Raw genomic sequence first — 72,089 nt, 5'->3', positions numbered from 1 at the left:
CCCTCTTATCTTTGTAGCTAGCGCTAACTTTCTCTTGTGCATGCACACGCCCGCATCCCTCTCACCCTCCCTCATCATTCTCTAGCTCCATCGCGCAAATTCATCTTTTCACTTTAGGTCGTTCACCCACGGTGTGTGTAGGCCCCCCAGCTCCTTCTTTACGGCACACATCGATCGATATGCCTCTCTAGCCAGGTGTGCCTAGCACAAACACAAGCTTCCCCTCTTCTCTTGTCACCGTCCATGCCTCACTCCCACCACTCTTTTCATCGTTCTCGTACTCGCACACTCCTTCCCCCTCGATATAGTATGCCTCTCGTACCACCTCCTACATGCATCCCTCTCTCTCTATCCTTCTCCTCGTGCCTCATTTGCTTCTAACACACACATGCATGTATACCGATCGATCTCCCAACATATACCTAGATCGACTTTAACTACCCCCCCCCCCCCATCGATCGATGTACCTCACAAGTTATGTCTCTCCTTTCTCTAACAAAGGGTGATTGATCTTCCTATGTAGTTACGTCTGCTTACCACAGCCACATCGTCCCCCCTCATCATTCGTGCATGCCTCCTGACCCGTATCTCACAGGCACGTGCACAGACAACAAGCAGCCATCTCCTCTCTTATTGATATTGCGGGCGTGCCCTCCGTTTGTCTAGCAAGCCTATCCCACCATTTGTTAGAAGCAACTCCACTACCACCCCCTCCAACACTCTAGCTCTGTCTCTCTCCCAACCTTATTCCTCTCCTGCACATATGCATGGATGCCGATCGATCTCCCTTAATACATGAGGCAGATCGATCTCCTTAATAAATGAGGTAGGCCTCTCTCCTCCTCCACACATATACCAGCCATTGTACCTCTATAGTTAATTGGGCCTCCCTCTTCCCCCACCACACACCGATAGTCGAGCGCTGCAGGTAGGTATCCATGCCACAGAGACAAACTGCACATGTCCCATCTCACGTTCCAGTAGGCCGGCCACTCTATATCTTTGACGTGGGCACACACAAATTCGATGGCACTCTTTATCGATCGCGCGCGCACACACACACATCATCCCTCTCTTCGATTCTATGGACACCTCAAGCCGATGATACCTCCACTCTCTTCTCGTGGATCGCCCCCTCTATATATATGTTATATCCAGGACTCTATTTCACACACATTGCATATGTTACATTTTTTTATTGACCCCCCCCCCCAAAAAAACTCTCAAGAACCCACACACTATATCTCTCTAGGTTTGTATCTCTCTCACACAACCCCACGTAGGTGGTGTACGTATACAAGAAGAGAATAGGTGCACCATGCACGTACTCACGCTTCGTGCCCAGCCACACCCGCGCGGGTACACGGTGGAGCTCATTTCTTTACGAAATGGCAGCCCACGTGCTAATTTGAACGCCTGTAGCGGTTGTTTACCTAGGGAGGTCGTGTACCACGCGTGCACGAAACAAAGTTCGACTTGACACGTTGCCGCGTTATTTTTAAATAAAGTTATAGCGCTCAATGGCACGTACACAGAATATAAAACGATTTTTATGGAGAAAAAGGTAGTCCGCTCACTATATACAATGGAGCTTGCCTGCCTGGTTTGTCGCTCTTCAGAGTATCTCACACAAGGCTTCGGTGGCCTCTCTCTCTCACACCGTTGGTCACTGATCCGGCCGCATCCCGTCCGCCGGGGGAAAGGGAGTGCGGTGGCCTCTCTCTCTCTCTCTCACCGTTGGTCACTGATCCGGCCGCATCCCGTCCGTCGAGGGAAAGGGAGTGCAGTGGCCTCTCTCTCTCACCGTTGGTCACTGATCCGGCCGCATCCCGTCCGCCGGGGGAAAGGGAGGAAGTGCATCGTTTCTCCGTTTGACGGCGCCGAGGCAGCACGTCCCGATCTGCGGTACACACCGTTCTCTCTGACCAAGCTCCGGCGCGGCAGGGCCTACGCCACCTGCTCGCAGATTCCGCCTGCCGCCGCTCACCTAGTTACATCCCGACGATCTCCAGGTATCCCCTCCGGCCTTGCTCCACTGCCCGTCTTCCCACGTCGCTGCATGTGGATCTTCCGTAGTTCTTGGCCCAAAACGTAGCTCGTCCGGCGTACTTTCCATATTGCATTCTCGTCCTCACACCGTTTTAGACAAACACAACCATGTTGTTATCTTCCCTTTTTTGTCGTCGCATGTGTCATCAACTGTTATTGGCCAGTAATTGTTTCCTTTCTACTCGTTGCTATTGCGACCTTTTGGTGAACTGCACAAATCACTTTTTTCTTAAGAGTGTTTTGTGCAGTTGTACTAAAATGTCACATGGGCAACGTCTCTACATTTCAGTGCGACTGCACAAAGGGAGATTGGTTTTGCTCTATCCTCCTCATCCAACTCCGAGCCTAATCTTCTCCAACTAGTTAGTCTTAAGAGAGGCTGCAAAGGTGACCGGCTTCTATTTGTGTGTTTATTGTTTCATCAGCAGTCCTCTATTATCATAATCACACTTAATATCTTTGGAATAGGGACGCTCAGCTCTATTTTAGTGGAACTGCACAAAATGATCGGAATGTTGCATGCTCCAGACAGCTACTTTTTTCCCCAACATGCCTTGTTGATTTAGACAGAGCTGGGGGGACGTTGCTGCCAATGAAAGCATGGATCAATTTTAATTTAACACCTTCTCACAACTCTGTCTTCAGTTGTGATGTAATTATTAGCTCTGATCTGCTAATAATTGACATGCATTAGCAAGGAAGTTAGTTTTTTATTGTTTCCGAAAGAGCATCGATGGCAAGACACGCGAAACAAAAGCTGAAAGCTCACACCATTGTACAATTTCATGTCGCTGGAAAATTATTTGTATAGTACGTCAATTATGTAAACAAATGGTGAAAGCTTGATAGCATTGCCAGAAGCCTCTTCATCATCCGGGTCCATGTGCCATGCACAAAATTATACTCCTTTGTTCCTAAATATTTGTCTTTTTACAAATTTCAAATGGACATATTTTAGAGTGTAGATTCACTCATTTTGCTTCGTATGTGTACTCCCTCCGTTCCTAAATATTCTATTCGTCTTTCTAGAGATTTCAACAAGTGACTACATACGGAGCAAAATGAGTGAATCTACACTCTAAAATATGTCTATATACATCAGTATGTGCCAGTCCATTTGAAATCTCTAAAAAGACAAATATTTGAGTAGTCACTCGTTGAAATCTCTAGAAAGACAAATACTCCGGAGTATATTTAAGAACCGAGGGGGTAGTGCACAACCGCATGGGAGACTCAGCCCGGTCGTTGCGCCGCATTAATAGTGAGTAATGAGCAGTCAAATCATAAGCCCCACCTTTCCCACTGTAAGTTGCTCTGAAGAAGCAACCATCAATATGCTCTTCTTTGAATCCGCTCATACTACTCCATCCGTCACTGTTTATACAGCGCGCTTCAGAAAAAAGAAAAAAATCTGTGGGACCAAGGCGACTAGCGATCGGCCTGAAAAATAGCATTTGTAGTTATAGCACGGCGTCTATTACTAGAGGGAATAATGCATACACACATGCATGCAGTGCTTCCACCCCGGGTACACACATGCATGCACTTACTCCACTCCGTAGTAGTACAGTACATGGAGAGAAAAATGTGGACTTGATTGCGGTTACCACGCCCTAATTAATTGAGCATTAAACCAAATGCGTCTAAAGTCTCTCTGGTGGTGGAAATGCATTGAGAGAAATGCATCATAATGAAGCGTGCCCTGTAAACTGTGACGGAGGGAGGAGTAGTATGAAGGTGCAAAACCAAGTACGCGTATGGCCAGTCGGTCAACGCACCTCCTCTTGGCATATCACTGACATGTGGGACAGGAGTGTGAGCAAACCGATCTCAATTGACGGCAGAGAGCCAACCCGCCGTTCCTTGAGAGAGACGAGGAGCAAGAACACACAGACGGGCTCGCACAGAGGCCAAGATATATTCGAGCATGGTTGGTTGATCGATAGCATTCATTACATGTTGGGCTGCCGTTTTCCGCCCTTCTTCGGAATAAACGTGTACTTTATCAGAGATAAAAAAAATAAGAGTACAGTCGCTCCACCATGCGGTTCTAGTAGTAGTACTACTCGTACTACTGCGCTTGGCTCTTCGCCTCTTCGTGAAGTCGAACAATGATGGTACTCCGCATGTTGGGTACTACAGTGTATGCCTCTGACAATCTGACACCGAATGGAGTGATGCATGTCCACTGAGGGTAGGTTGCATTAGTCAAAAGGCGTAAGCGAGCTTCACCTTGTCCTGCAAGCTTCTCCTCGTTCTGTGAGTTGACGGGACACACCAAAAAGTAGTGCTAGTCCATACTCCCTCCTTTCCGGTTAATATGGCTTAATCTTTTTTGCGGGTAAATGAGAGAGCTTTATTCATATATAAGCATTCTTAGGACGATCAACCAAGACACTGGTCACTAGGAAGCGAGGTACCCCGCAAAAAAAGAAGTAGGAAGCGAGGTGTTTCATCAAGCCAGCTCTCGGCCACATTCAAAGTGCAGCAAGCACGGTTCACACGAAGATGCGCCGCACGGTTCGCACAAAGATGCGCCGCAAGGTTTGCTGACCTGTTTACTTTGCGCTTGGCTGTTCGCCTATTCGGGAAGTCGAATAATAATAGCACTAGTAGTATAGTGTATGCTTCTGGCAATCTGACACCGAATTAACTGTTGCACGTCCACCGCCTGAGCGAGGGAGAGCTTGCATTAGTCAAAAGTTTCTCCTTGTCCTGCGAGCCACCGCGCGCAAGCTTCTCCCGTCCTGCAACCTTCTCCTCGTTCGGCAAGTTGACAGGACACAACAAAGTAATGCTAGTCCATACTGCCTCCTCTCCGGTTAATATGGCTTAATTTCAAACGAGATAAATACACTGTTTGTCACTGTATATTTGTAAAAATACGGTCAGTGGACTTCATAATACGGTCATTGCGCTCAATATATATATTTTCCGGTGTTTATACGGTCACTAGCTCACCCTGACTGAGTATGTGTGTGCATGCACGTGTAGGTTGAGCACTTGAGCGTGACCGTGTGTGTTCCGTCGTGTGCTCGAATATGCATGCGTTAGGGCGTCGCGCATGTTTTTGCATCCATGTGTACGTGTGTCTGTTGCATACACGTAGGGGGAGTACGTGTAGGGACCACTAAGGAGTAGTCAAATCACACAGTAAGTTAGTCGGAAAAAGCAACCATCATTTCACTCTTGAATGACACATACGCAATATAAAATGGTTGATATGGAGAGAAAAAGAAAAACACTATATATACACTAGCAGGAGCCTAAGCTACAAGCCTGCTTGCTTAGGTTGCTCTCTTCACAAGCATAGAACGACGGGCCTGATCCCGCAGCTGGGGGAAGGGAACAATGTTCCGCGTAGACGCGGTCGACATCGGCGAGGGAGAAAACCCACAGTCGGTGCGTCCCAATCGGGGGTCACCGCGGTATGGGCCGATGCCACGTCCCAACTGCCCTTCTAGCTACAGCCCGATGTCCCAGGTAGTCCATCTTCCTTTTGGAGTCGGCTTGCTCCACTACCGTAGCTCCATCTCCATGTCAATCTTTCTCTACTTCTACCGGCTTCTACTTGTGATGAGTTTATGTCTCATGAACTAGTGCCAGTACTATTATTCTAATAACACTTCTTCAATATCTTTGCCATCAGGGATGCTCAGGTCGATTTTAGTGGAACTGCACAAAAGCATCGTATGATCCGAGGGTGCCAGCCGTCTTTCCTTCGACAGGTTCTACCTGGCCAGGAAATTAAATCATGTTTAGGGTTTAAGGTTTAAGTCGTAGTGACCCCATCAGTAGTTTTTCTTTCGTACACGCTCTCACAACTTTTTTCTTTAGTTGTGAAGTAAATATTGGCTATGATCTGTGAATCATTGAGATGCATCAGCATGCGTGTTAGTTTTCCTTTGTATTTGATGGAATGTTGTAACAGGGCAACCTTGGAATAGGAATGAAAATGGAGTGGAAAGTTTCCGTTTTTCCGGAGAAAAATGGAAACGGAGAGAAACCAACGTTTCATTTTGTTGGATCGCACCATCGAGCAAAACCAACGTTTAAATCACGTCTGTCGTGTTCGTGTCTCACCCTCCTCCACGGCTCGACCCCACACGGTCGCTCGGCATGCCACTCACCGCAAACCGAGTATGCGATAACTTTCCCGCCTGCTTGTCGATGGATCGCGCCATGGAGTACTAGCACTACTGGAAGAGATTGACGAGTTGGGGGAGGACAGCTAGCTGTAGCACGGACTCCCAAGAACTTTTTACATGCATGTTGTAGCCGGCTATTGCGACCTTTGAACGCGGAGCAGCCGCGTGCACCCGGAAGCGGCGCGGGCGACGCTCTCTCGGCCGGCGTGCCGCTTCAATGCCGGCGCCAGTGAGAGGTCGCGTCCGCTCTGGCTGGGCATGAATGCGGCACTGACCGTTTCGGGCGGGAAGCATGCGCGGGTGATGAAGAGGGTTCGGGTTGGTCAGGACCGGCCGTGGCAGCGGTCCGGACGTGCGCAAACAAGAGACGTTGTACGTTAATATTGCTGCGTATATAATTAACAACGTAAATAATGTGCCAGTTGGAAAAATATGATTGGAGATGGTGATGGAAATGGAATTTTACGTAAACATGGATATGCATGTCTATGTATATGTGTGTGTGCGCGACGACTCTCGCGACCTGGAAGCGGGGGCGTGTTTTTGATCGAGTTTTCTTTCTTGGTACGTTAGAAAAATTGTCTGCCAGTTTTCGTTTCTTTTGCGGGAACGCGCGTATTCTATTTAAAACCACTGCTATGGAGAGATATTTTTACTCCATTATAGCCTCTTGTTTGATAGAGTTTCTCGCGTCTCGCTCTCTCACCCTCTCCATATCAAAACAAGATGACAGTGTCCACTCTATCTCTCTCCTCACCGGTGGTCACAGATCCGGCCGAATCCCGTCCGCTGCGGGAGGTGAGGAGGTGCAGCATTGACGTTGTCGCCATCGGCGACGGAGGAAGCCGATGCGCACCGTCCTCTCGGAGCCAGCGCTGGCGCGGACGAAGATCCTCCGCGCCCTTGTTCGCTGCCGTCGTGTGGGCAGATCCCGCCCACCCGCCTAAACAATATCTCGCCCACCTGAGGTATAACTTCTTGTACTGGTCCAGCTCCCCAGGTCGCTGCGTGCGGGTTTTCTTCTATGCGACTACTCCCCAGCTCCCCATGCATAGTAGCTAGGGTTCGTCGGCTGGTCCAACATCACCTACTAGTACTATTATAGAGGAAATGCCACTCGAAAAGTTGTCCTGATTTATGCCTCCGTGGAGGTAAACATGTTGTTTCGACAAAAAGTACATGGTGGTTGTGCGGTCATTGTCCATATGGTGGTAGTACTATCACTGGTTAAATGAAGAAATGCTTTTTTCTCGGGTATCCTGGTTTAGTTCCCATCAAGATATTTATGATGCTTCTGTTTGTTGGTGTACTTTTCATTAATTCTTATTCACAATTGAGATGTCGTTGCTAACCCTTTTTTATATTTTTGGAAACATCGATGCGTGTCTCCATACCCGGGCATGTCTTCCTCAATTTTAGTGGAACTGCACAAAATTGGATGGCCATTGTTGTTCCGCCTCACTGTACTCTGCCACGTTGTTCTTCCTTCCTCGAGCTTGATTACTGAGAAGAAATAGACCACAGTGAGGATTTGTCGAACTTCATAGGTGCCTCACCCAAACTTGATGCCAAATGGATGATGCATCACCACGATGACCTATCGATGCCCATGGTTGCGCCTCATGGTTGCGTCGGCTGGTGAAGCTGATCGATTTTCAATGAAAAACAACCTGTCTTCCATCAGTGCTCTTTGCTTGTTACGCACAAAGATGATATCCTTCGTCAGTTCACCTTGGTTGCGTTGGAGACGCAGTCGTCTTTCATGTTGGTGCAATTTTATCACACAATTGGCTATGAACCAAATGTTTCCTCGAAGAAGGATCGACGTTGGTACTAAGAGCATAAGTTTTGTATTGATTTCTAAGCCTTCTCACAACTTTGTCTCCAGCTCCCCTGTAATTTTATTTGTCCAGCTATTAACTTTGATTTAAAAAATGGTGTGGACTAAAAACCCGGATGGACGTAGTAGCCCTCCATTTTTATTTACTCCGCATATTAGATTTGACTGAAGTCAAACTTTGTAATACTCTCAAACCTTTCCGATAATTGAAATTAAAATTCTTTATTTGTACACACTCTCACACGTTTCCGATAATTTGGCACATGTGTGGTTGTTCACTTAAGGGAGGGTAGTGTACCACACGTGAAGGACAGGAAGTGCGACCAGGACGCGTGGGCGTGGATCGTTAGTTCATCGGAAGTAGTACTAGTTTTCTTCACTGTACATTAAATAAAGAGTTTCGTTTCGTACTTACACAATTTAAAACGATTGTTATGGAGAGAATAAGAAACCACTCCACTATATATTAGTCGTATACACGAGAGTACTATATGGACGTAGCTTCATTGACTTAGTGCACCTGCCTTTGGATTTATGACAGGTGGGCCCAAAATGTGGCTGGCTCACCTGTCATACGGCCAAAAGCAGGTGCAGTGAAGGCACCGGAGCTCAGTCCGTACTACAGTAGTATATATATAAGCGGGAGCCTCAACGCTTGTTCGCTAGGGTTTGCACTCTCCACACGCTCGCCGCACTACATATATGTTACACGCTGGAGGCTCAGCGTTCATTTGCTAGGGTTTGCTATATTCACAGTCTCTCAGCCTCTCTTCACCAGATGTAAACAAGACTGCGTTGGCCTCTTGTCTCTCTCCCCCCTCACAGCTGGTGAAGGAGGCGTCCGTATCCCGTCGCACCGGGAAGGGGAGGAGGTGCAGCGTTCACTCTATCGCCTTCGGCGAGGGAGGCAATCCACTGCCGGTTGCGCTATTCTCTTTCACCCAGCGCCTGTGTGGGAGGGCCACCGACCCCTTCTTCCTCGCTGCCGTACGTAGTGTGGGCAGATCCGGCCTCCCGCCGCACGCCTTGCCACATCCCGACGACCCTAAGGTATAAGTTTCTTTGAAACCGTCGTTGCTCTAGCTGCATGTGGATCTTTTTCGATCTGTAGTCGAATCTAGGTCTTGGTTCAAAGAGGAAAGAAGGGTGCGGTGGGCTGGAGCAAGAATCTAGGACGTGGTTCAATGAGGAAAGGAGGGGCGGAAAGTAGTATAGACTGGCTATCCAGCCGCTTTGTAGGTCGAAAAGGGAAAAGGGGGGTAACCCAGTACACACATCTGTAAGGAACCGATCTCTTTGTTGAAAAGGGAAAGAAACTGGGGGGTCGGGTAGTTTGTGCAGGACTAGATTTGCTGCCCTCACATAGGAAGAAGGTTCAAAGAGAACAAATATGGGACCAGCGCATATAGGCTGCTTGGCTACATACTCTGCATCACCCATTTATACGTGTGGACGCACATGGTGCTGGCATGTCCCATACAGCTATTTTGCTGTTGTTAATCTAAGAATGCCGCCGGAAAATTGAAGCAATGCCACTGTTAAAAGTAAATTACATTTTTTAACGAATGTTGTTTCAAGAGAATGTCTCTGTTAATATGAATCAATGCAGCCGTTTTAGAAATGCTACTGTCCTACTTTGTTTTCCATCCAAGATAAGTTAGATGCTTCTTTCTGCCACCGTTTGTTTCATCCTCCTTTATCGGCAAGTAATTGTTTCCTTTTTTGCCTCTGTTAAAACAGGGCTATCGATTCAACTTGTTGCTATTGCGACATTTTGCTTCGCTACTCGAAACACTTATGTTTTAAGAGTGTTTTGTGCAGTTCAACTTGAATGTCACACCGGTGACTTTGCTTAATTTTGGTGGAACTGCACAAAAGGAGATCGAGATTCGTATTTTACCTTTGTCGGTCTCATGATAGGTCAGTACAGGCCTTCATCCACATGATTGTGCAGTGTGCTTTGAGATGTTGTGCTACTTGTATTGGTACTGTTTTAAATAAATGTTGAATTGAAGCTATTGTATTGCTGTCTTTTCCCATTAAGTAGTGAACAAAAATGGGACCAACCCAGACATGATGCTTGTTGCTTTGTTACAACAAACTCTGCATCACCCCCTTTATAAGTAGATGGAAGCACATACTGTTGTTGCGCCCACTCTCCCCTGGAACTGTTTATGCTTTTCGTTAATCTAATGTCGCTGGTAAAATTAAGCAATGCCACTCTCAGAATTAATTAACTACTGAATCTTAGTTCAAAACTGCAACACTTGTTAGGAATGGTACTATCCTGCTTTGTAGTTCTTTCTACATGTTTAACCAAGGTATTGTTAAGATAATATCTCTGTTAAAATGAATCAGTTGCATTGTTTTAGGAATGGTACTTTTCTGCTTTGTCGTTCTTTATACATGTTGAAACAAGGCATTGTTAAGATAATGTCTCAGTCAATATGAATGAATCACACTGATGGAGAATTGCTACTCTCCTGCTTTGTTTCCCATTAAGATAAAGTAGATCAGTAGATGCTTTTCTTCTGGGAGTACAAGTCATCAACCATTATTTCTCAGTAATTGTTTCCCTTATACCTATTGTTGCTTACAGGGATATCAAAATTAAAGCTCGGTTTTATTCCGACTTCGATTTTAGTTGAACTGCACAAAAGGAGCCAATGTGTCCAAGGCAAACTGCTCCATTACTGGGTCCAGTTGGTCGTTCCACTTTGCAGAAAGAAGCAGTCACTGTTTGCGCTACATTACAGAAGGAATGACCGAGAAGCTTTACAGAGTATTATTAGACACCGGTGACATGACTAGTCTGCAGAGACCATTGGCAATTTAACAACACGTGGAGTGCCCTGGGCAAAAAGTGCCCAAACAAGTACAAGAAGCTACAACAGGACTCCACGATCATAGGCATTACATATTTTGAATGGGAAAAGCTTGTCAAAGTTTAATCATTGATGTTAGCAAGAAGACGTTAGTTTAATATATTGGAATTGGAAAACCTTGTCAAAATTTGCTCATTGATGTTAGCCAGAAGACATGCATTTGATATTTTTGAGTGGGATGCCCTTGCTGTGAGCAGCGTCGAGTGTTTTTTCCTATTCCTGTGTTCAGTTTAGAAGTAAATAGTTACTCTGCTGAGATATTCTTGTGTTAAGAGTTTGTTCTGAATATTGTCTATGTAATGCCAGGCCTTGTGTTTGGTTGCAAAGTTGAGCTTGGAATGTTGTGGCATGCGGCATCACAAGCTGTTCACCGTGCCTCCTGAGAATAATGCTTCATATTGTTTTGCATGTCGATCTAATGCCAGTGATTTGCTTGTTAAGAAGATCATCCTCTTCTATTGTTTCCGTGCTTAAGAAGTTCATCGTCTGATGTTTCATTCATAGCCTATACGACAAGTCGGGTAGGTTAGACGTGAAACCATATGCTCTTCCGACCAACTCATGATATTAGGCCGTGATTGGATCGTCGTTTTCCAACCAAAACCGCTTGTAAAACTGACGCTTGTAAATTAAAGCAGATGGTCTCGGGCGAAGGCGCTTGGTTGGTCGATTTCGACTAGTAAAATATCGGAAGAACTTCACACACGATAAAAACGCTGAACGACACTCGGACGATTGCTAATCCAGCCGTTAGCTGCTGTTTCAGCCTTGCCCATGGATGGCATGATACACACGTCGTGCATGTATCGTCTGGTAATGTCGTCCATATAGCAGTGCTCGTAAAATATACACTGGTCTCTCAAATTACACGCGTAACCCGCCGGTTTTACTTACAGACCTCGCGCCCTCGGTTTCATTACGCCTGTATTTTACGCGTTGTTTCCGATGACGAGTAAATTACACTTGTATGTTAATACAGGTTTGAAATAAGCCAGAGCTCCCAAGCGCGGCCTTACCGTTTCATGCCGTCTCAGTTTCTCGAAGGATCTCATAGGTGTCCAATGATCCTGGCTTCCTGAATGAGCAGCGGGCGCTGTATCAGACATCCGTAGAGCCCGCGAGGCCCTCTCCGTTGTCCGTCGAGTTGTTGCGCTCGCCGTGGCGCCGAGCATTGTTAACATCGTCAACGAACATGAGGATTCAGGAGATGACTTTATTTTGACTGGATGACACTAGGGACCCACTAGGGCCATAGCCGTACGTACGCAAGTGCCTCCTTATTATGTACAACTATATTTTTTTTGCTTTCTCCTGGTTTCCTGACATCACGGCCCCACACCATTGTCAACCTATGTAGTCAATATAAATGAGAGAATTGCACAAGGTGCGGCCGACAGCTGGGACCAAGCAGCTCGAGCAGTATTTGTGTTTTTGAGCCGTGAGCACTGCAGAGTTTTTCTTGGCGATGATTTCGTTGTTGTTCAGAGGAGAGCAGGGTATTAACTGGGCGGGCTGTGGCCCGTCTAGCCCAGGCCAGATATCCAGCCTAGATACTAATTTTTTCAAGATGAAAATGGCTAGCCCAGCTATACGTCTTTTTGAGGAATACCCAGGCAAGGTCAACTTGTTATTCTCCGCCCCGCTGGGCTGCAAATCTTTCCTAGGAGGGATGCATTAGGCTTAACAGGAAAATGGGCTTTAAAAATAATAAATGGGATGTAATTATAAAAACTGGGCAGTAACTATAAAAAATGCACCAAACACGAAATTAGTTTATAAAATATTATTTATGGATTTTGAAAATCTTAAATTTTCATTATTGCGCGCGCAATGTTTCGTTGGATTTTTACGTACTACAAATTTATATTTAATCTGACTAGAAATTTCGGGATAAAAATATTTCGGATCCCATCAAAATGTGGGAAATTTTATTGAATTCTGTCTTCAACGGTTGGTTGAAATTATTAATCGTTGTCCTAGCTAGAAAATGGGATGTACTTTTAACAAACTGTAAATGGGCTGTTGTAAATTCCATTAGAATTCAAAAATGGGTTGTACATTCTTACAAAACGCAAATGGGCTATAAGTTCTCTGCCACACACTTGTGGGCCTACTAAGTGACGCGTCCCCTAAAAAAATAAGTTGATGCGTATGCAAGGCTTTGTCAACTTATTATAGTCAACACACGGTTCTAGCAGCAGTGGCCGTTGGATGTCTATCCAACGGATGTCGTGCTTCTTCTTCAATCTCGGATATTCTTAGCTTCGGCCGCCCAAAAAATGATTCCTCCCCCTGACATCTGGGGCGCACCGTTTCGGAGGCTGACCTGTGGGCCTACTAAGTTGGAGCGTACCAAGGGCTTTGTCAACTTAGTCAATATAAACGATTCTAGCTTCAGTGACCGTATGATGTCCATCCAACGGTCGTAGTGCTTCTTCAACCTTTGGTCTTCTTGGTCCAGCCGCCCAAAGCAGCGCCGGTCATGCCGCCTGCTCCTGCCTCCCGTGGCCGGCTGTGCTGCCGCGGAGGCCTCACCGCCCCCATACTACTCCCACCGCTGGCCAGGCCATCCCTCCACTCACCCACACCCCCTGTTATTCTGCGGCGACGGCAGCCTCACACCGCAGCCGAACCAGTGAACCCTCGTACTCCTCTTCGCGCGGGCTTCCACTGCTGCGTCTTCCCCGGCTCCGCGTCGTCCCCTTCCTAGGCCTCGCCGTCGTCCACCACCCTGGTGCTCTCGGCGCGCATGGTCAACGTGGTCAACGACCGACTTCCATCGGAATAGTACTATACATGGAGAGGCTGACAGCTGGGTCCACGGCAGCAGCAAGGAAGTGCCTCCTTATTACGCGCAAAATAATTATTCCTCCACCTGACAGCGGGGACCCACCGGACGGGCCACCAGTATTTTGCGAAAAAAATCATTTCCCCCTGACTGCTGGGACCCACCGGACGGGCCACCGTATTTCGCGAAAAAAAAACGTTCCCCCCGCTATCAGCTCGGACCCACCTAAAGTGCCTCCTTATTACGCACAAAAAAATGAATACTCCCCCGGCTAGCTGGGACCCACCTTGGTGGGAGGCTGACTTGTGGGCCTACTAAGTTGACGGAGACGAAGGGCTTTGTCAACTTAGTCAATATGAATGATTCTAGCTCCAATGACCGTACGATGTCCATCCAACGGCCGTAGTGCTTCTTCAACGTCTGGTCTTCTTGCTCCAGCCGCCCAAAGCAGCGCCGATCGTGCCGCATGCTCCTACCTCCCGTGGCCGGCTGTGCTGCCGCAGAGGCCTCACCGCCCCTACTATTCCCACCGCTGGCTAGGCCCTGCGGCGACGGCAGCCTCACACCGCAGCCGAACCAGTGAACCCTCGTACTCCTCTCCACGCGGGCTTCCACTGCCGCGTCTTCCCTGGCTCCGCGCCGTCCCCTTCCTAGGCCTCGTAGTCGTCCACCACCATGGTGCTCTCCGCGCGGCGTGGTCAACGTGGTCAAGGAACGACTTCCATTGGAAGAGTACTGTACGTGGAGAGGCTGACAGCTGGGTCCACGGCCACATCCCAGTTTTTTTGTGATTTTCCAAGTAAGTCGCTTTGTCAGGCCTGTTGGGCTGCAAATCTTTCAAGACGAGGAGAGCTTTCATTCGGCTGGCCGAGAAAATGGCCCATCAGTAATGAGAAATGGGTTGTACATTTTTAAAACACATCAAACCGGCAATTAGTTTCAAATATCTTTTTTTTCATTTCAAGATTTTAAATTACATTAATTTTTATGCATGGAGAATTGTTGGATTTTATATTGATATACATTTATTTTTAAAATCAGTTTGAATGTGAGTCGAAATTTCGGGATTAAAAATAGTTCGGACCGCACCGAAATATGCAAAATTTCGTATAATTTTTTAACCGTGGCCACAATATGGGCTGTAATGCTAACAAAAAGAATATGGGCTCCAAAAAAACCTTAAGAATTAGCAAATGGGCTGTAAATTATTAGAAATAATGGCAGATGGGTTGTATGCTGTTTTCCACAGATTTGAGGCTTTCCTAAAAAAAGGTTGCGCACAAGCACTGACTGTTGGATGTCCATCCAACGGCCGTCGTGCTTCTTCAATCTCTGCTCTTCCTGCTCCAGCCGCTCAGACAAGCGCCGGCGGGACTGTCTGCTCCCTCCTCCCCGCGGCCGGCTGTGCTGTCGCGCAGGCCTCACCGCCCCACCGTACTCCCATCGCTGGCCTAGCCATCCCTCTAGTCACCCACACCTGCTGTTATTCTCCGGCAACGGCAGACGAACCAGTAAACCCTCGTACAGTCGTACTCCCCTCCGCGTGGGAAACAACTGCCGAGTCTTCCCTGCCTCCGTGTCGTCTCCTTCCTAGGCCTCGCCGTCGTCCACCGCCGTGGTGCTCTCGGCGCGGCATGGTCAATGTGGTCAACGACCGACTTCCATCGGAAGAGTACTGTGCGTGGAGACGCTAACAGCTGGGTCCACGGCCGCAGCAAGGAAGTGCCTCCTTATTACGCGCAAAATAATTATTCCTTCACCTGACAGCGGGGACCCACCAGACGGGCCACCGTATTTCGTGAAAAAAACGTTTCCCCCTGACTGCTGGGACCCACCAGCTACACCTTCGCACGCAAGGAAGTGCGTCTGGGCAAAAAAAAACAAAACGATTCGCCCCCCTGACAGCTGGGACCCACCAGCTACATCTTCGCACGCAAAGAAATGCCTGACAGTCAGGACCCACCTGGTCGAAGCGTACGTAGCATTGTCATTCTGGTTGCGAACGTGTACGTACATATATACTGGTGGATGTAGAGGCGCGCACGTGTCGTAGTAGAGGCGTGCACGTAGCATGTACACGTACGTACAGCGGCCAGGGTGCAAGAAAGAAAATACGGCCACGTATGTGTACATACGGGCGGGGTCTCGAACGCCTACTCGCGCATACGTACGGCGAGGGCTCGTTGACATGGCTGGGTCAGAACGGAGAAACAGCGTCGTCGTCGTGTTCATGGGGAGGCAACGGAATGCGTCGTGTTCATGGGGAGGCAACGGAATGCGTCGTGTTCGTCGGGAGGCAATGGAACGCGTGGGAGCCAACCGGCTGGGTCGGAACGGAATGCGTGGTCGTGTTCATCGGGAGGGCTTGGACGGAACAGGCGATGGAAACGAGGCCTGGCATACCGCACAAGGAGGAAACGGACCTCCTACGTTCGGAACGGGGTCCTGTCGATCGGGAGGGGTGTGGCGTACCGCAAAAGGAGGAAACGGACCTCCTACGGTCGAAACGGGGGTCCTGTTGATCGGGAGGGGTGTGGCGTACCGCAAAACGGACGAAACGGACCTCCTACGATCGAAACGGGGGTCCTGTTGATCGGGAGGGGTGTGGCGTACCGCAAAACGGACGAAACGGACCTCCTACGGTCGAAACGGGGGTCCTGTTCATCGGGAGGGGTGTGGCGTACCGCAAAACGGGACTCCACGGGATACTGTTCATCTCCACCGTCGACCTCCTCCAGCCTCCACGAGCTACCGTCGACCTCCTCCAGCCTCCACGGGCTCCTGTTCATCCAGCCTCCACCGCGCGCTACTCCACCGGCTACTGTTCAACCACCCCTCCACGGGCACCCCTCCACCGTCTACTGTTCATCCAGCCCTCCACACCACGGGGTCCTGTTCAACCACCCCTCCACGGGCACCCCTCCACCGTCTACTGTTCATCCAGCCGTCCACACCACGGGGTCCTGTTCAACCACCCCTCCACGGGCACCCCTCCACCGTCTACTGTTCATCCAGCCCTCCACCACACCACGGGGTCCTGTTCATCCAGAGGCAACGCGACCGCTCACTGTTCATCCAACCCCCCCCCCCCCCCCGCAACGCTCACTGTTCATCCCAGAGGCAGCATCGATCGGCTTCAGTTAGCAGCAGTAGCGAAAGAATCGCTCGATCGGGTTCAGTTAATAGCCATCGATCGATCGCTCGGGTTCAGTAACGCGTAGCCTGCAGTGCAATCGCTCGGGTTCAATTAGAGCCCAACGCCTCGCTCGGGTTCAGTTAGAGCCAACGCCTCGCACACACGCGCGTACGTGTACGAGAGAAACGTGCATCGCTCGGCCCCCGACCTCCCACCGTAACCGGGAACTCCCCGAAATTTTCCTCGCCCTCGCTTCTACCACGGTTTTTTCCGTCATGGACGGCCCAAAGAATGTCATGCAGCTACGTCTCTGGCCCGCCCAGGACGAAAAGCTCATTTTCTGTCATGATTTTTTGTCATAGAAGTAGGAGCCCACCACATCTATGATGATACTGGGTTTTGTCACAATTATTGTCATAGAAGTGTCATATGTATGACAGAAAAAAATTCGTTCGGCCCAAAATGTCACGGATGTGTCTTTTTTTTGTAGTGATGGTATACAATAAGAGAATGCAGCCACAGCAATTGAACATCGCATTACAGAATTGAACCAAGCAGTTAACTAAACACCACGACAAATGAATGAAACGTTAACTGAGCACCACATTGCACATTATAACATACTCCTAATAGAAGATCAGACAGTTAACCAAACCAAGCATGCTTAACAACTTGGAAATATAGCAATTGTATTTGTTTCTCATGTATTTAGTACAACCAAATTCGATTTATTCCTCACATGGTATACAATAATAGAATGCAGCCACAACAATTGAACATCGCATTGCAGAATTGAACCAAGCAGTTAACTAAATACCACAACAAGTGAACCAAGCCACAACAAATGAACCAAGCAGTTAAGTAAACACCAATTGAACAATATAACATACTCCTAATAGAAGATCAGACAGTTAACCAAACCAAGCATGCTTAACAACTTGGAAATATTGCACCCTGAAGAATTGAGCATCACATTTGCAGAATTGAACCAAGCAGTTAATTGAACGCCACATTGCACGACATATAGAACATATATACTATAGCAGAAGATTGCATGGTGAAAGTAGATAGCACAGTTCACTAGAATTTGTGAAGGAAAGGCAGTAGCTAGCAAACTGAACATGGGTCCTTATAGTGAGCTAATAAGACAAGCTACTCCTCACTGTCGGAGATATCGATGATGATTGGCTCCTTGGACATGGAAGAGGGCGAGGCCTCCGCATCGTGGGTGCCCTTGTTGTAGTGGTGAGTTGCCTGAGCCACTCCGGGCACCAACCTTCTGGCTCTCGAGATGAGGTAAGCACGTGCACGCTGAGAAAACACCTCGTAGTCTTCGTCGAAGGCACCGACGGTGGCCTCGAGAAAACGCCATGAACTATCATTTAAAGCAGCCAACCGCGTCGCGGCGTCGGCGCGCAAGGCGTCAATGGTGGCCTCGACGGCGAGGTGCTCCTCCAAGATCTGGGGGTCGGCACGAATGGCAGCCATCGCGACCTCATCCGCGCGTGCGACTGCGATTTGCTTCTCCGCTGCCAAATGCTCCTTGAGGTCCTGGCTATACTGCGTGCACCATGGCTTAGGTCGGCGCTTATTTGGTGGAGGGGTCGGTGATTTGGGTGGAAGGTGTCGCGCTCGCGCCGGCGGTTGGGGCATGTGGGATGTGGAAGGAGGAGGAGGATGGGGGTCGGGTGTGTGGATTACCTGCCTGGATGGGCGAGGCCGAGCAGCGTGAAGGAGGGTCGCCGGCGAGGAGGCGGCGGCGCTGCAAGCAAGGAGTGAAGGTTTCAACTTGGAAAGGAAGGCGGAAAGAGGGGAAATGTGGATTTTGGTTAGGGGGAGGGGCGGGGAGGTAGATATTTCTGCGGAAGCCGAAAATTTGGAATCGCTTCAGACAAAAAACTGGCGCGCAAAGTGTCATCAGACACGGTCCCTTATTCAGACACGGTTCGAAGATATTTTGTGCTACATCTCACACGGTTGGTTATAATATACTGAGTGGGATCTACTTGATTTTTGGTCTTGATTTGAATTACATAATAGGGTCACAGCGGCCATGGACGGTGTTTGAATTGCTAGACCTTTTATCTGCAGTGATCATAAAAGAATTGGAATTATTCAGGGTTCGTTTGGACATTTTTATGCATTAACTGAGTTATCAATGCATTTATGTGCATAATTCAAATTTGAACTACATGCACATGCTCCAGTGCATATAAATTCAGTAATTAAGCATAGTTTTCATTCATACTAGAGATTAAGTAGTCGTTCTCACCGGGAAGCGAGACAGCCTTGGACCGCCGCCCACCTCGCTCCCACTGGTCTATATTAATGGCGTCGCCGAGCGGACGCACCCCCCCATCCTCGCCACACACACACCTCTCTCTCCGCCCGCATCCTCGACGCCGCTCTGAGTCCTGAAAGCCGTCAGTGTACGAGGATGCCGCCGAAGCGCCCCATCGGAGGGAGTGGCGACGCCAGGGCCGCTGAAGCACCGGAGCACGGCGTGAATATGGAGACAGAGGCTCCCGTCCCCACTGATGAGGTGGAGAACGAGGCCGCCAACAAGCGGAGGTGGGTCGAGAAAGAAACGCAAGCGACTCCAGCAGGCCTAGACTTCATCAACAACCTCCCCGATGATATGTTGATAGTCATCTTATCCCTCCTCCCAATCAGGAATCGGGCGAGGACAGCCGCCGTTTCCCGGCGGTGGCGCACCCTATGGCTCCGCACCCCTATCGACCTCCTCCACGCCCACAAGCTCTGCCATGGCTATCGCCAAAGCTTGGATGCGTTCTCCCAGATCCTCGGCAGTCACCATGGCCCAATCAAAGGCCTTATCACGGGCAAGTTTCGTTCCAATGCCAGGGAGCGAGCCAAGCTTGACGAGTGGTTCCGATCCCGCGCCATAGATCAACTCGAGAAGCTAAGTTATAATGATGGGCATATGAGCTTGCTGCCAACGTCCGTGCTCCGCTTCGCGCCCACGCTGCGCCTCGCCAAGTTCATGAACTGCCATCCCCCCCTTAATGACGCGCCCGCTCTTTTTCTACCACGACTGAAGCACCTCGAGCTCGTCGCCGTCCGCATCCCAAAGGATGACATGGAGCGCCTGCTACGCGGCTGTACTGCACTCGAGTTCCTTCGTCTTCAGGCGATGAATTGGTCGAGTACCTTGCACATCACCTCAGGACTCTTTGCACTATTTATGTGTGTTGCTGGTGCTGCAACGAGAGATCACAAAAGGTGGACCACAATATGGTCATCCAGGACACACCTCCACTTGAGAGATTACTTGTAGTTGATCAACAAGGTCCAACAAGAATCAATGTCATATACTACAACTTTCAGGTACAACAGTCGCCTTATATACCTCTCCTTCTTGATATCAACGTTATTTCTAGTTTTGAAGATGTATGTTCGTCTGTCATCCAGCGAAGCTTCACCCAGACTCTGGGCACAGTGAAGGTCTTGGCACTAGAATCCGTCGTCCCCAACCTGGACCAAGTTTTCAGTTGCCTGAGATGCTTTCCGTGCCTGAAGAAGCTGTATATCGAGGTGATGTTCCTTTCCTGTTAAATGTTAGCCATAAGGGAGTTCAATTTTTTGCACCTTTTCCCAAGTTTACAATGACTATGTACTACGATTTCTGAAGGAATTTTGGAGGATTTTAGGACATACACCCCCACCCCATATTGGTTGCTTCATTCATATGGTTACAATCGTCCATAAGCATTTCTCCTTTGGATTCATCTGTACTATTTTTCTTAGGGAATTTTTCATCCAATCCAACCTCTTGTGAAGAAGGCTACATGTTTCTGGATTGTAATCAAATTAATGCCCATGTTAATCATGACAGATCAAAGATGGCACGTTGGTGCATTTTACAAATCCTGCAAACCAAATGGGCGTGTAGCAGTGTTCAAAACTGCATGTAGGCACTAACACGTTCTCTTCTTTTGCAGTGCATATTAGGCCCGGGTGGAAGATGTTGATAACGACAATCACATCGAATGCCTGGATCTGCATCTCTCAAATATTACTTTGAACTCCTACCGAGGGACCCCACCGGAGATTACACTTGCCATGTTCTTTCTTGCCAGAGCAAAGTGCTGAGGGTACTGAGGTTGAACACGCATTTAATTAGGAAAGATCAATGGTATGATTATCACATGCGGCTGGTACTTCGGAATGGAAGTGAAGGAAATATGCCCTAGAGGCAATAATAAAGTATTTTTTATTTCTTTATATCATGATAAATGTTTATTATTCATGCTAGAATTGTATTAACCGGAAACATAATACTTGTGTGAATACATAGACAAACAGAGTGTCACTAGTATGCCTCTACTTGACTAGCTCGTTGATCAAAGATGGTTATGTTTCCTAGCCATTGACATGAGTTGTCATTTGATTAACGAGATCACATCATTAGGAGAATGATGTGATTGACTTGACCCATTCTGTTAGCTTAGCACTTGATCGTTTAGTATTCTCCTATTGCTTTCTTCATGACTTATACATGTTCCTATGACTATGAGATTATGCAACTCCCGTTTACCGGAGGAACACTTTGTGTGCTACCAAACGTCACAACGTAACTGGGCGATTATAAAGGTGCTCTACAGGTGTCTCCAAAGGTACTTGTTGGGTTGGCGTATTTCGAGATTAGGATTTGTCACTCCGATTGTCGGAGAGGTATCTCTGGGCCCACTCGGTAATGCACATCACTATAAGCCTTGCAAGCATTGTAACTAATGAGTTAGTTGCGGGATGATGTATTACGGAACGAGTAAAGAGACTTGCTGGTAACGAGATTGAACTAGGTATTGAGATACCGACGATCGAATCTCGGGCAAGTAACATACCGATGACAAAGGGAACAACGTATGTTGTTCTGCGGTTTGACCGATAAAGATCTTTGTAGAATATGTGGGAGACAATATGAGCATCCAGGTTCCGCTATTGGTTATTGACCGGAGACGTGTCTCGGTCATATCAACATAGTTCTCGAACCCGTAGGGTCCGCACGCTTAAAGTTCGATGACGGTTATATTATGAGTTTATGTGTTTTGATGTACGAGGGTTGTTCGGAGTCCCAGATGTGATCACGAACAAGACGAGGAGTCTCGAAATGGTCGAGACGTAAAGATCGATATATTGGACGACTATCTTCGGACACCGGAATGGTTTCGGGGAGTTTCGGGCATATACCAGAGTACCGGGGGGTTACCGGAACCCCCCGGGGAGACTAATGGGCCTATTGGGCCCTAGTGGAGAAGAGGAGGGGCGGCCAAGGGCAGCCGCGCGCCCCCTTCCCCCCAGTCCGAATTGGACAAGGAGGGGGCGGCGCCCCCTTTCCTTTCCCCCTCTCTCTCCTTCCCTCTCCTCTCCTACTCCCACTTGGAAGGGGGAAGTCCTCCTCCCGGTGGGAGTAGGACTCCTCATGGGCGCACCTAGGGTGGCCGGCCCCCTCCCCCTCCTCCACTCCTTTATATACGGGGAGGGAGGCACCTCTTGGAGACACAACAATTGATCCCTTGGATTTCTTAGCCATGTGCGGTGCCCCCCTCCACCATAGTCCACCTCGATAATATCATAGCGGTGCTTAGGCGAAGCCCTGCGTCGGTAGTAACATCATCGTCGCCACGCCGTCATGCTGAAGGAACTCTCCCTCAAAGCTTGGCTGGATCGGAGTTCGAGGGACGTCATCGAGTTGAACGTGTGCAGAACTCGGAGGTGCCGTGCGTTCGGTACTTGATCGGTCGGATCGTGAAGACGTACGACTGCATCAACCGCGTTGTGCTAACGCTTCTGCTTTCGGTCTACGAGGGTACGTGGACACACTCTCCCCTCTCGTTGCTATGCATCACCATGATCTTGCGTGTGCGTAGGAATTTTTTTGAAATTACTACGTTCCCCAACAGTGGCATCCGAGCCTGGTTTTATGCGTAGATGTTATATGCACGAGTAGAACACAAGTGAGTTGTGGGCGATACAAGTCATACTGCTTACCAGCATGTCATACTTTGGTTCGGCGGTATTGTTGGATGAAGCGGCCCGGACCGACATTACGCGTACGCTTACGCGAGACTGGTTCTACCGACGTGCTTTGCACACAGGTGGTTGGCGGGTGTCAGTTTCTCCAACTTTAGTTGAACCGAGTGTGGCTACGCCCGGTCCTTGAGAAGGTTAAAACAGCACTAACTTGACAAACTATCGTTGTGGTTTTGATGCGTAGGTAAGAACGGTTCTTGCTCAGCCCGTAGCAGCCACGTAAAACTTGCAACAACAAAGTAGAGGACCTCTAACTTGTTTTTGCAGGGCATGTTGTGATGTGATATGGTAAGGCATGATGCTAAATTTTATTGTATGAGATGATCATGTTTTGTAATCGAGTTATCGGCAACTGGCAGGAGCCATATGGTTGTCGCTTTATTGTATGCAATGCAATCACCCTGTAATGCTTTACTTTATCACTAAGTGGTAGCGATAGTCGTAGAAGCATAAGTTGGCGAGACGACAACGATGCTACGATCGAGATCAAGGTGTCGCGCCGGTGACGATGGTGATCATGACAGTGCTTCGGAGATGGAGATCACAAGCACAAGATGATGATGGCCATATCATATCACTTATATTGATTGCATGTGATGTTTATCTTTTATGCATCTTATCTTGCTTTGATTGACGGTAGCATTATAAGATGATCTCTCACTAAATTTCAAGGTATAAGTGTTCTCCCTGAGTATGCACCGTTGCGAAAGTTCTTCGTGCTGATTCACCACGTGATGATCGGGTGTGATAGGCTCTACGTTCAAATACAACGGGTGCAAAACAGTTGCACACGCGGAATACTCAGGTTAAACTTGATGAGCCTAGCATATGCAGATATGGCCTTGGAACACTGAGACTGAAAGGTCGAGCATGAATCATATAGTAGATATGATCAACATAGTGATGTTCACCATTGAAACTACTCCATCTCACGTGATGATCGGACATGGTTTAGTTGATTTGGATCACGTGATCACTTAGAGGATTAGAGGGATGTCTATCTAAGTGGGAGTTCTTAAGTAATATGATTAATTGAACTTAAATTTGTCATGAACTTAGTACCTGATAGTATTTTGCTTGTCTATGTTGATTGTAGATAGATGGCCCGTGCTGTTGTTCCGTTGAATTTTAATGCGTTCCTTGAGAAAGCAAAGTTGAAAGATGATGGTAGCAATTACACGGACTAGGTCCGTAACTTGAGGATTATCCTCATTGCTGCATAGAAGAATTATGTCCTGGAAGCACCGCTAGGTGCCAGACCTGCTGCAGGAGCAACACCAGATGTTATGAACGTCTGGCAGAGCAAAGCTGATGACTACTCGATAGTTCAGTGTGCCATGCTTTACGGCTTAGAACCGGGACTTCAACGACGTTTTGAACGTCATGGAGCATATGAGATGCTCCAGGAGTTGAGTTAATATTTCAAGCAAATGCCCGGAGAGAGATATGAAGTCTCTAATAAGTTCTACAGATGCAAGATGGAGGAGAATAGTTCTGTCAGTGAGCATATACTCAGAATGTCTGGGTATAACAATCACTTGATTCAACTCGGAGTTAATCTTCCGGATGATAGCGTCATTGACAGAATTCTTCAATCACTGCCACCAAGCTACAAGAGCTTCAACATGCAAGGGATGGATAAGACGATTCCCGGGCTCTTCGCAATGCTAAAGGCTGCGGAGGTAGAAATCAAGAAGGAGCATCAAGTGTTGATGGTAAACAAGACCACCAGTTTTAAGAAAAAGGGCAAAGGGAAGAAGAAGGGGAACTTCAAGAAGAACAGCAAACAAGTTGCTGCTCAGGAGGAAAAACCCAAGTCTAGACCTAAGCCTGAGACTGAGTGCTTCTACTACAAACAGACTGGTCACTGGAAGCGGAACTGCCCCAAGTATTTGGCGGATAAGAAGGATGGCAAGGTGAACAAAGGTATATGTGATATACATGTTATTGATGTGTACCTTACTAATGCTCGCAGTAGCACCTGGGTATTTGATACTTGTTCTGTTGCTAATATTTGCAACTCGAAACAGGGACTACGGATTAAGCGAAGATTGGCTAAGGACGAGGCGACGATGCGCGTGGGAAATGGTTCCAAAGTCGATGTGATCGCGGTCGGCACGCTACCTCTACATCTACCTTCGGGATTAGTTTTAGACCTGAATAATAATTATTTGGTGCCAGCGTTGAGCATGAACATTATATCTGGATCTTGTTTGATGCGAGACGGTTATTCATTTAAATTAGAGAATAATGGTTGTTCTATTTATATGAGTAATATCTTTTATGGTCATGCACCCTTGAAGAGTGGTCTATTTTTGTTGAATCTCGATAGTAGTGATACACATATTCATAATATTGAAGCCAAAAGATGCAGAGTTGATAATGATAGTGCAACTTATTTGTGGCACTGCCGTTTAGGTCATATTGGTGTAAAGCGCATGAAGAAACTCCATACTGATGGACTTTTGGAACCACTCGATTATGAATCACTTGGTACTTGCGAACCGTGCCTCATGGGCAAGATGACTAAAACGCCGTTCTCCGGAACTATGGAGCGAGCAACAGATTTGTTGGAAATCATACATACAGATGTATGTGGTACGATGAATGTTGAGGCTCGCGGCGGGTATCGTTATTTTCTCACCTTCACAGATGATTTAAGCAGATATGGATATATCTACTTAATGAAACATAAGTTTGAAACATTTGAAAAGTTCAAAGAATTTCAGAGTGAAGTGGAAAATCATCGTAACAAGAAAATAAAGTTTCTACGATCTGATCGTGGAGGAGAATATTTGAGTTACGAGTTTGGTCTACATTTGAAAGAATGTGGAATAGTTTCGCAACTCACGCCACCCGGAACACCACAGCGTAATGGTGTGTCCGAACATCGTAATCATACTTTACTAGATATGGTGCGATCTATGATGTCTCTTACTGATTTACCGCTATCATTTTGGGGTTATGCTTTAGAGATGGCTGCATTCACGTTAAATAGGGCACCATCGAAATCCGTTGAGACGACGCCTTATGAATTGTGGTTTGGCAAGAGACCAACGTTGTCGTCTCTTAAAGTTTGGGGCTGCGATGCTTATGTGAAAAAGCTTCAACCTGATAAGCTCGAACCCAAATCGGAGAAATGTGTGTTCATAGGATACCCAAAGGAAACTGTTGGGTACACCTTCTATCACAGATCTGAAGGCAAGACTTTTGTTGCTAAATTTGGATCCTTTCTAGAGAAGGAGTTTCTCTCGAAAGAAGTGAGTGGGAGGAAAGTAGAACTTGATGAGGTAACTGTATCTGCTCCCTTATTGGAAAGTAGTTCATCACAGAAACCGGTTCCTATGACACCTACACCAATTAGTGAGGAAGCTGATGATATTGATCATGAAACTTCAGATCAAGTTACTACTGAACCTCGTAGGTCAACCATGTTGGGGATCGTAGCAGAATTTTAAAATTTTCCTACGCTCACCAAGATCCATCTATGGAGTATACTAGCAACGAGGGGAAAGGAGTGCATCTACATACCCTTGTAGATCGCGAGCGGAAGCGTTCCAATGAACGTTGTTGACGGAGTCGTACTCGCCGTGATTCAAATCACCGATGACCGAGTGCCGAACGGACGGCACCTCCGCGTTCAACACACGTACGGTGCAGCGACGTCTCCTCCTTGATCCAGCAAGGGGGAAGGAGAGGTTGATGGAGATCCAGCAGCACGACGGCGTGGTGATGGACGTAGCGGGTCTCGGCAGGGCTTCGCCGAGCTTCTGCGAGAGGGAGAGGTGTAGCAGGGGAGGAGGGAGGCGCCAAAGGCTGTTGTCCTGCTGCCCTCCCTCCTCCCCTTTATATAGGCCCCCTGGGAGGGGGGGCGCCGGCCAGGAGCCCATCTGGATGGGGGGCGCCGGCCAGGGGGGTAACTTACCCCCCAAGTCAAGTGGGGCGCCCCCCCACCCTAGGGTTTCCAACCCTAGGCGCAGGGGGGAGGCCCATGGGGGGCGCCCCAGCCCACTATGGGCTGGTTCCCTTCCCACTTCAGCCCATGGGGCCTCCGGGACAGGTGGCCCCACCCGGTGGACCCCCGGGACCCTTCCGGTGGTCCCGGTACAATACCGATAACCCCCGAAACTTTCCCGGTGGCCGAAACTGGACTTCCTATATATAATTCTTCACCTCCGGACCATTCCGGAACTCCTCGTGACGTCCGGGATCTCATCCGGGACTCCGAACAACTTTCGGGTTTCCGCATACTCATATCTCTTCAACCCTAGCGTCACCGAACCTTAAGTGTGTAGACCCTACGAGTTCGGGAGACATGCAGACATGACCGAGACGCCTCTCCGGTCAATAACCAACAGCGGGATCTGGATACCCATGTTGGCTCCCACATGTTCCACGATGATCTCATCGGATGAACCACGATGTCGAGGATTCAATCAATCCCGTATACAATTCCCTTTGTCAATCGGTATGTTACTTGCCCGAGATTCGATCGTCGGTATCCCAATACCTTGTTCAATCTCGTTACCGGCAAGTCTCTTTACTTGTACCGCAATGCATGATCCCGTGACCAACGCCTTAGTCACATTGAGCTCATTATGATGATGCATTACCGAGTGGGCCCAGAGATACCTCTCCGTCATACGGAGTGACAAATCCCAGTCTCGATCCATGCCAACCCAACAGACACTTTCGGAGATACCCGTAGTGCACCTTTATAGTCACCCAGTTACGTTGTGACGTTTGGCACACCCAAAGCACTCTTACGGTATCCGGGAGTTGCACGATCTCATGGTCTAAGGAAAAGATACTTGACATTGGAAAAGCTCTAGCAAACGAAACTACACGATCTTTTATGCTATGCTTAGGATTGGGTCTTCTCCATCACATCATTCTCCTAATGATGTGATCCCGTTATCAATGACATCCAATGTCCATAGTCAGGAAACCATGACTATCGGTTGATCAACGAGCTAGTCAACTAGAGGCTTACTAGGGACACGTTGTGGTCTATATATTCACACATGTATTACGATTTCCGGATAACACAATTATAGCATGAACAATAGACAATTATCATGAACAAAGAAATATAATAATAACCATTTATTATTGCCTCTAGGGCATATTTCCAACAAACCAGAGTAAGATCCGCACCAGAGTGGTACGGTAATCCTGTTCTGGAGGTTATGTTACTAGATCATGACGAACCTACGAACTATGAAGAAGCAATGGTGAGCCCAGATTCCGCAAAATGGCTTGAGGCCATGAAATCTGAGATGGGGTCCATGTATGAGAACAAAGTGTGGACTTTGGTTGACTTTCCCGATGATCGGCAAGCCATTGAGAATAAATGGATCTTCAAGAAGAAGACTGACGCTGACGGTAATGTTACTGTCTATAAAGCTCGACTTGTTGCAAAAGGTTTTCGACAAGTTCAAGGAATTGACTACGATGAGACTTTCTCACCCGTAGCGATGCTTAAGTCTGTCTGAATCATGTTAGCAATTGCCGCATTTTATGATTATGAAATTTGGCAAATGGATGTCAAAACTGCATTCCTGAATGGATTTCTGGAAGAAGAGTTGCATATGATGCAACCGGAAGGTTTTGTCGATCCAAAGGGGGCTAACAAAGTGTGCAAGCTCCAGCGATCCATTTATGGACTGGTGCAAGCCTCTCGGAGTTGGAATAAACTCTTTGATAGTGTGATCAAAGCATATGGTTTTATACAGACTTTTGGAGAAGCCTGTATTTACAAGAAAGTGAGTGGGAGCTCTGTAGCATTTTTGATATTATATGTGGATGACATATTGCTGATTGGAAATGATATAAAATTTCTGGATAGCATAAAAGGATACTTGAATAAGAGTTTTTCAATGAAAGACCTCGGTGAAGCTGCTTACATATTGGGCATCAAGATCTATAGAGATAGATCAAGACGCTTAATTGGACTTTCACAAAGCACATACCTTGACAATGTTTTGAAGAAGTTCAAAATGGATCAAGCAAAGAAAGGGTTCTTACCAGTGTTACAAGGTGTGAAGTTGAGTAAGACTCAATGCCCGACCACTTCAGAAGATAGAGAGAAGATGAAAGATGTTCCCTATGCTTCAGCCATAGGCTCTATCATGTATGCAATGCTGTGTACCAGACCTGATGTGTGCCTTGCTATAAGTTTAGCAGGGAGGTACCAAAGTAATCCAGGAGTGGATCACTGGCAGCGGTCAAGAACATCCTGAAATACCTAAAAAGGACTAAGGATATGTTTCTCGTTTATGGAGGTGACAAAGAGCTAGTCGTAAAGGGTTACGTTGATGCAAGCTTTGACACTGATCCGGACGATTCTAAATCGCAAACCGGATACATGTTTACATTGAACGGTGGAGCTGTCAGTTGGTGCAGTTCTAAACAAAGCGTTGTGGCGGGATCTACGTGTAAAGCGGAGTACATAGCTGCTTCGGAAGCAACAAATGAAGGAGTCTGGATGAAGGAGTTCATATCCGATCTAGGTGTCATACCTAGTGCATCGGGTCCAATGAAAATCTTTTGTGACAATACTGGTGCAATTGCCTTGGCAAAGGAATCCAGATTTCACAAGAGAACCAAGCACATCAAGAGACGCTTCAACTCCATCCTGGATCAAGTCCAGGTGGGAGACATAGAAATTTGCAAGATACATATGGATCTGAATGTTGCAGACCCATTGACTAAGCCTCTTCCACGAGCAAAACATGATCAGCACCAAGGCTCCATGGTTGTTAGAATCATTACTATGTAATCTAGATTATTTACTCTAGTGCAAGTGGGAGACTGAAGAAAATATGCCCTAGAGGAAATAATAAATTTATTATTTATTTCCTTATATGATGATAAATGTTTATTATTCATGCTAGAATTGTATTAACTGGAAACATAATACTTGTGTGAATACATAGACAAACAGAGTGTCACTAGTATGCCTCTACTTGACTAGCTCGTTGATCAAAGATGGTTATGTTTCCTAGCCATTGACATGAGTTGTCATTTGATTAATGGGATCACATGATTAGGAGAATGATGTGATTGACTTGACCCATTCCGTTAGCTTAGCACTTGATTGTTTAGTATTTTGCTATTGCTTTCTTCATGACTTATACATGTTCCTATGACTATGAGACCTAGTTCAATCTCGTTACCGGCAAGTCTCTTTACTCGTTCCGTAATACATCATCCCGCAACTAACTCATTAGTTACAATGTTTGTTGTTATGCGGTTTGACCGATAAAGATCTTCGTAGAATATGTGGGAGCCAATATGAGCATCCAGGTTCTGCTATTAGCTATTGACCGGAGACGTGTCTCGGTCATGTCTACATATATAGTTCTCGAACCCGCAGGGTCCGCACGCTTAAAGTTCGATGACGGTTATATTATGACTTTATGTGTTTTGATGTACCGAAGGTTGTTTGGAGTCCCGGATGTGATCACGGACAAGACGAGGAGTCTCGAAATGGTCGAGACGTAAAGATCGATATATTGGACGACTATGTTCGGACACCGGAATGGTTTCGGGGAGTTTCGGGCATATACCAGAGTACTCCCCCGGGGAGACTAATGGGCCTATTGGGCCCTAGTGGAGAAGAGGAGGGGCGGCCAAGGGCAGCCGCGCGCCCTCTTCCCCCCCAGTCCGAACTGGACAAGGAGGGGGGCGGGGCCCCCCTTTCCTTTCCCCCTCTCTCTCCTTCCCTCTCCTCTCCTACTCCCACTTGGAAGGGGGAGTCCTACTCCCGGTGGGAGTAGGACTCCTCATGGGGCGCGCCTAGGGTGGCCGGCCCCCTCCCATTCCTCCACTCCTTTATATACGGGGAGGGAGGCACCCCTTGGAGACACAACAATTGATCCCTTGGATCTCTTAGCCGTGTGCGGTGCCCCCCTCCACCATAGTCCAGCTCGATAATATCGTAGCGGTGCTTAGGCGAAGCCCTGCGTCGGTAGCAACATCATCATCGTCACCACGCCGTCGTGCTGACGGAAATCTCCCTCAAAGCTCGGCTGGATCGGAGTTCGAGGGACGTCATCGAGTTGAACGTGTGCAGAACTCGGAGGTGTCGTGCGTTCGGTACTTGATCGGTCGGATCGTGAAGACGTACGACTACATCAACCGCGTTGTGCTAACGCTTCCGCTTTCGCTCTAAGAGGGTACGTGGACACACTCTCCCCTCTCGTTGCTATGCATCACCATGATCTTGCGTGTGCGTAGGAATTTTTTTGAAATTACTACGTTCCCCAACAGGAAGTGCCTCAAAAAATGCCAAACTTCGTATTGGAAGAGCATATGACAAAGCAATTGGAAGTTATTGTGTCAAACCCATACATCTCTTGTCAGCGGCTGATCCCTTTTCAGAAATGACGCAGCAGGCAATGTTTGAATTTGGGCGTTGTAATCTTTGAATTTGAACCTTGCAATATTTATGGTATTTGTTATATTGAACCATTTCTGTTCTCTTGTCTCAACGCAAACAATTCATCTGGGTGAACCACATGTCGTACATCGCACACACCTTGATCTGGCTGACCGTTTCTTTTGTGTTGCCTAATCATAAACAGTTCATCCGAGTGAACCGTATGATGTACATCGCACACGCCTTCATCAGGATGCCCGGTTCTTTTGTTCCACCTCATCGCAAACGGTTCATTGGACTGAACCGTATGCCCTGGATCGCACACGCAACTAAAATCTGAACCGTGTTTGATGCATCCTCCATTGCAAATGTTTTGCACCTTTTTGACTTTTTTTACATCCCCGTTTGTGATTAATGCATCGCACACAGTTTCGTGAAAGGGTCTTTGATCGTAGTGTCGCGTTAGCAGCATCCTGTAGTAGTGAACAACTTTATTATTGCCTCTAGGGCATATTTCCTTCATAAACCTCTCCACATGGGCTATGACATATGCTTTGCTATGGTACTAGAAGGGAATGCACACTTTGCCGCGCCGTTACTCCCTGTCGCTTTTTCTAATAGAAACTCAACACTGGATGACACTACTTTCTTAAGACCCCCTTGGAGGGAAAGTGAAAATGTTGGGAAACGTAGTAGAAAAGAAAAACAAACCCTAGGAATCAACTCCCAAGATCACTATAAAGATGTCGATGAGATCGGATCAGATCATTACCAACTAGAGTGCAACGGAAGTAGAGTTGGTGTGGATTGTTGGTCCGCGACTAGGTTATATTCCTCTCAGCCATGGGAATTATCCCTCGAACTAATTTGTAGATCGAGCACCGAAAGTACAGTGCATCTGCCGGTATCCACACATACGGAAGTAGTAGTTCAACAGAGCTTCACCATCTAGAATGAAAGATCCACCGAGAAAACTAGAGAGGAGAGAACGGGTTGCATAGGCAATGAGGGAAGGGGCAACCGTGGCTTGTGTGTGTTTGGTGTGCCCCTCCCACCTATATATAGGTGGAGGCCCAAGAGGTTTGCCGACCTAGGGAGGAGGAGTCCTCCCTGGATTGGCCACTCCAGTAGTCTCCCCAAGCTGCCTTGATCCATATGAACTCTTTGGTCCAACTGCCTTGGGCCCTTGGTGGCACCTTATCCCCCAAGGTGACGTGGCTTTGACCCACTAAGAACCTTCTATAACCTTCCAGATCTCTCTGAAAGCCTGCAGGACCTTTCAGGCACTTCTGTGACATTAGCGAACATTCCAGGAACTCCTAGAACACTTTCGGAGTCATCCCAAACACTTTCGGAACCCATTATCATACTCTCATTTATCTCATTGTATTCTAACAAACCACTAAATGTTAAGTATGTGACCCTGAAGGTTCAGTAAAGTGTAGACATGACCCGGAACTACCTTTTCATTCAATGGTCAATAGCCGAACCGTGGACATCCGTATTGACCCCTACGCCCACATGAATTAATACCGAGATGAACATGTTGTTCCGGTGTGCTATTCCCTTTGTTTCGTGATACTTTACAAAACCCGAGGGGAGACTTATTGGTATCCACATGAATCAACTTTTGATCACCATACCAAGTAATCCTCGTTACCGGTTTTGTTCTCTTTGCTCGCCTCTGTATTCCGCCATCCCCGTGAATATGTCACGTTGTGTCTGGCCAAACGATGATTAATATCGTAATACTGAGAGGGCCCTAAAAATATCTCTCCATCGTCGGAGGAGAAAACCTCGGTCTTGAGCTATGAAGTCCCTTGGCATGCATTTTTGATGCACTTGATAGTTGCCCTTATGATCACCTTGTTACGAGTAACGTTGACGAGCCCCAAAGCACACCATCCGGTATGAATGTAGTTGATACTTTCATGGTCTAAAAATTGTGCATAACTGGACATCATTTGAGACACCCGGATGTGGGTGCTCACATTCTTAAATCTCAGGGCTAATTCATCAGGGCAAGCCAAACGGGCTGCTAGCTTTTGTGCGAATCTTCTCTGCAAGACACCTGTCACCGCTGACAAGGCTACCCACGATGCACCACGTGTTAACCTCGCTGTCAAGGTCAATTATATATACATACGCTCGGAAAAAGGGAAATGGCTCAACAGTCCAACGATTTGGACTTTGCGTCGCACGACTCTTTGGGGCTCTCCACCACCACTCCCTCCCTCCGTCCCCCGCCCGCTCTCCGTCTCACTGCCCACTCCCCACCCGCGCGCCGCCGCGGCGATGGACTCGCTCCGCCTCCGGCCGTCCTCGCTCCGCTCCGCGCCCGGCGCCGCCGCCGCCGCCCGCCGGCGAGGTGAGTGCCTCGACTCCCCCGTCCCCTACCCCTCCGCATGATTGGTGTACCGGTGATTGGCGCCTTTCAGTTAGTACTACTAGCTTTGACTAGATGCTGGCGCTGACGAATGGATGTAGTTAAGCGGGAGCAAGTGCGAGCTGACCTTACCGGATTCGGGGAGCGAAAGCGATGCCGGGGAGTGCGGTTCGTTGGGATGGGATAGGAGTGTTCTCCTAGTACGCCGCCCTTTTCCGGAATAGGAGTAGTAAGCCGAAAGGGGTCAGTGTTTTGTCACTGGTAATCGATCGGAAAAGTCGTGTCAAAGTGTTTCTACTCGCTAGCTCGGTTTTGCGGCGGATCAGGGCCGACGAAATGGATGTACTGGTAGGCGTAAATGAACCTGTAGACGACTTGAAGTAGTTTGACCATTCGGTACTTTTGTTAATAGCTTAATACTGTATTTTTTGGGGGAAATACAGCGGTTTCTTTGGCCACCTGGTACTTTTGTTCATGGTGAGTGGAGGGGACGCATGTTTTTCTGTGTGGTGAATTTTTAGCATGTACCAGGAGGATAGGTGGTGAATGGGGAAGAGATTTATGGTGCGATTTTAAGTGACATGTTTTTAACTTGTTATTAAGGTTAGTAGATAACCTGTCTGTTTTTGTTGGAATGATTTTGTCATGCTGTGTGCAAGGGCTGTGAAGTAGTGGTATCAAGGTAATGCTGGGGCGTTTCTAGTTTCAGTTGAGCAAGTGTTCGATTATGTCAGACACGAACGTATGCGCTGATGTATTCCTGATATGTTCGTACTAGTTTCATGCACAGTTCCTCTGCTATTGTACTACTTTATGCTCAGATATTTTTCGCTTGTGTAAAATTCATTGCGGTCTGTAATCAAAAAGCAGTTGTACAGTTGTACTACAACAAGTCTAGCGAGCGTTTCTGTGTTATCAGGTGCTTCCCATCTTCTTTCGGCGTGCATAACGGGCTGACCTTATGGAAATGAAGTAGGCAAAATGTAAAAAAATAATATCATTATCTTCTTGGCTGATCCTATTCAGTAGTGAAAGGACTAAGCAAACAATATATTTTCCAATCTCTGAGTTCACATATTGTCACATGCCTTGCATTATGGATGAAGTTCTTCAATCTTTGTTTCCTGAGTGCTTGACGTAGTTTTGAAATGCTGATTTTCCAGATCATATTCTACCATCATTCTGTTCCATCCAACGAAATGGTGAAGGGCGAGTTTCTTTGTCCATCCAAGCGTCCAAAGGCCCTACTGTTGACCGTTGTAAAAAATTCTTGGATTGGAAATATTCTAACTATAGGATAGCACATCAATCGCTAAATACTTCTGCAAATGCTGGTCAATCACTACAGCCTGAAACTGAAGCACACGATTCTGCAAGCATCTGGAAGCCAATATCATCTTCTCTGGATGCGTTTTACAGGTTTTCTCGGCCACATACCATCATAGGAACAGTTAAGTCATGTTGATGTTGTTTCATTTACATGAATCAAGAGCGTATAAGATCTCTTAATGAAGCTAATATGCTTGGGCTGTGGCGTGCTTTTACTCTCTCTGGATCTAAGAGAAAAATTCTTGTTTAGGCAGGCACTAAGCATAGTCTCAGTTTCCCTACTAGCTGTCGAGAGCTTATCTGACATTTCTCCCTTGTTCCTCACTGGTTTGCTGGAGGTACAACTTTGAGCAGCACTTTTCTTCTACAGTGATGGAGTTGTATAAAAAATGATGCACTTTTGCTCCCATGTAGGCAGTGGTGGCCGCTCTTTTTATGAACATCTATATTGTTGGATTGAATCAGTTGTTCGACATTGAAATAGACAAGGTATTGTAGATTCATTGCAGTCTAAACTCTAAAATGTTTTGGTTCTGACTTTATAGTGCTGCTTTCTATTATATCTGTTTTGAACTTCTGTGGAACCTAATGTTGTTGACTTGCCAGGTTAACAAGCCAACTCTTCCACTAGCATCTGGGGAATACTCTCCTGCAATGGGAGTTGCAATAGTGTCAGTATTTGCTGCTATGGTAACGTCTTTTTAGACATTTATTACTGCTATGGTAACTATGTTTATTTGTCTGGAAAGAGATTTGGAAGTCTTATAGCTTATTTTGACATTTCCTTTCGATGTATTACTTAAGCATTTATCTTCTATATTACTCTTTGTAACTAATGATACTCCCAGACAATGAAATTAAGTAGCACAGTAAGAAACAAGTTCCTGCATAGGGACTTCTGAACTTTGATGGATATACGTGGTTGAGCACCTGCACTTAACAACACTTCCATTTCTCTTAAATCTAGTGAGGGTGTACATTATTGTCGCAGTTCTCCCGCTTCTATTTACTAGTTACACGGCAGTGAATAAAATCTATTCCATTCATTTGTAGTTGTGATAATCTTGGAAGAATAATTTGATAGTTGATTTACTTGGGCTCTTTGCTGTCAGTCTGTCAGACTAACAGGAGCGTTGCTATTTGAACTGCAGAGCTTTGGCCTTGGATGGGTTGTTGGATCACCACCTCTGTTTTGGGCTCTTTTTATCAGCTTTGTTCTTGGAACTGCTTATTCAGTCAATGTAAGAGCTTATGTCTTTATGATCATCAACCCAGCACATATGACATGAGGTTCCCGTATATTCATATTTTCTGTGATTGTGTTGTTACCTACTCCCTCCGTTCACTATTATAAGATGTTTTGGATATTTCAATATGGACTACATACAGATTGAAATGAGTGAACAAACACACTAAAACGCGTCTGTATACATCCGAATCAGAAAAAAGCTAGAACATCTGATAATAGTGAATGGAGGGAGTATTCTGCTGTAATACAAAGCTTTAGAAGGACTAATATAGTAATAATAATCTACTTTTGAATGCTACTATAATCTAAGTGAAATGCTTATACCAGCCTAATTTTTTTTACATTCACAAGGGCCTGAAAGATGTGGATAACTGACATGCGTGGAAACCACCTATGAGACTATACCTGATCTGCACTTTTAATGGGCTAACATGTTACAGTGGAGCACCTTGCTCTGCACTCTGCAGAACACTCAAATCTGATGGTATAAATGGGCCCCAAAACGTTTTGGGGCTGGCATGTGGCAGAGCCCAAAATTGACAGATAAAAATCACAGTGATATATGGAAATATTTGATGTGAAAGCATTTCGTCCATTAGTTCATATTCCTGCATAATTATCTGGAATATCATGGTATTTGGTGTGATCTGTTGATACCCATTATTACCTAAGTAAACAGAGCTGACATTCCCATTTTTGTATTCTACAGCTGCCGTACTTTCGATGGAAGAGATTTGCTGTTGTTGCAGCACTCTGCATATTAGGAGTGCGTGCGGTGATTGTTCAACTGGCATTTTTTCTCCACATTCAGGTAAGTCTTCTTCGGATGATTTATTTGAAAACAAAAGCAAATTATAGTAAGACATAATGTTCTGTTTGCAACTGTAATTACACTTCGATGTGGCTTGTTCTATGAACATCACATGGTAACTGCTACATATGATTTATGCTGTGTTGCCTTGTCTTTCTTTCAGACATTTGTTTTCAGAAGGCCGGCAGTCTTTTCGAAGCCATTGATATTTGCAACTGCCTTCATGACATTCTTCTCAGTTGTAATAGCATTATTCAAGGTAATGAAATCTAGTTTCTGTACTGCATTACTGCAGCTAAAGTGATTTTCTAATTGAATGCTCATGAATATCCTTTCATGGTTTGCTAACGCAGTGCTCATTTGTTGCATAGCTTTTGATACAAACAATGTTTCCTTGAGAAAATTGGTTCTTTCCTGCAGGATATACCCGATATTGAAGGGGACCGCATCTTTGGAATTCAATCTTTTAGTGTTAGATTAGGTCAAAGCAAGGTTAGTAGTAAATAATAAACATTGCTATTGTCCTAAGAGACTTACTGTTGTAGTTGCTGATTTGAACTCCCACGCAGGTTTTCTGGACTTGTGTTGGTCTACTTGAGGTTGCCTACGGTGTTGCGATACTGATGGGGGTAACTTCTTCCAGTTTGTGGAGCAAATCTCTAACTGTACGCCACCACATCTCATAGATTTCCACTGCACTGTCCATCGTTAAATTTAAGTTATCCATTTTTTTGCCAACCAAAACAATTTGAGTATTAGGCTTTGTTCTGAATTGATTACCACCATGGAGCTAACATCTCTAGTGATCTGTAGAAGGCTTTTATTTCTCTTATGATTGAGAACTAGTTATGGAAATTAATATGGCTTTATTATGGAAATTTAACCTCTTTTAAATTCAAGATTGATCTGAGCCTTCTACCTTTGTTCTGTTTTAGCATTACAAGGTAAGTGAAACTTTTGTATCCATTTAAGCTTGCCCAAAACATAACAACTATAATTAAAAAGGCTTAAACTTCTATAGGCTATTGTATAAGTGGTTGTTTGTAGTCCCGTTTATGAGCATGGGTTTTTGCAGGTCGTGGGCCATGCAATCCTCGCCAGCATCTTGTGGAGCAGCGCACGGTCCATCGATTTGACAAGCAAAGCTGCGATAACATCCTTCTACATGCTCATCTGGAGGGTAAGTGCTGACATCATCACCCATTCCCTGATCTTTCCCGCATCCTTCTCAAATAAAATTCCTTGTACTGTCCAAACATATTCAACCAGTTCACCTTCTGCGCCTTGTGGATCCTGGAATGGCACACCCTGCTAACTAACATTCACTCCCCTCACATGGCTCCGCAGCTGTTCTACGCGGAGTACCTGCTCATCCCTCTGGTGAGATGAGGACCGACAAGCAGCCCCACGGAAGAACTTGAGTGCCGGAGTAAAGCTGTGCGAATCCATTTGAATTTCGGATGGTCACGGACCGCGCCCAATAAAACTCCCCGAGCCTCGCCCCGGTACATCGTTGATTTTCCAGCCATGGATGGTGGGATCACCTAGATGGACAACCTCCCCATGTACCCGAGCTGGGCCAGGTGAGCTTTAGTTAGTTGATGCTAGCAACAACTCCTGCAGCAGGCACGCGGCTGCCTGGAAAATAAGGCTCCCCACTCCCAATTACATTCTGTTGTACGTTTTAGAACTTGTGAATTTTGCTCTGGTCCATTGTTGTCTAGGATGTTTGGAACATTGCGCAGGGTTTCTTAAATCTTACCGGGAGGGGTGAATTGGCAAAATTGGTCCCTTTTCTGAAGTTTCAACCCTCCCCTAAAATCTTAACAAGTGAATATAATCATTCTGTTCTGTACAACACAAGGTTATCTGACGCTGAACTTGACTGTCAACGCAACATATCTTGGTGGTTGGAAAAACCTTAATGTTTTCTTTGTGAAAAGTGTTCTCGGGATCAATGTTTCGCTCGTGAAAACTAAAGGTTTTGTTCCAACACAAAAGTATATCTATTGTGTGCATATAGCCAGGTTTTCTGCTAATAAAGAGGCTGGGCGTGTATTCGTAATGCTCAAGTCAGCACCAATTAGATGCCTCTCGTCTCTGGTCTGGGTCTGTTTCTCCTCCTGTGAGTTTCCAAGGATGTACATGCACCGTGTAACACACTGAGTTGCATCAAAGTATCCATTCTGAAACCTCATAGGAAACTTAAGCATTACAACTTTTACATGAAACCTCAACATTACATACATGCAGCTGCTCCAGAAACGACCATATGAGCTTACAAATGAAAGCAAACAGAGTTACAGTTACAGATACGAAACTACCCTACAAGATAAATAAGGCCTTGTACAATGCAAAGTGCTTGAGAGGCGCTTGGAGAAATAAATCAGTCTTTCTTTAAGCACTGGTGCTTATTTGTTGCATAGGGCAGGCGCTTAATTAGGCGTCTCCTTAGAAATAGGCACTAATTAACCTGGTTTATTTTTCTAAGCACCTCCCTAAACACCTAGCACTGTAAGAGGCCTAAGTGAAAAAGTTCAGGCAATGTTCACTCATGCACCACCCAAAGGCCTAAATGCGAATTATGTAAAAAAAGGCAGGAATTCAAGCAATGTTCATTGATGTACCACTCAATATATACTGATACATCAAGATTAGTTTCCAATCTTTAGATCCGAATTTTTTTGTACTTAGAGACTGCATGAGAGATGCACCATGCAGCTTGCCCACGCCTATGGCCTACTCTTTTGCCTTTTGGCGATATCTGTGGCCTCCTTGCAAAGCGGGTTTCTTTCTTCATCATTATTCTGTGCTGCTGCCGCATGATTAAATTATAACGATACTTCTTCTGTAATTTATCTGAAATAAACCAGAGAAAATGAAAATAAGCTCTCAACCATCGGGAACAGGTGAATATGGATCGTAATGGTAAGTAGCAGTTTTACGTCGGAAGGGCATGACAGTAGCCCAGCTGAATCAAAAGAATAAAATTGTATTAGGCCTTACGAAAAAGAGAGGCCAAGGTTATGCATTATGCACAAGAATGTACTCCGTAAGAGTCAAGTAGCGTCACCTGCTCCGCGCGGCGATCTCCTTCTCCTCCCTCAAGCATGTCGGGACAGAGTCAGGGTCAGACCCTTGAAAGAATAGACTCAAATTACAACGGTTAAATGTGTGCCAGGGCGAGCAAACTATGTATGTATGCTTACAACAAAGGTAAGTACGTGTCTGTCAAACAACGTTCTACGGAAACAAACACTATAGCTTAAAAGATAGCAATTCCCCATGCAAGATAAGTGGTACCATGCATTGTGCAATAGCAGCTATGTCCATATACTAATATTAAGGAAATCGATTTGTTTAAGCAGGGTATCTTCAAAATAGCTCTTATCCCTCTCTCAACATTGTGACCGTGCAAGATGTGAACTGCCTTCCGCTGCTCGCCTTCACGCAGCTGTGGGAGCCCCTGTTGGCCAAGTTTGCCACTTTTCCCGGAAGCGGGTCGATGACCGCCGGAAGCGGGACGTGTACCAGCTCCGGCTTGTACGAGTAGGGGTCGCAGGCGAGGAGGCCGTACGAGAGCTCCACCCACCAGAGCATCCCTCCGTGGGAGACGACCCCCGCGCAGAACCACTGCCGGTGCAGCGGCGGCGAGTAGGCGAGCTCCGTCACGGCCCACTTGTACTGCCCCACCGTGTAGCGGAGGAGCGTGGCGCGGCCGGAGCCGTCGCCGGAGGGCTGGAGCTCGGCGACCACGCAGCTGTCGCGACTCGCCATTAGGCCGACGTTGGCGCCGTCGAAGCCCATGGGGCAGTCGTGCTCGCGGAGGCAGGTGGCCTCGCCTGTGCGCGCGTGGCAGAGGTGGTGGGTGACCTCTCCGCCGGGCTCCGTGGCGCGGAGGAGGAGCAGGCCGGAGGAGTCCGCGGCGGCGACGTAGGGGTAGCTGGGGAGGCAGGGCGGCGGGGAGATGCGGAACGGCGCGGTGAGGATTGAGGCGCGCGGGGGCTCGTCGCAGGCGACGGAGACGTCGGCGCCCGGCGGGAAGGTGCGCTTCGCCTCCTTGTCCTTCACAACTTTAGGGATTCGAGCCAGGATGGACCACCGCTCCGGCGGCGGCGGCATGGCTGGACCGGAGGGATTTGATTGATTAGGGTTAGAGCAGCCGTGATTGGGCAAATATGACCCCTCAAACATTGACCGGTCACGTCTTAAGTAATGCATTTCACATCCGGATACCTCAAATTAGTAACTCAAATCTATATTATTAGATGCAACGTAGCGATTTTTGAGCAGAGCTCCGTCCAGCGCCCAGCTGCGCCTCGCAGAGTGTTGGGCCGGTCACGGCAAGTTAGAGTAGGGCATGAGACACGAGCCGGCTCACGAGACTCAAGTCATCCGCCTCTCCCATGCCCTACTCTTCCTCGTCGGAGCTCGGAACCCGAACGGTACTGGTTGGCATCAGATTTATGATGGATCCGTCCTGGGACGAGCCTGGGACGTCCACCATGACGCGGTTGCGGTGCCTGGAGTGTTGCACCATACGGGGCGCCGTAGAATGTGACTCCGCCTCGCCGACGTCCATCGTCGCGCCCGCTACCTCCATGTTCTGGTCGGACGAGGCCCATGGTGCGTCCCTATGCTCAGCGCGCCAACAGAGGAGTTGCGCGTTCGCCACCACGTTCGGACGCCAGACGGACCGCACCGCCTCCGGCAGGAAGGTGCGCTTTGCCTCCTTGTCCTTCACAACTTTAGGGATTCGAGCCAAGATTGACCACCGCTCCGTCGACGACGGCGGCGGCATGGCTGGACCGGAGGGATTTGATCGATTAAGGTTAGTGCTTGGGCGATGGATAGCGGTGGCCAGCTGGGGATTCGGAAGGAGCAAAGGGGGAAGGGGCGAACACGCTTTAAAAAAACCCGGTCGGGTAAAAGAAAAACCAGACCCACCCGGGCGCCTCAAACCAATCTCAAATGACCCGACTGAATGACATCCCTCATATTCAGTCCAAATTTAGGACGGATATGGGCCGTCCGCCACGTCGACCTGGCCCACTATGGCCCGCAACGACCCCACTCCTGCCCCCACAAATATCTGACGACAACGAGTAAACCCTAGTCAAACTCAGTCTGTCCTCACTCGGCCTGTCCGCTTCTCCACCAAATCCACTTCTTCTCCCCAAAATCCACTCCTCGCCCGCCATGTTCAACGGCGATGGGGCGGGCGACGGCAGCGGATAGAGCCGCACGGCTCCAAGAGGAGCATACCCACGTCGCCTGATGCATGGAGAGCATCGTCATCTCGTGCTCCTCCCCCTCTGCTTCGGAAAGTGACGGTGACGACGAGCCCAGAGCCGCCGATGCATACGCCGAGTCCAACCGCCGAGACTCCAAGGGGAAGCATCTGGCAAGGAAGTGGTGAAATCTAGCGTCGTCCCCTTGTTTAGTTTGGTATTAAGTAGTTAACTGTGTTGGAAATATGCCCTAGAGGCAATAATGAATGTACTATTATATTTTCATGTTTATTATTAAGTCATGTTTCTATGCTACAATTGTATTGGTTATTGAATATGAGATTCATAGGAAAAACCAAATACATGTGTGAAAATATAAACACCAAGTGATCCCTCGTCTAGCTTCTAAGACTATCTCATGTATTAATGATGATCTTGTTTTCCTGATCATGAGCATTGTTAATGTAACAAAAATGCTATCAATATATGAGAACACCGTTGTCATGATTACAACGGAGTTGGATAGACCCAACTTACGAATTACCGAGAGATGTAATTGTTGCTATGTTACTTATCAGTACTTCATATAACTTGTTCACGTTTGCATTGTTCCTTAAACCATGAGAATATTGCATACCAACATACCGGATGGTTACTTCGGGCTTTACCACATGTCACTCCGTATGTGGATGTGTAAATAAAGGTGACTTATGAGTATACTGGAAACGTATGTCTCGATAGCGATAGTTCAGGACTGAGATTTGCTCCTCTCACGATAAAAGAGATACTCTCTGGGCCACTCGGTGTTACGAGGGTAAGTGCTGACATCACCCATTCACTGATCTTTCGCTGCATCCTGCTTAAATAAAATTCCTTGTACCGTCCAAATACATTCAATCAGTTCACCTTCTGCGCCTTGTGTATCCTGTTAACTCACATTCACTCCTCTCTCACGTGGCTCCGCAGCTGTTCTACGCGGAGTACCTGCTCATCCCTCTGGTGAGATTAGTGCCGACAAGCAACCCCACGGAAGAACTTCAGTGCCGGAGCCGAGCTGCGTAAATCCGTTTGAAAATCGAATGGCCACGGACGGCGCCCAATAAAATTCCCTGACCTCGCCACGGTACACCGTTGATATTCGAGCCGTGAATGATGAGACCATAAGATCACTACCTAGAGATGGACAATCTCCCAACCTCCCGACGTGCCCAATGCTGGGCCAGGTGAGCGAGCTGTATGTAGCTGGTTGATACATTCTGTTATAGTAGTACTCTACTTCTCATCCGCATATTGACTTTTGTGATGGAACCGGCCATCCTCATTAGACACAGTCTGTCGAAAACCTTGGGCAGGGCGAATTTCGCGCTCCGGTTCGTCGTCGTCGTCTCGGGTGTTCCAAACATTTACACAATTTTAGCTCATGGATGGATTGGATGGGTTTGAATCATGTCATGCAACAGCAAGAGGGGAGGAGGGCCGGTACAGATTTCTTTTGGGAGATTTGACCCCATGCCATGCAGTGCGTGCGCAATGCAAAGCTTGTCCTGTGGCGTGGCATCGGCCACTCTGGGCGCATGGGCCTACGGGGTCTCCGGCGTATCGTCGAGGCTTGATTCTGCATGCAAAAGGTGCTCTGGGACGGAGCATGTGCGTGCGTGCCAGCGGGCGGCATGCATGGGCATGGCCGCTCTGCTCCTGCCGGTGGCAACGCTGAAGTCACCACCGATCGGCTGCATGGCAGGGCCGTTGGCCGGCCCCTCTCCTCGTGCGAGGCTCTGCGACTGCGGCCGACGACGAACGAAACCTGTTTAAAAAAAAAGATCAGTGCTTATGCAAAAAAAAAGAAAAAAGAAAAAGAAAAATTGGGGTGTTGCGAGAATCGAACTCACGACCTCTCGCACCCGAAGCGAGAATCATACCACTAGACCAAACACCCTGCTTTGTTTATCTGTGCTAGATAAAACTAGAAAATCTGAAATAACGTTTCTTTTCCAGGAAACCCATCAGAACCCCAGTTAATTGCCATGCATGAAAAAATGGCACAGCTGTAACATGGCGAGATTCGCCTCTTGGTAAGGTGGTGGAGTTATGTGTACAGATATGAGTGTGCCTACACACGTAGTAATAAGATTGAGTTTATTTGGTTCTCTGAGAGTATGGTTGTAATTTACATGGTTTTTTACGATGTCTTGTGTTGTTTCAAATATTTTATTTATAATTCCAGAATCTTAGTCGCCACGCCCGGCCTAGGGAGGGAGGGGAATCCGCGAGGACTATTTCTCGCATTCAGCGACTCCGAAGGTCTCTCTCGCTGGAGCGTTTGCACTAATCGCGCCGGCCCACTAGGGCGCGAGGGGTTTCTTTCGTTCTTTGTCTGATCTTCTTATGTTTCTCTGGCTTTCCTTTTTTCATTATTACAATTCGTTTTTCTTTTGGTTTCTCTTTGTTTTTTTCACGGTTTTTTCATTCTACATTCTTTCTTTCTTTCGTTCTTTGTTTTTTTCTTCGGTTTTTTTTCATTCCTTGTTTCTCATTCTATATTCTTATATACTTGTTCAACATTTTTCAAATACTTGTTCAACATTTTTTTCATACATGAACAACATTTTTTCAAATACTTATTCAAATTTTTTTCAAATACCCTTTTAACATTTTGAAATACTTCAACATTTATAAAATACTTGTTCAACATTTCTATATACATGATCAACATTGTTCAAATACTTGTTTAGAATTTTTTTCAAATACTTGTTCAACATTTGTTTTTCAAATACTTGTTCATTATTTTTCAAATATTTTTTGAAGAGTGTCTTTTATATATATATATATATATATATATATATATATATATATATATATATATATTATTTTAAAGTGGAAACAAAAGTAAAAAAGAAAGCAAAAAACAAAAAAAAACGTAAAAAATAAAACAGAAAACAGGCTGGTGTTTCCTGCCTGCGTGGGCCGGCCCAATTGGCGGTTCCCTTTGGCGAGGGGTTCGCTCATGTGTCGCTTAATGCGAGACATAGGGGCGCCAGCTATCCCCGGTCGCTTCAAATGTAGCAAGCTTGACTAGCCACCTCGCCCACACACAGTTCGTGATATGTACAAGGGCACGACCTACTTGAAGTAAGTCGCGCCGGTATTCTCCATTTTTTTTCTTTTGTTTTTTGTTTCTTCTTCTTTTTTTGTATTTGTTTCTTTGTTTTTATTTTTGTATTATTTTTGTTTCTTTGTGTTTTTCATTCATTCTTATATACATGATCAACATTTTTTCGAATACTTGCATGGCATTTTTAAGTACTTACTCAATATTTTTTAAATACTTGTTCAACATTTTTGTACACATGTTCAACATTTTTCAACTATTGTACACATGTTCAACATTTTTCAAATACTTGTTCAACATTCTTAAAATACTTGTCCAACATTTTTAAATACCCATTCAACATTTTTCAAATACTTGTTCAACATTTATAATACTTATTCAACATTTTTCAAACACTTGTTCAACATTTTTGAAATGTGTTTTTGAAGAGTGTTTATGTAGAGTATTTAAAGTATAAAGAAAGTACAAAAAATAAAGCAAAAAACAAGAACATAAAAAAAACTCCCACGCACGGGGCCAGCCCATCTGCTCGCGCAAGTAGTAGGCGCTTCAATGATGGACAACTTTCTCTCGCGTGACACGAGATATAGAAGCACCCCCTCCCCCCCAAATCAGGGGCCCCCTCCGGCCAGGACGCAGGGCAGATTATCTATGCATGTAGTGACGACGCAACATCATGCAGCAATTCGAAGGTAGCGGACGATGACCACACGATTATTGCGCTGTTATGTTTTCTTCTTGCGTTCGCACGGGCCTACTAGCGAACAGAGCCCAAGCTAAGATATTGGGTGTGGCCCAGCGCGTGGTGAAGCGCCTCAGGTAGAAAAAAAGGTAGTGCACAATGCCCTAGTCAATAAAAATATATGCCCTAATCCCCTTTTTCCTTCGCCGTGGATGCCCACCGCCGACGCCAATCTTCAGTCTATGATTGTGGCAGGGCCATCGCCGCTTTAGTAAGAATCGTTTCTCACATTTGTAATCCGGTCTTGTGGAGTTTGTATGGATTATGAGATTACTCCCTTTCCTTGCTCCCGACGGGAAAAATATTAGTCTGGCATTCAAACTTAGGAACTGTGATGTTAGTGTTGAATTAGGAATATTAGGGGTATGGTATGGTGCCTACTGAATCAGGATTACACTAGTAGAAAAGGGGGCTTTGGTTCAGGCCGGGTCAGCCCATTAGTCCCGGTTCAGTCCAGAACCGGGACCAATGGGGGCACTGGTCCCGGTTCGTGAGGCCAGGGGCCTGCCGGGCCTCGTGGGGGCATTGGTCCCGGTTCGTCTGGCCCCTTTGGTCCCGGTTGATGGGACGAACCGGGACCAATGGGCCTCGCTCCTGGCCTACCACCATTGGTCCCGGTTGGTGGCTTGAACCGGGACCACAGGCTGCCCTATAGTCCCGGTTCATGCCATGAACCGGGACCAATGAGGTGCCTATATATACCCCTCGCCCGCGAGCAGAGCACTCCAGTGCTCTGTTTTTCTCTAGCCGGCGAGGGGAGGGCTTTGTGGTGCTCTAGCTCACCTCCTATGCACATGAGGTCTTCGATAAAATGCCCGAGCCACACTAGTTAAGCTTTCTCCTCTCGAAGCTCGACCTCAAAGCTCCATTTTCCTCGAGATTTGTCTAGGTTTAGCGGCCCGTCACGTCCCATTCCCGTCTTCACCGCCGTCGATCGCCCGCACCGATCTCGTCGCCGGCACCACCATGGTGAGCCTCTTGTTCTTATCTTCTTTCTGAACGAAAAAAATTCTTACTTTAGATAGATACTTGTCTAATTTTCTTACTATTTTATTGCTTGTTATTATATAGTGCGATGGTTTTGGTATCCGCCCCCGTCGGCCCTCGTCCTGTCTATGATTCGGATGTGGTATATATTATCTTTATAACTATTGGTTCATTTATTGTTTATGAAAATTATGCCGACCAACGTGACTTAGATTTTATTTATCTAGGAGGTATGTGAACCGGAAATTCCAACCGACCCTATTGTCGAGAGGTTAAATTTAGTTGAAGAAGAAAACAATTTCTTGAAGGAAAAAATAAAAAAAATTGAGGAGGAGAAGATGATATTGGAGTTGCATCTTGCGGATGTCGTCAATGATCACAAGATCAAGATGGATGCAATGCGCTTGAAGATTAGAAAGATTAGAAAATATGCCATTCATACCGAGGCTTGGTATCATTATGCCGTTGGATCAATTGTTACCTTGGTTGCGATTATGATCGCATTTGTTTTCGCATTAAAATGTTTTACATAGTTTCAATGTATGGTTTAATTAATTAGATGCTCTGGAGAGCTATATGTTGTTAGATGAGAACTATGTATGTACTTTGGTTTTAATGTGATGATGAACTTCTATTAATTTGGTCACTTAATTATCTATTCATGATGTTCTGTAATGGTTTTTGACACACTTAATTATATATAATGCACGCAGATGAACCGGCAATGGATGTACGGTGACAGACACACCTTCGAGTACATTAAGGGCGTGCATGATTTTCTGGAAGTGGCTGAGGCAAACAAGCAGAATGGTTTTATGTGTAGTCCATGCCCTACATGTGGGAATACGAAGTCTTACTCTGACCGGAAAATCCTTCACACCCACATGCTTTACAAGGGTTTCATGCCACACTATAATGTTTGGACGAGGCACGGAGAAATAGGGGTTATGATGGAAGACGGCGAAGAAGAAGAGGACGATGAAAACTATGTGCCCCCTGAATACGGTGATGCTGCAACGGGGGAAGCTGCTGAAGATCAAGAGAAACCAGACGATGTGTCCAATGATGCTGCAACGGGGGAAGCTGCTGAAGATCAAGAGGAACCAGTGCCCGATGATGATGATCTCCGCCGGGTCATTGTCGATGCAAGGACGCAATGCGAAAGTCAAAAGGAGAAGCTGAAGTTCGATCGCATGTTAGAGGATCACAAAAAAGGGTTGTACCCCAATTGCGAAGATGGCAACACAAAGCTCGGTACCATACTGGAATTGCTGCAGTGGAAGGCAGAGAATGCTGTGCCTGACAAAGGATTTGAGAAGCTACTGAAAATATTGAAGAAGAAGCTTCCAAAGGATAACAAATTGCCCGACAGTACGTACGCAGCTAAGAAGGTCGTATGCCCTCTAGGATTGGAGGTGGAGAAGATACATGCATGCCCTAATGACTGCATCCTCTACCGTGGTGCGTACAAGGATTTGAACGCATGCCCAGTATGCGGTGCATTGCGGTATAAGATCAGACGAGATGACCTTGGTGATGTTGACGGCGAGCCCCCCAGGAAGAGGGTTCCTGCGAAGGTGATGTGGTATGCTCCTATAATACCACGGTTCAAACATCTATTCAGAAACGAAGAGCATGCCAAGTTGATGCGATGGCACAGTGAGGATCGTAAGAAAGACGGGAAGTTGAGAGCACCCACTGACGGGTCGCAGTGGAGAAAAATCGAGAGAAAGTACTGCGATGAGTTTGCAGGTGACCCAAGGAACGTATGGTTTGGTTTAAGCGCGGATGGCATTAATCCTTTCGGGGAGCAGAGCAGCAATCACAGCACCTGGCCCGTGACTTTCAACCTTTTCAGAGTTCATTTGAAATGCTTTTCAATTTCAGGGTCTTATAGCTCAAAATAATCAATAAATGCATGAAAAATAACAAATGAAGTCAGAAAGGGTTGAAAATTGATGATGTGGCTTTGAATGGTGCATTTTGAAAACACAAAAAGTCAGGAGTTCAAATAAGTTAAAAAAAAATGAAATCCCTTTGTAACAGACGAGTTTCCGTATGAAATCGTGATACTTCGAAAGAGATTGTCCGTTTTGTACACGAAGTGCATCCAGTTTTTGTCGTAACCCTCTCAACTTTCTTGCACATGCTATGTGGATGAAATGATAATACCATGCCAACTTTCAACCTTTTCAGAGCTCATTTGAAATGCTTTTCAATTTTAGGGTCTTATAGCTCAAAATAATCAGTAAATGCACGAAAAATGGTGCATGAAAAATAACAAATAAAATAAATAAGTAATTAGAAACAAAACAATATAAACTTTAATAAAATATATAAGTAGAAACAAAATAAAGTGAACTTTAATAACATAAATAAAATTTATGAAACTAAAATTATCAAAGTATTTTCTGTTCAAAACATTATAAGCAACCTCTAGTATTATTGAAACTAAAATTATATAAAATTGATGCAACTAAAATTATCGAAGTATTTTCTGTTCAAAATCATTGAAAGCAAAAAGAATTTTCATAAAAAACTTTTTTTGTTAGAAACTTTAATAGCAAAAAGAATTATCATAAAGTAAAATAAATAAGTAATTAGAAACAAAAAAATAAAATAAATAAGTTTTTTGTTGTAAGTAGAAACAAAAAAAATAAATAAAGCAAAAAAGAAAACAAAAAACAGGCAAAAAATAAAAATTATGCCACCTACTAGGCCACCACGGCTTGAATACGACTAGAAACCCATCCATGGGCCAGGATTCTGGCCCGCAGAAGGCCCAGTAGGCCCATCAGGCATAGCAGTGACAATTAGGCCCGTAAGCCTGCAATGGTTAGGAGCTCGAGAGGGTTGGCGCAGCAGCACTTATAAACCACTCTCGAGCTCTCTCAACTAGCGAGGTGGGACTAAACTTTGGCCGCGACGCGGGCAGCACATGTCCTTTGGTCCCGGTTGATGGCACCAACCGGGACTAAAGGGGGAATTAGTCCCGGTTGGTGGCACCAACCGAGACTAATGCTTGGACTATATAACAAACACTTGTGAAAAGTTTCAGTTTTCATCGCCAGTTGCCTCCCCCCCCCCGCCGTCAGGCTGCTCCACCTCGCTGTCTACACCGCCGCCGCCAACGCCGTCGCCTCCCCGAGCCCGCGCCGTCCTCGTCGCCGGCATCCCTGAGCCCGCCGTCCTCGTCGTCCCCGTCGCCGCGTGCCTCCCCGAGCCCACCCCTCCTCGTCCCTGTCGCCGCCTGCCGTCCCGAGACCGCCGTCCCCGTCACCGCGTGCCGCCCCGAGCCCGCCGTCCTCGTCGCCGGACTCCTGCCATCGCCGCCCCCCCTCGAAGTGAGCCCCCCCTTTCCCATGGTCCCGATCGAGCGACGCTCTTGCGCCCGAGTGCCCCTTGCTCTCTGCCCCTGCTCCATGGTCACCGCCGGCCCCGACGCATCGAAGAGCAGAAGGAGAGGAGACGAGAAGGAGTGGAGCAGCAGCAAGACGCCGTCCAATTTTTTGAAATTTCTGATTTTTTTTACAGATATGAACAGTGCATATAGAGGGTGTTTGATCAAATGCTAGATGGCTTTGGGCATTTTTAGAATTTATGATATTTTTTGTGGTGAGGTACTGATGCAAGACAAAGGTGATGGCAAAATTTCAGAATTTTTGGATTGGTTTAGAATAGGTTTTCAGCAAGGAATTTGAATCTGGTTCAAATTTCATTTGAATGAATTTTGAAAATTTTGAACTATGGATCCGAAGGTTTTTGGTGAAATGGAGTGTGGGTACTGTCATGAAGTTGGAGTAATTTTTGTGGTTGTAAAAGAGTTAGGAAAATTTAGAATGTGCTAAATATGTCAAAAAATGTTTTTTTGTTCATATACAGAAAGTTTTTATATATGACTATGGATATATGAGCAATGATGATCCATGGATGTATGCATTGATATATATATGAGAAACGATGTTCATAGAATATTTACCAAGTAGAGGAAGAAAGGAGAAGAAGAGGAGAAATAAATAAGAAGAAGAAAAAAGAAAAAAAAGAAGAGGAGAAGAAGAATTCTATTTTCTCTTCTTCTCCTCTATATAGAATATTCTATTTTCTCTTCTTCTCCTCTATATAGAATATTCTATTTTCTCTTCTTCTCCTCTATTCCTTTCTTCTTCTCCTCTTTTTTTTCTTCTTTTTTTCTTCAATCTTCTCCTCTATTAATATCTTCTTCTCCTCTTTTTATTTCTTCTTCGTCTTCTTATTTTTTATCAGATATGTCGTTGTCGATATACCCCGTGTCCCGATAACTTCAACACGAGGGGGGGGGGGGGGTTCGACCTACCCCCTCCCCGATAACATTATTTTCCCATGTATGTATGTCGTCGTTGTCAATATAACCCCCTCCCGGATAACTTCGACCGTGATAACTTATACCACGGGAGCACCCCCCGGCCCTCTCGCTCGACCAAAACTCTCGAGGACACCCAAACCCTAGAAAAAAACGATGTCGGTCTCCTACCCCCTCCCGCCGCGCCCCTACCCTTGAAGCGTTGGCGAGGCCACCCCAAACCCGGAATAAGCTAGGTCTACATTTGCACTAATATATCCACCTGCTGTCATGTTTGTGTAATAATTGCCATGTTGTAATATTTGCAGAAACAATGGAGCACGGACGAGACGAGGAAGTAGAAGAGGTGTTGGGGGACATAATCTTAGCCGAAGGTGATATCTTGTCGTATCTTAACGACAATGATGGTCTGGAAGAACAGGGTGAAGAAGCAGGCTACGGTGATCGAAGAGTGGAGGAGGAAAGACATGATTATGATGGCTCCGGTGACCCAATGCTGGTGCAAGAAGGAGCCCGTGGTGACGGCTCCGGTGACTGAACAGAGTCCGGCCAGGTAAATATATTAGTTAAGCCTGTGCTGACTAGCTAATTGATGCATTCATTGTTTTGGTATGTACACATATTAATTAACTCTCGTCTTTCTTCTTTTTTCTAGCCCTCTGGATCGAGCACAACTTCGGTAAAGAGACGAGGCCCGAAGAGAAAGTTGCGCTCGGATGAAAGGTTTGAGATCACAGTAATCGCGCGCGACGGCCAACCGATTGAACCCATCCGGACAAAGGATGCATTTGCTGCTCAGTGCGGGGTTCTTGTTAGGGACAAGATCCCGATCAGCATCCACCAATGGTATAAGCCTAAGAAGGAAGACCCTGAGGTGTCTTATGTCAATGATATGCAGAAAGATGATCTTTGGACTGAGCTGAAGGCAAATTTCACCCTACCGCCAGAGGAGGATCCGGAGAAGCCAGTTAAAGAGCAATTAATCAAGTCTCATGCTCTTAAGAAGATGGCAGACCTATTCAGGAGGTGGAAGAATGAGCTGAAAACGTTTTTCAACAAAGAAGAGACACCAGAATTCATCGGCCGGTATGAGAAGATCAGAGATCACTGGCCCGCATTTGTGGCCCACAAGACATCGGAAAAGAGTAAGAAGATGCCAGCGACAAACAAGAAGAATGCTGCAAAGAAGAAGCTTCACCATCGCACGGGGTCAGGTGGCTACCTCAAAGCCCGGCCTAAGTGGGCCAAGGCTGAGAATGATCTGCTTGATAAAGGGATCGAACCACATTCAATGAACTGGCCAGACCGTTGCCGGACTTGGTTCTTCAGGGCTGGCGGAAAATTGTACCCTGTATCAGGGAGGTGCGTTTGGACGGACGAGCTTTTGAGAATACCAGTCAAGAGGCTTCATCACTATATCGATGCAGCGCAGGAAGGGACGTTCGTTCCAGACAAAGAGAACGACGAGCTCACAATGGCCCTCAGGAATCCTGAGCACCCTGGACGGACACGAGGCACGCCAGGCTCCGTTCCGTGGAAGGCTGGTTTTCCGAACGCAGGTGGTTACAAAAGCCAGGAGAGGAGGAAAAAAGTGGAGCAGACCCAAATTCAGAAGCTGCACGAAAGGGTTCAAGCGCTAGAGGAACGAGACGGCAATCGACATGCCGAAACTACCCCGAAGCTACCCCGCCATCTCAGCGGAGAAGCAGCGTGGCTTCCACCGAGCTGCTTCAGCCGGAGCATGTCTTGACGGCTCCTGCTAGCTACCCCGTGGATGCTATCACGGAGTCTCAACATTGCCACCTTATGACGCAATCGCAGAACTTCAAAGTCAAGGCGGCTGTTGGCTCTGTTTTACCTCCTGAACCAGGCGCAACCTACCACTGCCGGCCATTCCAGAAGGATATGCTAGGGTGATGGTGAATGAAATAACGGAGGGATTTGAGGACCTCCGGCTTGACCACCCTACCGGTGAAGGGGAGACTCGGCTGGGTTATGCTCTGAAGACTCCATGCCTATGGCGGATAGAGCTCATCAACCTTCCGAACTGGACGCCTCCGGCGAGTAAGGGCACTCCGCCTCCTCCTCCGGCGAGTGATCAGGGCACCCAGCCTCCTACTCCGGCGCGTGGCGGCACTCCGCCTCCTCCTTCGGCGAGTGATCAGGGCACTCAGCCTTCTTCTCCGGCGCGTGGCGGCACTCCGCCTCCTTCTCCGCCTGCGTCGGCGCGCCAGAGCAGCCAGCCTCCTCCTTCTCCGCCTCGTCAGCAAGGGCAGAAGAGACCCGCCGCCGCTCCGGCTGCTCCGGCGCGTCGTAGTCCTTCTCCTCCGCCTCGTAAGCAAGGAAAGAAGACAGCCGCAGCCGCTCCGTCTGCTTTGCCGGCGTCTAGCAGTACAGCCAGAGGCAGGAGGCAATACAGATTCGGTCCTTCTCTGAAGACTCCAGAGAAGTTACCATACAAGAGGACCGAGGAGGAAACCACGAAGATCGTGCGAGCCGAAGTGACGAACTTCTTTGAAGGGGTGAAAGCAAATAAACATCCACCTCCGGAGGAGAAGGTAGATCCGGTGAAAGCGAAGCGCACTCTGGCTGCCCTGACAAAACCACCAAAGTCTCCGCCGAAAGGCAACTATGAGCGCATTATTGCAAAGACATTTGCCGAAGCGGAGCAGTCGGGAAGTACTGTCAGTGATCAAAGGTTAAAAGAACGACGAGCTGGGAAAAAAATTGCCCAGCTCGGCGAACAAGCGAACCAATCGTGGCCCCCGCTCAAGGTGTCTAGCGACATCGTCGCTAATGATCCGAGGATGGTGCCCGGTTATAGCAATCTTGGAGATTACCTGCCCGACGATGTACATTATGATATCTTGGAGGTGGACGAACACAAATACCATTACGGGAAGCCTCTCGTCAAAGATGAAAGATCTCTACAACGATGATGCGAAGATTACATGATTGGTACATGAAAACCCGCAGAGAGTCTGGGGGGAGGAATACTTTGACGCTGAGAGTTAAACCGGAGCATGACCTCGTTGGAATTGAACTGTTGAATGTTCCATTTGAGGAGTTCTTCCAGTTTTTCAATCAAAAGGCCCTCGATAAATCAACGATCACTTGCTACTGTCTGTAAGTAGTACTACTTCTGTCATTAAGTCTCTCTATATAGGTCAGCTCTTTCATTGCATGTATTTATAATTATCCTCACTATATTATGCAGATTGAAGATCGCCGAATTGAAGAAAAGACAAATAGTTGATATTGGGTTCATTAACACAAATCTCATAGATGCAACTCAGGTTAAATATCATGCCGAAAATACCGAGGCCAACTTGCTACGATCGTTGGTAATAAATGAAAACAAAGATATAATACTGTTTCCTTACAACTTCAAGTGAGTGTTACTGTCTTGTGCATATTCGGTTTCCCTTATTAGTCCAGGTTATAGTAATGTAATTGATGACTTATGCATGCGTGCGCAGCTTCCACTATATTCTCCTAGAGATTAAGCTTGAGCAGGGAGTAGTAACCGTCTTAGACTCGAGATGAAAAGATCCCCAGGACTATGCGGACATGACTCAAATGCTCGAGAAGTAAGTTAAATCGATCATTATCCACCATATCAGCAACTTTGTTCATTTTCTGATATCAAGTAATTGTTTTCTTTGTCTGGCAGGGTTTGGAGAAAATTCACCAAAAAAGCTCCGGGACTGCCGAAGAAGCTGCAATTTAGACACCCGAAAGTAAGTACTATAGTAGCATGTTCCGCGCATCTCCTAGTGATTCAAGCGCTAGTTTCATCAATACCATTTAGCATGCTTGCTTATCAGTTTGATTGACCTATATTTCTTGTAAAGTGGTTGTGGCAGGAACCCGGGAATAATTACTGTGGATACTACGTTTGCGAGTCCATCCGCTACACGTCCTGTGAGCGGGGCTACTCTGACGAACAATATGAAGTGCGTAAGCAATAATATTCACAATTTTATTTTATTACCATCATTTGTGTTGAGTTTCATTTATTCATATATATATATATGTATTGACCCCCTTCTTCAAATTAGATCTTTAGGATGCGGGATGAACTCCTAGCACCAGATCGTATGCGAGCAATTCAAGAGGAATTGGCGGCATTCTTCCTTGACCACGTGATCGCTGAAAACGGAGAATACTATGTGGACCCTGTGTTCTTACAATTTAATTAGGAGAGTATATTGTAAGAGATAATTATTATATATATGTAGCCGGTAGTGTCGGATAGATATACGAGAACTTGTTGTTCGACCAATCTCTCGAAGAAGGAGAGGTGGTCGATATCACTTCTCTCTGTATGCATATGTTCATGACGATCTTCTGTTTCCTTCATTTGATTACTAGCTAGCGTGTCTAGTCCTCTCCATACGTATATAGTACGTAGCGTCGACCAAGCACGGAGATAAGAGAGGACACTTCTCTCTATTAATTAGCTAGCTAACACAATATATGAAACACCTAAATTAACCCCCAAAACCCCCAACCCCCCCCCTTTCAAAAAAAAAACCCCAGCCCCTGAAATGCTGACGCGTGGATCCCTATTGATCCCGGTTAGTGCCACCAACCGGGACCAAAGGCCCTCCTGCCTGGGCTCGCCGCACCGGCCACGTGGAGGCCCATCTGTCCCGGTTCGTGTAAGAACCGGGACTAAAGGGTTAGGGCATTAGTAACGACCCTTTAGTCCCGGTTCAAAAACCGGGACAAAAGACCCTTACCAACCGGGACAATAGGCCCTTTTTCTACTAGTGTTAAGCACTAAGGTGCATCGAAAACTTTATGAACTATAATCTACTATATTAAATTGGTGAGCGATTTTATAATTTTGTAGTGATGCTGCAAAAGCTTTATCTCAAAGGCATTTGGATGGTTCCTTTCCTGTAGAAGATTTTGAACTTATATCTCTAGAATCAAAGCTTACAGAAGATTTTGAACCCTAAACCCTAAACCCTAAATTATATTGATTTTGTATCTGTAGATGATATCAAGTAACTTACTGAATCTTCTGTTAAACTGTTTTCTCATATAGTTTTTGAGAGTTAACTCATTATTTGTGTTATCTCTAGGGCTTAGAAGATGCTTCTAATGCTTCATCAACAAAAGAAATTCTTATCAAGGAGGACATATATACGGAGGTACTGGTTATATTGACTGTGGCAGAGGGCTTCCTTGTGTGATAATTATTGTCCTACTGGAAGTAGCATGTGCATCTTTGAAAGAGCTATATATTGAGCAAAAACAATGTCAGGTTTGTAAATGTCCCAAGAGAGGTTAAATGGTTTGGTAGCTGTGCATTTAAAAATATATGCATGAGATTGTTACTGATACCTTCATCAAGGAACTTGCATCTAGGAATGTTAGAAGAAAATTTAAGGTAAAGTATTCTTATTTGATTATAAAAACATTTTAAGTGTCTAGTGATAACATTATATATTGAACATTATTTTGATATTTATATTAAGGGGCCCCGGTTTCTAGTCTCGCCTCGGGCCCCAAAAATCTCAAGACCGGCCCTGTTAGTCGCAAACAATAATGTAGATATACTATCATGGAAGTCGTTTGCACAAAGAAATCTCAGACTATTTTAGTTAACTGTACCCCTTTTATTTTTGCAAGAAAGTTAACTGTGCCCCTTGGTTGTGCTCTGACGAGTCAAGGCGACTATGGTTTCCGCTGCCTCCAGCCGCGCGTCGGATGGACTGCCTCCTCTCTTGTTGTCTTAGGACCATGGAGGCGCAGTGGATCTCGCTCCTTGCTCGCAGGAGGGCTTCGTTTTTAGATATTTCTTGGAGTTTTGATAGGGTTTGTGTCCTGCTCACGAAGATAAGGCGGCGGCCACTCCTGTCTAGCCCCCCATCCTGATGATGCTTCTAGCATCGTCGGAGGACGTGTGGAGGTTTGTCTCCGGATCTTGTGGGATTCGGGCAGCGTTTGTTTTCGGTGGATTAGCTTGGATCTGATCTTCGTTCGTCTAGTTTCGTGTGTCTACATCCTTTCGATCTACGCTTTTCTTTATCGACGGTGGTTGCTGTTCTGGTGCGTCCTATGTGTCCGTAGCACGACGACTTCTTCACTGTCTACTATGGCTCGCTCCAATGGTTGTAGTCGTTACTAGGTGGTCATGGACCTGAATGTAATTTTTACTTTCGGCGTTTTGTAGTACCTTAACCGTTGATGAATAGATCGAAAGTTTTTGTCAGGAAAAAAATCCAGACCGTTTTTTAGGGAGTTCTTAGACCGTTTTGCTTTTTTTAGAGTAGTCCGACCGTTTTGCACATGCAGAATCGGTGGCTGGCCCGGCCGGCGCCAGCGAGTCGCCATCATAAAAAAAACCAAGGCAGATGCATCTCGGGCCCGGTGGGCCGTGACCCGAGTAAAGGAAGACCTGGGCGAGAGGAAAACACCTTTAATTGCTCGATACCGGTACGGCGGGACGTGCAGCGGATCCCAGGGCGGTACCGGTACGGCGGCAGACCGCCGTGAACAGGTGCTCGCAAATCAGATCGCCCGATCGTGCCGGCCACTTTAAAGCACCCCGGCGGCCCGATAGGATCATCGCGTGCGTACTTTGGTTTGGAGCTAACTAAGTAGCTAACCAAGCAAGTAAACGTGGAGTTTCTCCTCTATATATGCATGAGTATGACTTATTTCCCGGTGCAAATCGACCTAGGCACGCACGCACTCATTCCCACGGAGCCGGGGAGCTCATGATATTCCGCCCAGTACTCCCTATGTTTCTAAATATAAGTCTTTTAAGAGATTTCACTATAGACTACATACGGAGTGAAATGAGTGAACATATACTCTAAAATGTGTCTATATACATCTGAATGTAGCCTCTATAATGGAATCTTAAAAAAAAAAAATATTTAAAAACGGAGGGAGTACAATGCATGCACCCGTGCCGAGTGCATGCGGTGCGCCCGCGGACCGCGGTCTGTTGCCGGCGGCCGGCACGCACGTACGGTCAGGGCACGGTGACTACGTACGCGACAGTGGCGCCTGGCGGTCACCTGCGTTCTTGTGACAGTGCGTACGTGCAAGCAGCAGCAGTGGCTGGCCAGCACGCACGCACTGTTGGTGTTGGACGTACCCGTGCGTGCGCTACATACGTCGATCGCTGGAATCAATCACTGCCGTATGGCGTCGCCAAGACCATGCAGTACCACGTCCGTACGTCCGTACTAACTACTCTTACTGTCCACGGCCCGCCGTTTCCGGATCGGCGCCGCCGGCCAACCGTGCGCGCAGATCCGCTCGATCCATGAAAACGCGCGAGTGACAAGCCAGAAGCAGCCAGTACCACGCGTACGACCGGCGATGGCGCGCGCCGGCGGCAATTGATGGCTCCTGGTCCTGGAGCGGCCGGCCGACCGCAGAATTGAAGCCGCGGACTGTTCACGGGATCGAATTAAACCAGGCCCCAGGTAATCAGCCAATCAGAAGGCGCGATCGCGACGTCACATCACGTCCGTCATCCCCGCCGATCCAAACGTCACATCGCGTTAACGGTTTTGTGAAATCTTGTCGGACGGTATATGCGTTTCGATCCCTTTAGATCTCACTTCAACGCGGAATCTTGGCCGCTAGACACATTCAAATTATAGGCATTCTGTTCTTACGCATAGACATAGAAAACGCCGCATTAGCTATTCCTCAGGCCGCCTGAAATTCCAAATCACATCCCCCCCCCCCCCCCCCCCCCCCTCCCCCGAGTCCAGGGTGATGTAGCATCACTAGGAGTGAGCTAGAGCCAGCGACGACGTGGTCGGCCACAACATCACACGCGTAGGCCACTCGAAGGTTTAACATGTTCAAGTGACTAGCCTCTTCATATCGACTATTGATCGGATTGGAAGAAGCCCGAGGTCGAGAAGGTACGTCGCGGCCTGTAGTTCCGTTGCCGACGAGGGGTCAGACATGGCGCCATTGAAGTCCGTGGCCGGAGGAGAGGCAGGGAACTGTTGGGTCAGCCGCCGGGAAGAGGGGGGAGGGAGGGCATTGCATGATAGAATGGAAAAGGTAGATGGTCTAACTGTTTGTTGCCAAATTGACTAAAATGGGGGGAGGGGTTAAAAAACCCTACACTTACGGAAACTTCCTACGGGTTGTTTCCACGAAGACGATTCTACCAATCCCTGCCCCCCTGATTTCCACCCCCCCCCCCCTAGTCTCCAACCATAAGGCTTCAGTCTGTAACAACAAATCCATCCAAAGTGTCCGTAAGCGTACCATCTCTCTGGTCTTTAGTCGCTTGACGTTTAAGCTGTCCGATAAATATTGATAACTGGGCTTAGAGCATCTTCAATAGATGATGCAGATGTATAGATAACTGATTTTTACATCACGAAGGCCCCAGAATGGTGCTGCAACAAATGATGTAGATGCAATTTTTACTCGAGATTTGCTCTGGCGGTAAAATAGGGCACTTGGAATTTGCATCACCCGTGCCTCTCAAGTAAATCTGTAAAATTCGAGCAGTCGCGCGCGTAGCCCAACTAGCGTGCAAAACTTTCCCGTGCTACGTCTGACCACCTCTGTGTCGTCACCCGCTGCTACCGCCCCCCATGGACGTCTCCTCCGACCCTACGACTGCCAATGCCGCTCCAGTGATGGCCGCCTCCATGTCTGCCGCTGGTCCTGCTACCACCGCCGTCGCGATGCCTTCCCCAAATCGCGCAACCGATTTGCAGCCCCTCATCCCGCTGCCACCGCTGGGATGGAACCTCCTGCGAGGAAGAAGGCAGTCGCGACCAAACCACGAGGTGGCGGCTCGAAGCGGCCACCGCGCGACCCTGCCATGGCTTCCTCTTGGGCAAAGAAGACGACGTTAACTGCTGTTGCTTCGTCGCTGGCAATTGCTGCTTCATGTGCAGCTGTTGCTGTTGCCGCGCCTCCTCCCACCTCCCGTTCCGGCGCCGGCCGTTGAGCGGCTGATGAATTTTACATCACCTAATGGAGCACTAGCTATTGGTGATGTATTTTACATCATCTTTTGGAGTTGGAGATTTTTAGAGATGTAAAAACGCACTTTTAGGTTATGTATATTTTACTCAAATCATAATTTGATGATATAAAATACGTCATCTATTGGAGATGCTCTTAGCCCCGCATGCTGCGATTTTGATCCATCTCTTCCCCTCCATGCACCATGGAGTATTCTTTCGTTGAGCATGCATACAGTGCAAATGTACGCGGGAAATAACTAAGTTTATGCTACACTTGAATGCGCTGTCCTAGCCTATGGAGGGAGGCAACCTAATCGGCCAAAGCATATGCCATGAATGGCTCATGCATGATCGAGCTCTAGCTCACTTAATAAGCCAATAATGCAAACGCGCACTGTTTGTCCATGATATAGCTATGCCTGCATGCACGCAGGACCCCACTGGTTAATTATCAAACCCTGCCAGCATTCAAGCTTTTGGTCCATGCGCAATACACAGGTGCGATGAAACGAAGGCCGCAAATTGTAAATTGTACGTGGTACGAACGAGAGCTACTTATGGGCTTATGGCTAGGTTTAACTGTGTATATCTGCGTTCTGGATGTAGTTACATCCCCACTGATAATATTAGCGAGGATCCATATCTATTCTGGATGCCGAGTCGGTTAATGAACTCCAGGAACATGCATACATGAAAGACATGCATGTGTATCCGGGCAGGATCTCTGTGCAAGGGGGGCTCCACTTTTCACATGCAGTTATAACTCCAAATTACTATTAGTACTCCATGAGAGTAAAAATGGCCAAGATGCGGAAGTGAAGCAATGCCAGATCCGCAAAGATTGTGGATTAATGTGAGTTGGGACCTCGTACTCGTAGGCATATGCAGGGAATAGGGATAGCTAGTCACATCTCTGTTAATTAACTGTACGAGATAAAAAAAAAGGACCGGTACAGAGACAACAACTTAACTGTAAGGCGAGATCCAAAAATTGAGGAAAATAATAATAACACAAAGATATTTTTTCCATGACTTCCACGAATGTGATTTCATGATGAAACTTTGCAAGCAATTAAAACTTTTCTTAATGTTTACAAAAAAACCCAGAAAATTTTGAATTATATTATTTATTTTACTATTCATGCCAGGAGCATTTGAGCTCGAGCTTAGAAAGGTACTTTCGCTGAAAGACAGGATTACATGCTTAGCCAACATTGCACCGTAGGAGAGCATACTACACAATAAAAAAAAAGTGCGATCACATCGGGAACACTATGAAAAAGACAAGATAGATCCGATCTGATCAACAAGAACGCAACTGAGAGGAAGTAGTTGTGATAAAGATTCGCTGATTCTCACAGTTAGGTTATGCCTCGCCCATTCGCAAGAAGTTTTTGACCGATCGAGAGTCAAAGCAGACGACCCCTCTGCGATATCCATGAGTTAGTAGTTTAGCAGTACTTCATAGTCCATGACAAAAAGCTATCAGAGAACTAGAGGGAGGAGCAGCCTTCTACGTACCAGTCTAGAACTGCTCTAGACCAGGAAGAGGGAGAAAGAGGGGCGTAGGGCGGGGGGAGGGGGTGCTCCAAAGGACTTGTGTGTCCTAGGGTAGCGCCTGCTCGCACATACATATAGTGTCTGGGGAGGAGGGGTCGGCTAACTTGGGGGCCAAAACCTCCTAGGCCAGTGCATTAGGGAGGGAACTCCTCCTCCCTTCCCAAGCGCCCCCCCCTCCCCCCCAAGCAAACAGGGTGCACACCAATTTGGGGCCCATGTGGTGCATGCCCACTTGGCCCAGCCAAGTGGCACCCACTAAGACCCCTTGTAACGTTCTGTACGATTTCATGCCTTCTAAAAAAATTTTGGACACTCCTGGGCACTTTTGAGACACTTTCAGAAACTCACGAGACGCTCCTGAGACCATCCAGAACACTTCCGGTGCCCATTTTCAGATTCTCGAATGGACCACTGGTCATTAAGCGTATGACCTGCATGTTTAGTAATTATGTGGGCATGATTCAAAAAACCTTCCGGTCAATTATTAACAGTGAGATCTGGACACCCATATTAATTCCTACATATACCCGAAGATCTTTATCGAGCAAACTTTTTGTTTCTGCATACAATTCCCTTTACTCCGCGATACATTAAAACCCGATGTGAGACTTTTATAGGTTTCCTGTGAATCAACTATTTTATCATAATATCAAGTTATCCTCGTTACCGGTTTTGTTCTATTTTCTCGTTTTTGTGTTCCGGTATCCCCGTGATCATAATCACGGTTGTGTCTGACCAGACGATGATGGATATCGTAATACTGAGTGGGCCTAGAGAGTATCTCTCCATCGTCAGTGGAGCAAATATGAGTCTTGAATCATCGAGGGCCTTGTCATTCTTTTTCATTGTAGATGTAAGCTACCTTTATGATCTCCCAGTTACAGAAAACGTTTGACAACCCTAAAGTAACTATCCGGTACGGTGTACATGCAAGCTACCTTTATGATCTCTTACCAGTTTGCTTCCGGTTTGTCGGAATTCAGATGCTCGGACCATTCTGCGGATGTTCGATAGACGGCGTTGGAGGGCTCAAAGTGTCCTAGCCATGCAGTTTGAACTTTTACCAGCGGTTTGTCATACATCATTGGGGATGCTCTAAGTGAACTATCGAAACTGGCTTTCGCCCCTCTATATATGAAGCAACAACCGAAAGAAAGTACATGACCGAATGGTACAAGATGGTGAGGTAGCCCTCCCAGGGGATGGCCAACGCTCCAACATGGACTAGTGCCCCAACTGCCATGTGTGATCTTTATGGTCTAGCTCAGCAAAAGGTGTTGCTTGCAGACTAAAGGTGTAGCCTGCGCTGCAGAAGAGTCAGCCTTCTCACTTTCAAAAGCAACAAGAGAGAAGATAGAAGAGGAGCATGCAGGGAAAAGGAAAGAGAAGGGACCCCGGTGCATGATGTAGGAAAGGAAGAGAGTCACATAAAAATGTGGTCCACAGACTAATGCTTGCATTGGCCGGAAGACTGCTATGCGGTGGTTTCATTGATTCACGCTTGCGTGGATGCGTTAAGGCATACGCAGGTGATGCCACCATAGTTCATGCCCTTACAAAGGCGATCCCATGACAAGTGAATCATGCAAAATGCACGCGACTATGCTGCCAATAAAGAACACAGGAAGAGGCGAACACACCAACACACTATTACCTGGTACACCTAAGCTCCATGACAACGCCCCGAGTGGGAGAACGGCGTAGAGTGTTGACGCCGCCAAGTACACAACGAACAAAGGTCTACACCTGGAGCCTTGACATGGAGAGAAGATCCATGACGACGTCTTCAAGAAGAGTGCGACACCCAAGGACGCCGCCGTTGTCGGTGCCAAGGCGCGGAGCTTTCGCTCGGCAACTCACTCTATCACCACACTGCCTGCAGGACGAGCGTGCTGAGGCCAGATCCCCTGCGAAGATAGAGAGCACACCCTGAGCCACCCATTGCTACACCTTCCGTCGCCCACACGACCCGGGAGGATAGCCACCACCGCCGCGATGGCCTGCCGGAGAGCTACCAATGTGGACCGCCATTCGGGGCCGCTTCCCCGGCATCCCAGTTACGGGACACCGTACATCGGTCACTTTACAACACACTCAACCACGGAAGGTAGAGTAGAGGTTCACCATCTACTCCCAGCCCGACATCAGTCACCGAGTCTGGGTAGGCGCCTCCACCACAGGAGGCACCGACGCCCGTATCTCCAGCCAATCCCGGTGGTCTAGGAGGGACACGACTCCGTGACTGCCGAAGGCCGTCCACGAGCAAGCCCCAAAAGCCCTGGCCCAATCGAGCTCGCATGACGCCATGCATGTGGTCACCGGCGCCGATCCACACACTGAAGCAACGGTATCACGACCACCACCACCGACCACCATACCCCGCGAGGAGGGCACAAGCACCGCCCACGAGCACATCCCGGGCCATGCCCAACCACACCTACCCAAAGCACAAACTCCGATCCATCCCTGGCACCGATCTGGCCCGCCCGATCACAAACCCTAGATCGGAACCTTCCCCATTGCGCATGCGGCCGGCACCATCGGCGCCCGGCCAGCCCCCGCACGCCGTCATTACAGACCCGGTCGACACCACCACCCTGCGCTGCTTGTAGAAGCCTGGCTGCCGCAGCTAACCCGGACGCACACCGCCACCCTGCCCATCTGTGGCCCTGGACAACCACCCACGCGAGGCAGAGCACCACCACTGTCCTCAGCCTCTGCCGTCAAAAGGCGGAGCAGCAGCCTCCGGCCCGCGCGGCCTGCCGACCAAATCCGGCCGCTGCGACCAGACGCGCACCATCCACCACGCGACCCTTCACGGCACTGTCATGCCCGTGCAGAAGCTGCACCGCGACACGTCGCCGCCTCGCGGCACTTCACGCCCTGGACTGAAAAGGATGGCCCGCGCCACCCCACCACTCAAGAGAAAGGCCAAGACCTGCCACACCCTCCGGCGGCGGCGAGGGAGGAGTAGGGAGGAGGAGGGAGGCTAGCAAAAAGATCAAGGTTCCCTCCCCGCCCGCCTCATGGGTAGCGGCACGGGAGGGTGAAGGAAAAGTCTGTGTCGCTCTAAGTGAACTTGTCCCCATCCATTTAAAAATCTAATGGCCACGGACGGACCCAATAAAATTCGCTGAGTTTGCCCCGGTACATCATTAGTATTCCAGGCATGATTGATGAGATCATGAGATCACCACCTAAAGATGGACAATCTCCCATCCTCACAACATTTCGGGGGTGCCAGGTGAGCCAGGTGTAGTTGGTTAGTTGATGCTAGCGGAAAAAATAAGGCTCCGTGCCCCATCACATTCTATTGTAAGTAGTACGAAGGGAGTACGTTTTATCCGGTGTCCGCACATTGACTTTGTGGTGGAACCGGCCATCCTCATCATCAGATATAATCTGTTGAAATCCTCATTGTTTCGTATGTGTGCTCATGAATTTTTCTGTTGTTCGTCGTCGTCTCGGTGTTCCAAGCATCACGTGCAAACTTCCTTGAATTTTAGCCCATGGATCGTTTTTTAAGGAGGAATACCACCAACCTCTGCAATGTATATCTTATATGTTCTAAAAAAATAGTGATCTTATATTAGTTTACAGAGGATTAGTTTAGAGAGGGAGTATGTTAGTATGTGCAATTTTTCTGAAGGGTGTCTGTATTTGCAATGCTTGTCCTTTTTTTTTTGAAACGAAAGGGGTTGCCCCCCTGCCCCAACTTTTTATTGAAAAAGCAAACAGACTGTTTAACAGCTCTCGGCTCCAGCCAGAAAGTAGCTGCAGCAGAAATTATTACAAGACTGGGGTAAGTTAGGGGTTCATCACATAACAGAAATGAGTCCCAGGCCCTACAGGGAACGAAAGAAAACTACGTAGATTCCCCAGGGCCATCCACATGCCAAGCGATCCTAAGCAATTCCCCTCGATGATGGTCGAGTAGCCTCAAGCATCGGAGGAGTAGCACAACTTGGGAGTCCACACATAGGATTTTCCATTGGCGAATATGTCTCCCCACCAGGTCCAGCACATATCTGATACTTCACCATCCTCTCCCCTGAAACACAAATTCATTTCGAAGCAACCATAAGCTCCATAAGGTAGCAACAGAAGTCAAGTTAACTACATCATAACATTTCTTCTTCTTTCAAAAAGGAATAAAGGATTCAAACAAATCAGGAACGGGAATCTTAATACAATCAGCTATCACTAGCCACACTTGTCGGGCCACCACACATTCAAAAAATAGGTGGTGAATACTTTCAGCTTCACTACAGAAGACACAAGTCAAGTCCTCCACATGTTGGCGTTTAGACAAATTATTCCTAGTTAGACTCTTCTTATGCACCATTAACCAAAGAAAAACATGGATATTAGGTGAAACTTTTATTCTCCAAATAAATCTCTCCAGATAGAGACCACTCCCCCGAAATTGATCATTCTATAGAGAGATTTCACTGAATAGATACCTTTACTTTCTAGAGTCCATATAGGCTTATCAGCCACATTAGATAGCTCAACACCTTTAATCACATTAAGCATCTCATTCCAGGAGCGCAAAGTATATTCATCCACGCATCTTCTAAAGGTTAAACGTATATTCTCCCCGTCCCAAACCTTGGCCACAGAGGCCTCTTGTTGCTGACAGATAACAAACAGATCCCAATATCTAGTTTTGAGTGAATATTCACCCACCCAAGTATCATGCCAAAAGGAAACATTCCTCCCATCCCCAGGAATCCACTTATAAAAAATCCTTGCAGCAGAAAATGCCCAGGTGATACTCTTCGAGAAAGGAGAGGCCACCCCAGATCTGGACCAAAGGATATTTGGTCTGTCCACACTATATTTGAATCGAAGCAACTTTTTCCAATCCTTATCTCTATCATCAAAGAAACGTTTACTCCAAGCAAAGCTTGTCCTGTAGCGTGGCACCGGCCACTCTGGCGCATGGGCCTACGGGATCTCCGCCGTATCGTTGAGGCTTGATTCTGCATGCGCAGGGCGCTGGGCATGGACCGTATGCGTGGGAAAAAAATCCTAGGAGACCAGGTCTCATAGGCAAGAATGTGAGACCCAATTGGATGAGTGACACGGGGCCGACACAATCTCAAAGCATCCCAATCCCACTTGCCGTTCATTCTCAACTCCAATAGTTGATTCCCGATTCCAAGCCACTTCTCTACACGTAGTTCATCATGCTGTAACACGTACGTCTGTCTAGGGTTTTCTTATTCTCGCTTGCGTCAATGGCGGACACGCTGGGGGCCTCGACAGCGGCGGGGCACGATGCAGTGACGACCTCTCGTCCATGGCCTCGACGAAGGAGCTCGTCGCTGGCGGCCTGTCGGACGATGTCAAATGCACGCCATGCTGTTGGCCCGGCGCAGTACGTTCGCGGCGGCCGTGCTCCAAGGCGTCGTTGCGGGTGGTCGGACCAACTCCTCGTGGAGGCGCGTTTAACTGCTCCTTGCCGGAGCACTAGCTCGTCACCGTCGGCGAGACGGATTGCTCGGGCTCGCCCGTGGCGGCCGTACGCCATGATTGCTTTCTGGCCGGACTCCACGGTCATGCTGCTGCGCGCTAAAACGTCGTGAGTGGTACCAACTCGTTGTCGACAGCAGCGCCGAGATGCATCAAGCTGGATTCCGTAAATTACTTGCTTGTATATCACAAGTTCATGAGTACCCACAGATCGATCCCTGTAGGCATGTACTGCTTCTCATGAAATCATATTGTTCGTTGCCGGGAGTGGAATAGGCCTGGACGGACGTGACTCGTTAGCTGACACTGGAACCAACGGCCGGGAGTTCGCCGTCGTGGACAAGTGCGGCATCACATACACTAGTAGAAAATAGGGCTTTCGTTCGGGCATGGCAAGCCCATTAGTCCCGATTCAGTCACGAACCGGGAACCATGGGCATTCGTCCTGGTTCCTGAGCCCAGGGGACCGGACCGGCCGGGGCCTCGTGGGCATTGGTCCCGGTTCGTATGGAACCATTTGTCCCGGTTCGAGGCACGAACCGGGACTAATGGGCCTCGCTCCTGGCCCACAACCATTGGTCCCGATTCTTGGCTTGAACCGGGACAGAAGGCCCGGATTTAATACCGGTTCTAGCCACGAACCAGGACAAATGAGCTGCCTATATATACCCCATCGCCGCAGCAGAGCACTCCACAGTGCTCTATTTTTTCTAGCCGTCGAGGGGAGGGCATTTGGGTGCTCTAGCTCACCTCCTATGCACATGAGGTGTTCGATGAAATGTCTGAGCCACACTAGTTAATCTTTCTCCTCTCGAAACTCGACCTCCGAGCTCCATTTTCCCCGAGATTTGTCTAGGTTTAGCGGTCCGTCACATCCCGTCCCCGTCTTCACCGCCGTCGATCGCCCGCACCGATCTCGTCGCCAGCACCACCGTGGTGAGCCTCTTATTCTTATCTTCTTTCTGAAAGAAAAAAAATTCTTACTTCAGATAGATACTTGTCTAATTTTGTTACTTTTATTATTCCTTCTTATTATATAGTGCGATGGTTTTGGTATCCGCCCCGTCGGCCCTCGTCCTGTCTATGATTCGGATGTGGTATATATTATCTTTTTATAACTCACTAGTAGGAAAAGGGGCTTTTACCCCGGTCTGTAAGGGCCTTTTGTCCCGGTTCTCGAACCGGGACTAAAGGGTCGTTACTAAAGCCCTAACCCTTTAGTCCCGGTTCTTACACGAACCGGGACAGAAAGTCCTCCACGTGGCCGCTGCTGCCAGCCCAGGCAGGGGGGCCTTTGGTCCCGGTTGGTGCCACCAACCGGGACCAATAGGCAGGGCCTTTTGTCCCGGTTGGTGTCATCAACCGGGACCAATAGGCATCCACGCGTCAGCAGCTGGCAGGAGCTGAGGTTTTTTTTTGAAAGGGGGTGGTTTAGGGGTTTTGGGGGGTTAATTTAGGTGTTTCATATATTGTGTTAGCTAGCTAATTAATAGAGAGAAGTGTCCTCTCTTATCTCCGTGCTTGGTCGACGCTACGTACTATATACGTATGGAGAGGAGTAGACACGCTAGCTAGTAATCAAATGAAGGAAACAGAAGATCGTCATGAACATATGCATACAGAGAGAAGTGATATCGACCACCTCTCCTTCTCCGAGATATTGGTCGAACAACAAGTTCTCGTATATCTATCCGACACTACCGGCTACATATATACAATAATTATCTCTTACAATACAATCTCCTAATTATTGTAGGAACACAGGGTCCACATAGTATTCTCCGTTTTCAGCGATCACGTGGTCAAGGAAGAATGCCGCCAATTCCTCTTGAATTCCTCGCATACGATCTGGTGCTAGGAGTTCATCCCGCTTCCGAAACATCTAATGTGAAGAAGGGGGTCAATACATATATATATGAATAAATGAAACTCAACACAAATGATGGTCATAAAATAAAATTGTGAATATTATTGCTTACGCACTTCATATTGTTCTTCGGTGTAGCCCCGCTCACAGGTCGTGTAGCGGATGGACTCGCAAACGTAGTATCCACAGTAATTATTCCCGGGTTCCTGCCACAACCACTTTACAAGAAATAGAGGTCAATCAAACTGATAAGCAAGCATGCTAAATGGTATTGATGAAACTAGCGCTTGAATCACTAGGAGATGCGCGGAACATGCTACTATAGTACTTACTTTCGGGTGATTAAATTGCAGCTCCTTCGGCAGTCCCGGAGCTTTTGAGGTGAATTTTCTCCAAACCCTGCCAGACAAAGAAAACAATTACTTGATATCAGGAAATGAACAAAGTTGCTGATATGGTGGATAATGATCGATTTAACTTACTTCTCGAGCATTTGAGTCATGTTCGCATAGTCCTGGGGATCTTTTCATCTCGAGTCTAAGACGGTTACTACTCCCTGCTCAAGCTTAATCTCTAGGAGAATATAGTGGAAGCTGCGCATGCATGCATAAGTCATCAATTACATTACCATAACCTGGACTAATAAGGGAAACCGAATATGCACAAGACAGTAACACTCACTTGAAGTTGTAAGGAAAGAGTATTATATCTTTGTTTTGATTTAATACCAACGATTGTAGCAAGTTGGCCTCGGCTTCTTTGGGATGTTTTTCAACCGTATATGCATCTATGAGATTTGTGTTAATGAACCCAATATCACCGATTTGTCTTTTTTTCAATTCGGCGATCTTCAATCTGCATAATATAGTGAGGATAATTATAAATACATGCAATGAAAGAGCTGACCTATATAGAGAGACTTAATGACAGAAGTCGTACTACTTACAGACAGTAGCAAGTGATCGTTGTTTTATCGAGGGCCTTTTGATTGTAAAACTGGAAGAAATCCTCAAATGGAACATTCAGCAGATCAATTCCAATGAGGTCATGCTCCGGTTTAACTCTCAGCGTCAAAGTATCCATCCCATCAGACTCTCTGCAGGTTTTCATGTACCAATCATGTAGTCTTCGCATCATCGTTGTTAGAGATCTTTCATCTTTGACGAGAGGCTTCCCGTAATGGTATTTGTGTTCGTCCACCTCCATGATTTCATAATGTACATCGTCGGGCAGGTAATCTCCAAGATTTCTATAACCGGGCACCATACTCGGATCATTAGCGACGATGTCTTTTGACACCTTGAGCGGGGGGCACGATTGGTTCGCTTGGTCGCCGAGCTGGGCAATTTTTTTCCCAGCTCGTCGTTCTTTTAACCTTTGATCACTTACAGTACTTCCCGACCGCTCCGCTTCGGCATATGTCTTTGCAAGAATGCGCTCATAGTTGCCTCTCGGCGGAGACTTTGGTGGTTTTGTCAGGGCAGCCAGAGTGCGCTTTGCTTTCACCGGATCTACCTTCTCCTCCGGAGGTGGATGTTTCTTTGCTTTCACCCCTTCAAAGAAGTTTGTCACTTCGGCTCGCACCATCTTCCTGGTTTCCTCCTCGGTCCTCTCGTATGGTAACTTCTCTGGAGTCTTCAGAGAAGGACCGAACCTGTATTGCCTCCCGCCTCTGGCAGCTGTACTGCTAGACGCCGGCAGAGCAGACGGAGCGGCTGCGGCTGTCTTCTTTCCTTGCTTACGAGGCGGAGGAGAAGGACTACGACGCGCCGGAGCAGCCGCAGCGGCGGCGGGTCTCTTCCGCCCTTGCTGACGAGGCGGAGAAGGAGGAGGCTGGCTGCTCTGGCGCGCCGGCGCTGGCGGAGAAGGAGGTGGAGTGCCGCCACACGCCGGAGAAGGAGGCTGAGTGCCCTGATCACTCGCCGGAGGAGGAGGCGGAGGAGGAGGCGGAGTGCCCTTACTCGCCGGAGCCGTCCAGTTCGGAAGCTTGATGAGCTCCTTCCGCCATAGGCATGGAGTCTTCAGAGCAGAACCCAGCCGAGTCTCCCCTTCACCGGTAGGGTGGTCAAGCTGGAGCTCCTCAAATCCCTCCGTTATTTCATCCACCATCACCCTAGCATATCCTTCTGGAATCGGCCGGCAGTGGTAGGTTGCGCCGGGTTCAGGAGGTAAAACAGAGCCAACAGCCGCCTTGACTTTGAAGTTCTGCCATTCCGCCATAAGGTGGCAATGTTGAGACTCCGTGATAGCATCCACGGGGTAGCTAGCAGGAGCCGCATGCTCCAGCTGAATCAGCTCGGTGGAAGCCACGCTGCTTCTCCGCTGAGATGGCGGTGTAGCTCCGGGGGCAGTTTCGGCATGTCGATTGCCGTCTCGTTCCTCTAGCGCTTGAACCCTTTCGTGCAGCTTCTGAATTTGGATCTGCTCCACTTTTTTCCTCCTCTCCTGGCTTTTGTAACCGCCCGCCTCCGGAAAACCAGCCGTCCACGGAACGGAGCCTGGCGTGCCTCGTGTCCGTCCAGGGTGCTCAGGATTCCCGAGGGCCATTGTGAGCTCGTCGTTCTCTCTGTCTGGAACGAACGTCCCTTCCTGCGCTGCATCGATATATTGCTGAATCTTCTTGACTGGTATTCTCAAAAGCTCGTTCGTCCAAACGCACCTCCCTGATACAGGGTCCAAGGTTCCGCCAGCCCCGAAGAACCAAGTCCGGCAACGGTCTGTCCAGTTCATTGTCTGTGGTTCG

At 47.3% G+C, this 72,089-nt stretch overlaps 2 protein-coding genes and 1 non-coding gene across 3 annotated transcripts; 1 reads left to right on the top strand and 2 right to left on the bottom strand.

Annotated features, from left to right (window-relative positions):
* The first annotated feature begins 33,453 nt into the window (after positions 1 to 33,453).
* LOC109781124 (probable homogentisate phytyltransferase 1, chloroplastic) lies at positions 33,454 to 38,842 on the top strand. The gene is made up of 12 exons (XM_020339714.3): positions 33,454 to 33,651; positions 34,833 to 35,119; positions 35,253 to 35,336; positions 35,413 to 35,487; positions 35,605 to 35,688; positions 36,150 to 36,239; positions 36,957 to 37,058; positions 37,222 to 37,317; positions 37,479 to 37,550; positions 37,628 to 37,723; positions 38,134 to 38,238; positions 38,406 to 38,842. The coding sequence occupies exons 1-12, from the start codon at positions 33,579 to 33,581 to the stop codon at positions 38,445 to 38,447; spliced, it is 1,206 nt and encodes a 401-aa protein (XP_020195303.1). The 5' UTR covers positions 33,454 to 33,578; the 3' UTR covers positions 38,448 to 38,842.
* Positions 38,843 to 39,647: 805 nt separating this feature from the next.
* Positions 39,648 to 41,364, bottom strand: LOC109781123 (uncharacterized). The gene is made up of 2 exons (XM_020339713.4): positions 40,132 to 41,364; positions 39,648 to 39,917 (listed from the first exon to the last, which is right to left on the bottom strand). Exon 1 carries the CDS (start codon positions 41,277 to 41,279, stop codon positions 40,446 to 40,448), a length of 834 nt encoding a protein of 277 aa, XP_020195302.2. The 5' UTR covers positions 41,280 to 41,364; the 3' UTR covers positions 39,648 to 39,917; positions 40,132 to 40,445.
* Positions 41,365 to 44,153: 2,789 nt separating this feature from the next.
* TRNAP-CGG (transfer RNA proline (anticodon CGG)) lies at positions 44,154 to 44,225 on the bottom strand. Its single transcript has one exon. It is a non-coding gene; the product is annotated as a tRNA-Pro (tRNA).
* Between the last annotated feature and the right edge of the window lie 27,864 nt (positions 44,226 to 72,089).

Source organism: Aegilops tauschii, chromosome 7, assembly GCF_002575655.3.
Source record: "Aegilops tauschii subsp. strangulata cultivar AL8/78 chromosome 7, Aet v6.0, whole genome shotgun sequence".
Lineage (NCBI taxonomy): Eukaryota > Viridiplantae > Streptophyta > Magnoliopsida > Poales > Poaceae > Aegilops > Aegilops tauschii.
The sequence above is the reverse complement of the archived record's forward strand: the minus strand, read 5'-3'. Positions and strand labels throughout refer to the sequence as shown.

Excerpts from the sequence above, each read along its gene's own strand:
- LOC109781123 (XM_020339713.4), bottom strand. The coding sequence starts at position 41,279 with ATGCATTACTTAAGACGTGACCGGTCAATGTTTGAGGGGTCATATTTG.
- LOC109781124 (XM_020339714.3), top strand. The coding sequence starts at position 33,579 with ATGGACTCGCTCCGCCTCCGGCCGTCCTCGCTCCGCTCCGCGCCCGGC. Across the intron at positions 37,724-38,133 it reads TGTGGAGCAAATCTCTAACT|GTCGTGGGCCATGCAATCCT; the intron begins GTACGCCACCAC and ends GGGTTTTTGCAG. Across the intron at positions 38,239-38,405 it reads TCTACATGCTCATCTGGAGG|CTGTTCTACGCGGAGTACCT; the intron begins GTAAGTGCTGAC and ends ATGGCTCCGCAG.